Raw genomic sequence first — 72,089 nt, 5'->3', positions numbered from 1 at the left:
CTAACTACTTTATGCACAAAAGATTGGCTCACATTAGTGAGAAGGGTTTAATGATCCTTAAAAAGCAAAAATTACTTGGAAAAGACAAGTTCAAGAAGCTTGAATTTTGTGATGACTGTGTGTATGAGCAAATGGCAAAGGCTAAATTCAAACTAGTTGAACATACTTCAAAGCAATTATCAATAAGCAGGTATAGATACTTCATGACAGCAATTGATGATTTCACTTACAAAGTTTGGGTGTATTTCTTAAAGGCAAAACAAAAAATGCTAGTTGAAAACCAAATAAATTAGAAGGTTAAGTGTTTGAGGATTGATAACGATCTTGAATTCATCAACAAGGAATTCAATGATTATTGCAAAAGACGCGATATTCAAAATCATCAAACTATGAGACATACACCACAACAAAACAATCTTTGTAAGAGAATGAATCATACCATCGTAGAATGAGTAAGAAGTATGTTATCCTACTTTAAATTACTTACATGTTTCTAGGTTGAAATAATTCATACTGTTATTTTCTTGATAAATAAGACTTTGTCATCTGCTATTGAGTTTAAAACTTTTATCCAAAAATAGTCTAGTAAAGCAAGATCATATGAAAACTTAAGAGTGTTTGGTTGTCAAACCTATATTCATGTTAAAGAAAGGAAACTATAACCTAGAACGTTGAGTGGGATATTTATTGGTATCTTGAAAGGGGTAAAAGGATATAAATTTTGGATTCCAAGCCTTAAAAAATGTATCACTAGCAGAAATGTAATCTTCAAAAAAGGGATATTTCCTTATCTAAGTTCAAATGAAGATAATTATCGATCTCAGATGGAGTTGGCAAATTTTAAAATTGAAAGAGACAAATGTAAACATGGATAAATTGAAGATGAAGTGGTTGAATAGAATGCTGACTTTGAGAATATTTTAGAGCACTCACCCTAATCCAATTATTGGTGATAATGGTGCAGAGATAGAGCAACCTAACAACATTAACTTAAATGATAATTTAAGAGACTACAATCTAGCTAGAGATAGAGTTAAAAGGGATATTAGACCTCCTAAACGCTATGGGTATTCAGATGTGGTAGCTTTTACACTAAATGTTGTTAGGAAAATAGATAAAAATGAGCCTAAGTCAGTTCATGGAGCGTTGACAAGAGATGAAGCAATTTTGTGGAGACGAGGAATTTAGCTCACTTGTGAAGAGAGCTATAGGTTGCAAATGGATCTTTAAACAAAAACCAAGAATAGAAAAGGCAAAATTGACAATATATAAGGCTCGATTTGTTGCCAAGGGCTTCACACAAATCAAAGGGATATATTACAATGAAATCTTCTCTCCTATGGTGAAGCATTCAACTATTTGAGTGTTACTTTCATTGTTGGTTCAATTCAATCTTGAGCTTGAATAACTTGAAATCAAAACAACATTCCTCCTTGGGGACTTAGAATAATACATTTTGATGCAATAACCAAAGGCTTATGAAGTTGACAAAAAAAAAGTTGTGTTTACTCAAGAAGTCTCTATATGGTTTAAGGCAATCACCTCACATGTGGTATAAAAATTTTGATATTTTTATATTGAATTATGCTTTTAAGAGATGTGCTTATAATCAATGTATGTACTTTAAAAGACTCAATACTGATATAGTTAACTATTTAAAACTTTATATGGATGATGCATTGGTGGCTTACAAAGACAAGTCTGAGATAGAAAAATTCAAAAATTTAATGAGTTCCAAGTTCGAGATGAAGGATTTAGGGGTTGCAAGAAGAATTCTTGAAATGGATATCTTTAGAAAAAGAAATCTAGGAATTTTGTCACTATCTCAAGCCAACTACATTAACAAGATTTTAAAAAAATTTAATATGATGGAATCTAAGGCAATTCAAACTCACGTTAAACTCTCTTGTGCTCAATGTCTTGTAAGTTCAGAAGAAAAGGCAAGAATCACAACCATTCTTTACTCAAATGTCGTAAGCAGTTTAACGTATCTCATGATTTGTACATGGCCAGATTTGGCATTTTTTGTAAGCATGGTGAGTAAGTTCATGAGCAACCCAGGGAAGACATATTGGGAAGCTCTCAAATGGGTGTTAAGATACATTAAAGGTACTTGAATAGTTGGTCTATTATTCAAACAAAAGATTGGACAGTTTAAATAACTTAAAGGATATGTTGATGTTGATTTTGCAGGTAGTATTGATACTGGAAAATCAATGACAAGTTACACTTTTACTTTATGGGGTAATGCAATTAGTTGGAAAGCTAATTTGCAAGGCATGGTTACACTTTCAACAACAAAGATAAAATATGTAGCAAAAGAAGTTATATGGCTGAAAGTTCTAATTGGTAATATTGGTTTCTAACAAAAGCAAGTAGTTGTATTTAGTAATAGCCAAAACACGATTCACCTTAATACGAACCAAGTATTCCATGTGTGTACAAAACATATTGACATGAAAGTTACACTTTGTTCAAGAATTGGTTGAAAACAAGTTAATTTCAATGAAGAAAATTGCTAGAAAGGAAAACTCAACAGACATGTTACTAAGGTGATGACTTGTGAGAAACAAAGGTTCTGTATGAGCCTTCTTCAAGTTGAATGAGTTCGATGACTAATAAGGTAGGTTGGGATAAAAGTGATTTTTTGTAATCATCTATGGTTCAAGGTGGAGATTTGTTGACTTGTGTCCATAACTGATTGGTCCACATAGATTAGTAAGATGATTCAACAGATGAATCAACCCTTATACACAAAATATGACCAAGCAACAACAAATAAAGATGAGGCATTAATACAACAACTTTGCAAGGACAACAAATTGTAACCAACCTTTACACTATAGGCATGAAGATGTAGAGATGTTTCTTTATGGATAATCTTACCTAGATGATTTTTGGCTTTGCTAAGGAGAGAATTTGGGTGATGTGTGGTCCTTGATTTTGTACAGGTCACCACAAGGTGTATATTGGGTTGGTTGTTTCTAGGTATATAATTTTGTATGGGAAGGAGAGATTAGGAGTAGAAATGAGAAAAAATAATTTCTTCTTCATAGGCTTTTGCCAATTTTTTTAAGAAAATATACTCTTTCTCAGCTTACTAACAGAGGACATAGGTTGTTATATCAATAACTGAACCTTTTTAAATTTGATGTCTTAACTTCTTAATTTTCATAATCAATTCTTTACTATTTATTTTCTTAATTTAATCTTACTACAAGTTCAACAGTTATTTTATGTTATGTTTAATTTAATATTATTCGGTCACATGAAAATATATAATTTAAATACTTAATTGAGTATTCAAAACTGACTGTATATAATTTTGTTGATATTGTAATTATGTTAATTAAAAAATATTTGGTAGAAAAAAGTTAAAAACTATTTATAAAAAAAGAATCAAACCGAGCCCTAATGTCTAACATGGTTTATATGGGATTAAGATCAAGGGTATGTTAGAGTGATTAGATTTTAAGTAATCACACTAAACTTGAGGAACCAGAATGTTCTCAAATTTTTGTCTGTGGTGACGATAGAGAGAATGAGAATCCATGTCTTTTTGGGTTTCACTTTTCATTTTAAAAATAATTTGAGAAAGCCATGATGTGGCACGCTGATTTTAGTGGAAAGAGCATTAAGTGTGTCATGAGGTTCCTCATTACAAAGAGAGATGAGATACCAACAATCATTTGCATCATATACCATGCTTTTTTAAAGCTACAGAAGAGAAGACAACATGGTCCCCAAATCAATTCCAATAAATAGAAATATGATGCAACATGGTCTCATAAATAGAAATAGAAATAGTAAAATCTCCACTTGATTTGTAAATGGAGTTTATATATATATATATAAATATCACCACTACAATCAATTGTAACTATAGATTGTTTCAAACTCCAACAATGGAATTATATGTTCCATAAACAGCAAAAACCAAACCAAAACATAATATGAAAACATCCAAGGCCTTCTGCCAGCAACTCAAAGATGGACCTAACAATTTCAGGTGAAATGAGGCAGGCAAAACAAAAGACATTAGGGCACAAACTGTGCTTCCCACAAGTGACACAAAAGCTCCAAATCCAGGCACATATGAGGCCAAAGTTGCCAACCCTAAGACCAAGATTGCCCTGCTGATATAAATGCAACACTGTGCTAATTTTGTCATTGAATTGTCACAGCCACTACTAGCCAGCTTCTGAAACCATGTGCTTTTCTTCAGCTTCTGTTCTACTATCTCATTTATTGGATGTACCATGACTGGGAATGTAAATATTAGCCCCAAGCACAACCCCATCTGCAGGAAAACATTCAATTAGCAACACAAGTTGAAAAACATCATCTTCCTCAAGAATTTGGACTTAAGTATCGATCTGTATTCAAAAACTGTTTCAGAGAACATGCGGTTTGTTGATCAAGTATGCATTTGTAAACATGACAGGCTTATAAAAGATAAATGGATCAAACTTTATGGAGATAAATTATATGCTTTTGGATAAGATGATTGCATTAAAACAAGAAAACTCCAAGATCCGCATTACGTGTCATTGAGTGCAATGCGACAGAGAAAAAGGTAAACAAACAGGCTCAAAGTATTGCTTGTTTGATAAACATAACTTTGGCCTAATTCCAAAACTAGTCCTGATTAATCATTCAGAAGTCCCATTTACACTGGGGAACAAGCACTAGAAACTTCAAGCTTCAATCTTTAAATTATTGAACAAACCAAAAGCAAGAAAAAAAAAAAAGATTGTTATATAGAAAAGGCATCTTTGTACTTGCCATACATCAAACTAGCAGTACAGAAACGTAGCTTTTAGATGCAGGAACTGAACTGGACCTGATTCTAGATTTAGTCCATTTTTTTAATCTCTGTGCTTCAACACAAGCACTATAAACACTGCCAAGTCAAGGTGTGAGAGTTGAGACTTCTTTTCCAAATCTCGAAAATAATTTACTACTTTAGATTAACGCTAAAAAATAAAATTTCAGAAAAACTTTCCATGTACTTCAGAACAAGCACTATAAACACTGAAAATTGAGGTGTGAGCATCCCTATATCTTTTTCAAATCACCAAAATCGTTTACTACTCCTGATTAACGCTAAAACAAAGTTTCAAACAAACTTTTGTAGATCAAAGATGATAAGATTTTCTTGAAAAAGGTTAACTGACTGTAATAAACCATGGAGATTTCATAATTAAATCCTAAAACTAATCCAGTTCAAGAGTCATTAAATTGAATTACCTGGACTGCAATGGAAGACCAATTGTGGGCCAGATTGAGAGTGACAATATCCTTAGTCTGGTCACCATAAGCGATGTAACCAAAAAAACCAAATAAAGTATACACAAGAGTTATCCCAGTGAAAGTCTGAGCCAACAGTTTGGAAAATCTGCCTCTCTCTTTCATTGATGACTCTAAAGCCAAAGTCATCCCAAACCCTTCAAAACAAAACACAGCCATGCCTCCGGCAAATGGCAGCCCTCCAATATGAGAAGTAATGGCCTGCCTGTCAGCAAAAGAAAAATCTTCCCCAGCAATTATTTGCACATCTTGTTTGACCACTAGAGCCATGGCTAACAAATTGCAGATATCGGCAAAAATACTGAAAGGTGAAAGAGCTGACAGAGAATTGATCCATGAAAGAACAATTTGAAGAGGGATTACTAGGAATATGAAGGAGGATGATGTCAGATTGTGGCTTCTGAATATTGATGAGAGGTTTTGGCCAATGAAGATTAGATAAGCAACAGAGCCTCCACATTGGGCAATGATAATCAAGAACTCGGTTAAATATCTCCCTGTTGTTCCCATGCACTTGAATCCCAAATCCCCATATGTTGCTGCCTCTGTTGATTCTTTCTCTGATGCTAATTTGTCCCTGCATTGGACCTGTGCTCAAGAAATTGTAAAAGTGCTTCAAATAAGTGCCCTTCTATAAACCAAAAATTCATACGAAACAATGGAAAAGAATCTGATTTCTTTATAAATTTAAGAGATGACTGAATGAAAAAACAAACGGAACTGCATCCGGGTTGTGAAGAACACTACATTTAAACACCAAAGAAGAGAACAGAGAGGGTAGCTAATAAGAAAAAATTGTTTAAGTGCTTCTAGTGAGGAACTTTTTACAAACCAAAAATTCATGAAACAAAGGAAACCGAATCTAGTTTCTTAAAGAAATGCTTCAGTTAAAAAAAAAAAAAATGCACCTAGTTTGTGAAAAACGTTAAATTTAAAAACCAAAGAAGAGAAAAAGACAGGGAAACTAACAAGAAGAAATTGTAGAAGTGCTTCCAAAAAGTAACTTCTTATAAACCAACAATTCTTATGAAACAGTGAAAAAGAATCTAATTTCTTTAAGAGTTTCCACTATAAAAGTGGGAAGGGAGACCAGCTAAACCTGCCCGCCCACGGCTAGTATCTCTAGTGGGAAGGGAACCAACAATGCTAATTTGTCACAGCCCAGCTGAACCAGCTGGTAGAATTCACCCTTAAAATGCCGTTTTTAAAGGGAGTGTGCCTAAGGATTAATAAATCACCCACTAATAATGAATAAAAACAGAAAACAAAACTGCATCTGGTGGTTTGTAAAACACTAAACCCTAAACACAAAAGAAGAAAAGTGAGGTAAACTAACGAGAAGAAGCATGCAATAATAAGTGGCGAGCCCCGTAATGATGACCCCGAGAGATCCAGCAGCCCAGCCAGCCACTTTAAAGGCAAAAGGGAGGCCTAAAACGCCAGTGCCGACGATTGAAACGATGATGTTGCCAAGGGTTTGGAAGGTGGAGGCGGTTCCTGAAAAGCCAGAGGATTGCAGGAGAGGGAGTTGAGTGGTTTTGTCAGACTGATGTGCCATGGCGGTTGCAGTTAGAAGGGAGAATCAAGAAGAGGCAAAGAAAATTAATGGGTAGAGGTTGATTCTCGATAGTCAGCTGTGAAAAGTGTCCTACATCAACTCAAATTCTTACTCTTACACAATTATAGGAGAAGACAGGGAATATTTACTGAGTTTGGCAGATTGCACTCCCTCTGAATGAGACTAAACGGTAACCTTTTAGTTTTAGAAACCAACAAAGTTTCCACACGTAGAAAGACATTGAATGTGGTCAAGCAAAGCCATCGATGTCGCTTTTGGTATTACCTTGACATGTAATACGTAATTTATAGCAAAGTTATACTACATATATAATTTTTATATATAAATAATAATATATTATTATATAATTATATAATTATAAATAAAAAATAAAATAATATTTAACTATATAATAATACGTCGTTATTTATATATGAAGTTACGTATATAGTTTTATTATTTATATAATTTTTTAAAAAAATATAATATATTCACAATATTTAAGTATACAGATGATGTGTTATCATATAATTAAATAATTATATTATCATATAATTAAGTGATTATATCATCATGTAATTAAAGAATTTTGAATTAAAGATAAAGTAATATTCAATTATATGATAATATATTATTTATATACATATCTTACATACTCAAAACTATGTACATATAATTTTATTAAATTTTTTATCATCAAGAGGACGTGTATTCAAAACTATAAGCATATAGTTTTATTGAATCTTTTATTATCAAAAAGATAGTGATTAGTAATTTAAAAGTAATTTGATTACTTTTTCTATTTTAGATATTTAAATTTATTACCATGTGAAAAAATTTAAAGTGTAATCTAATTGCCTTAAAAGGGTGTTTGTTTCACCATATAAAAAAATTATTTTAATAATTTATTTTTTATTAACGAATTTATTTGATTTGTTACTAATAAAAGATTTTAGTAATATTTTATTATTAATAATATAAAAGGTAGTTTAATTACAAAATTCACCATAAATATTAAAATATTACCAAATTTTGATTTTGTTACTTATGTATCTTTATTTATTAAATTTTTATGACAAAAATATTTTTATTTTTAATTAATATAATAAGTAATGTAAAAAATATTTTAAAATAATTATATTCAAAGACATAATAATAAAATAATAATTTAGTATTATTATAATATATCCAATCAAACAAAATAATTATTTATATCAACTATTTTTTAATTTTTATCAAACATATAACATAACAATAATGTATACCTAATAATTTTTCAAATAATCAATCTTTATGGGAATCTTCTATTTTTAATAACAAATATTATTTAAACCAAACCCATCCTAAAAATTACTTAGTGGATCTAAATTTTCTTAAGATTTTACTCTATATTATATTATTATTATTATTATTATTAGAACCTAAATACCCCTAATTTATAGTAAAATAACATATAACCCAACTACCACTAATATGATCATTTTAACCTCCTAAAATTCTAATTTCACATATAATTGTACTCTAATTGACATATAACTACCATTATATAAAATAAAAAAAATCTCAAATTAATTAATTTTTTGTAATATTATCTCATTTTATCTGTTTTCCTTTACAAATAGAATTGATCTATCTTAATTTGTAATTATAACTTTGATAATGCGGCTCGCATCTCGTCTTTTTTAATATATTATAAAGTTGTTTTTTATCTCCTCTCAAACTAGTTATAAACCTCAATTGTTTATTCATTATTAAATTTGTGTTAATGCAAATAGTTTGATTTGCAATTTAAAAATTTCAATGAGGATTCGACTTATTATCTATACCATATGATTTTTTTTTGTAAATTATTTTTTACCCATGTATTGTATCAAACTATCTTCAAACAACTTCGACACAAGAGATCTATCATCATTTTTTGATGAGAGTATCCAAAATTATGATAATTCTGACTATATTACATATATCATTGGTCAAAATAATATCAAAACTATTAACGTTTCTAAAATCACGATTATATGTGAATATACAGTTCTCAAAACAAGTTGACATACACTGATTATTTGATCATGGTTTTACTATCCAAGGACATTAATATAATCTTTGAGAAAAAAGAAATGTGATAAAGAAAAGTCATTTTATTAATAAAACTTTATTACAATTACAATTACATAAATATGATGATTAATTTTAGGGCAGATGCTCTAACACAAACAGTACGAATGCAACTTGTACAAGTGTATAGAGGTTGGATATATCCTTTTACGGTGCTACAAGGCTAGATCTCACCTTTTTTTTGCACTGAAAGAGTCTGAATCGATATCAATTAAGGCTAGATCTAGCTTAGAAAGCTATTAAGAGGTCATAGCATGATTAATTTCCCTAGTAATGAGCCAGTCACAGTACACAGCAAGTTGATAACAACTAATACTACATCAGGAGCTCCCAAGACTTCCTCATCATTAGTGTCTCTCTTGTCATTGTGATGGCCCTCTTCTTGATGTGACCATGCCTCACCGCTTTTTCTTTGTCGATTTTTCTTTGTTGTCATATGTGCACTCTCTTATTCTGTTAGAACTGCACGTCTCTGATAATGATAAGGGATGAGTTGGACTTTTCTGAGTGTAGGCCTATACCCACCCACAAATTAAAAAAGCTCTAAAAATATATAATTAGGCTTACCCTTAACTTAAAACCAAAAAAAAAATACTTCCACTTCTTATCTCAATGTAGTTCACTTACATTGATGATATGATCGGGCTCACTTTTTATCTCAATAATTATTCTCAACACAAATTGGTAAAACTCACAAGTAAAATTAAAAAAAAAAAAAAACATAATACCTTTGAATTTGAAATGGCCATCTTCATTTTTTACTCTTTAATTCAGTTTATTAGCCTTATGGTATGCAAGTTTACATTTTAACGATTTTTAATTTAGTATTGATTTAATTATCTTCTAGGATTTTGATCTCAAATCCATTAAATTATGTTGATGAATTTGTTATCAGTGCAAATTATAATATTTTATTGTTTTGTATTTTGTTTATTTACTTTGATAAATCAATTGATTAATTTTAGGTTTTAGTGATGACTTAAAATTAGATTATTCTTGTTTAATCTGAGTGTTATCTAGGTGTAACTATTAGTTGGTAACGTTGACACTTATTTATAAAATTTTTCCATTGAATATTTGTAAGTTTTGTGTCAAATATTCTATTGTTTGTAAATGAAAATTTTGTATTTACTTTAACCCAACAGAGACTTGTATATAAATTGTTATAAATAATATTATGTGTACCTATTTTAATACATAATTTATATATACAGTGATGTGTCATTATGTAATTAGGTGATTTTAAAATATATGTCATCATATGATAAAGAAACATCTAATCATATGATAACATCTCATCTGTGTATACAAATTATGTATCAAAAATGGGTATACATAGTTTTATTGAATTGTTATTACTAAATTTTTCAATGTTGTAAGAATTAATTCAAGTATATCATTTTGATTTATTTTCATATTTAAATCATTGATATTTGAATATTTAAATTTTTAAGTTTACCATTATAACTTGATTTTTTTTTATTATTATAAAATGAAATGTGTGAATCTTTAATATGAATGATTGAGTTTTTATTTAACGATTAAAATTTGAATTATACAACCTAATGATCAATTACTTATTTAGTGATTTATGTATGTTTTTTACTTGTGTTATAGTTGTAACTGAACTCTAAATTTGTGTGAAATATATTTCGTAGGTTATGGGTGTTAACTACTTATTTGATAATTTCTTTTTTTTTTGGGGCTTACTTCATATTGAAAAGATTTCTTTAAGTAAAAACTTAATTGTATTTGTATATATTATTTTATTTGTTCAAAGTTTGGCGGTTTTTTTAAGGGAAATTATAATAAATAACCAAATTACCCCTCCATTAAGCAATTTTCTAAGTAAAAATGTCCAAATTCCCTATTCCTAAGTAAAAATGTCCTAATTTTTTTAAAATACTAAAATTACCCTTCATCACATTTATATAAACTCCCTCACTCTCACTCTCATTACATATATTTCTTATATCATTTAAATACTCACTTTCACTCTCATTTTTATTTAATATCAATTACTATGGATTCGTTCAGAAAGAATAAATTTGCATTTTTGAATTTGAATCGAAAAAAATCAATTCGTGAAAATTACATTGAAAATAACATGTTATGAATAAATATATATATTGAAATACCCTATAATGTTAATAATAAAAAAATTACTTGAAAATCTAAAAAAACATATCTGAATTTCGAAAACTACACGTTCAAATAGCTTATGAACGAGAAAATTGAAAAATCAATCAAAAATTTCGTAATTACATTGTAAAACGTGTCTAAAAAAGCACATTGTAATTACAAATATCAAATTTGAAAATTACATATAAAAAAAAGTATAGCCAGGTTACAAACAAACTCAAAATCATAAAAACAAAAAATTCTAAATTTGATAAAACAAAAAAACTGCATAATACACATTGAAACAGTTTTAATTTGGCCTCCAAATTCGGTGCAACCAGTGAAGCTGGTTCTCGTTATAGATCTTGAAACGAGTTTCGCGTTGATATATTGCAAGCCCCGTAACTCCTCCTGGATCAAAAGTTATGGTCGTTCAAAATTTATCTCATATAAACCCTATAGTTTTAAAAAATTAATTTCCACCAAACCCACGGTTTTCACGGACTTTCCCACGGTTTAGTGTAAAATTTCACACAGACCCCCGTGGATCTCCCCCTGTTTCCCCTCCCCTTAAAATTTTGAAAACGTTAAATTTCCCCCCATCCCACGGGCGCCTGTGGGAGATTACGCAACATTGGCAAATCTAATCTATTTTCTGGCCAAAAATCATCATTTCAGTCTCTAATTTCAATACAAATCAAATCTACACATTCAATAACACAAAACCCCTCAAGAAATTCAAGCAAAACAACCAAGAATCAAAATATTCTATGCATTGTTCAAAATCAAAACCCTAAACATTCAAACCTCAAAATCTCTCTTAAATTTCAATAATCATAACAATAAATTGATTCAAACAAGACGTGAGATGATATACTATCCTTATTTGTCATTTTCAGTTGTCGAAAAATATGAAAATCGATAAAAATCTCTTCTATTGTAGGATGACCATGGGAAGGGTGATTTTCTTTGAATTTGTACAGTTAAACCGTTTATTTTCTTTGAATTTGAATTTGTGCAAATAAAAATCAAATTTGATTGCAAGATAAAAATCTCTTCCATTCTAACTTTTTATATAGGGCGGCTAATTTAAATTTTTCAATGTTGTAAGAATTAATTCAAATATATCATTCTGATTTATTTTCATATTTAAATAATTGATATTTAATATTTAAAATTTTAAATTTACCATTTAAATTTGATTTTTTTTATTATTATAAAACGAAATGTGTGAATCTTAAATATGAATGATTAAGTTTTAATTAAACGATTAAAATTTGAATTATACAACCTAATGATCAATTACTTATTTAGTGATTTATGTATGTATTTTACTTGTGTTATAGTTGTAACTGAACTCTAAATTTGTGTGAAATATGTTTCGTAGATTATGGGTGTTGACTACTTATTTGATAATTTCTTTTTTTTGGCTTACTTCGTAGTGAAAAGATTTATTTAAGTAAAAACTTAATTGTATTTTTTATATTATTTTATTTGTTCAAAGTTTGGTGGTTTTTTTAAGTTTTCATTTGTTGAATGATATTTTAGTGATTTTTTTATAAAAATAAGGATAAATTAATGATTTACTATTGTATTGAATATTTAGTATAAATTCATAATTTTACTAAAACAAAATACATTTTCAAACTAAAAAAGTGAGAAGATGTGCTTGCTTTCAATAAAATTCAATTTTAAGATTATATAGGCCCTAATTTTGATCAAATATGCCTTCAAGTTTATCCAAACCCGTGGAACCGAAACCATATTTGACGGGTGGAGATGAGAAAGATTCCCATATGCATGTTGGGGTTGATTCCCTGAAAACAATCCCACAGTGATACAAGTGCATTTAATGGAAGCCATATTTTGCAATTTCCTGTGGTTTATTTTGTCTATGATTGTGTCAAGACAAATGTCTTAGGAATTATAGAACTATAACGAAATAATCAAATGACTAATTATGAAAACCTTATATATGTATTAAGTGATCATTCTAGAAATATTTATAGTCTCGATATTACCTTAACAAAGGATATAAATAATGCAGATGAAATTATTATGGTGTTAAATAACTCTACTAAAATGTAACAATAATTCTTACTTGTCAAAGTTGTTTGTTGACAATTTAATACAACACATGGTGTATATTATAGACGTGTTAACGAAATTGACCAAGTCAAAAGATTTTCACATGGATAGTTATTCTAGTGTAAATAAAATATATCACTCATAGATATATGCGATCATTTGACTTGAGATCATTATATTATCTTATACAAGAATCGATATTGTTTGATGTTATCTAACATATCGCCGTAAAAAAATAACCATAAAGATAGTGATTAGTTATATTAAAATTTGTACAGAGACTATGATAAATTAATAAAATAGTTGCACTCTCAAACACAAAAGAAGATATTTCAGATGTGCATGCTGATAGACATTGACAACTGCTTGAATTTGTAGCCATAACAAGATTGGATTGAAGCCTAATATGAATTGTTAAGCCATTACTAGATATCAGCTCATACCAAAGAGTCCATAAGATAGATATTATGTTTGTGTCTCGTAAAATGAGATAACAATGTGAATAAAACCACCAAAATAGTGTCAAAATGGAAGACAATGCCAAAAAACCACTAAAAGGCATTGAAAACAAAATAATAACGTTAAAAACAAGAGAAACTAAAAAGTCCCCAAAACGATGTAAAAAACTTGAAACATCGAAAAACAGTGCCAGAAATAAGATAATAACGTTAGAAATAAGAGAACAATCGCAACACATCCCTCTCAAATCTACAAGTAATAGCTTCCAGACTACTTCCCGATTCACCAACTTTCCCTTGAATGTTTTTCGATGGCAAAAAAATGAGAAAGGAGAAGATTGAAAAGAAAAAAAAAATATGGGAAGGAAATAAAATATAATTTTAGGTAAAAATATATATTTTTGTATTATTATATGTATAATTAATATTAATTTTATTTATATCGTACAAAATAACCAATGTATTTTTTTATTATCAGAAGTAAAAACAACAATTGACTTTGAAGAATTGAGTGAGAAACTATAATTTCCGAACTTAAATGAGGAGAAATAGTCATTTCAACAAACTTAAATGCATCCCATTAGTGAATTACGTTGAAGATTGCCATAAATTTTGCAGTTTCCTTAAATAAACCAAAGCACCAGCTACCGATTCGACAATGCCTGGTATTACTGGATTCAAATGACTAGTAGTAAACAAATATCAACCTGGAATGTGATAATGCAAAGCCAATCAAGGAAATGAATAAGAAAGAGAACGAAAAAAAAAAAAACACCATTTAACAGTACTAACAAGCATATAACAAATCAAATTCATGAAACTATGCTATAAAATATTGCTTGCACGCACTGTGGATCTACTGGCAGCATCTTCAGGGTGTATGACTGCAAGCCAAAAATAGAAATTGCATTGCTGTCTTATCCTGGATGAAAATGAAACAAATCCCCAACAACTGACAGTTGGATTTTTGTCATCTTTGCTCAACCGAATGCTGCCCATATTACCAGGCGTTAATTAGAAAATGATAAGCATGTATGGAGAAACAACGGAGCTACCTGTGGGAAGTCATAATCTGCAATGATCTTTACATTTCAGAAGGGAAAAGATTATCTACTACAAGTGCACAATTGCTGCAGGAAGTTACTTTTCACTCTCTTCAGACCAATTTGCATGTTACAAGACTGCTCCCTGGAGCATTTACAAGGCCTCAAGACAATATGGCTGGCAGACACATTCAATAGCGTGCATAAGCTTTCTCCGTGGACCAACTGCATCTGCACCCATATCCTTGAGCTTTTTCATGGTTAGATTCACCAACTGAAACTTATTGACATTCTTCCCCTGGAAAAGCCTGACAAACTGTCCCAGTCCTAGCAACACTAGCCACCTACTCAAACCACCAGCATTTTGTAGCTTCCTCTCAAGATTTAATGCCCTCAGCCTTTGTTTCAGAAGCATGCTCCGATCAAATGAACCATTGATACCATGAAAAATTCTTGCGCACCTAATAGTTTTGGATATGTCCATTACCCCAAGTGTATAATGTGACACTGAAGCACGAGCGTGAACTGGATTTTCTGGTTCCATTCTAGAATCTATCAATGGTGGTTTGATTGTAGCTGGAATGTACAGACTAGGAGTTTTTCTGGCAATTTGGCCACCTCTTTTTGGAGCCAACAATGAAGACTTCTTTCCTTCTTCAACAAAAGGTTTTTCAGGGCACGCATCAGTTGAATATTGTGATTGTTTGTCAACTGTTTTTCTGGGTGAAGCTTGCAGTTGACATGGTTCCAAATTTGGCACAGTGGACTTATTAGCTGCAGGTAGACTTGGAACCAGAATAGTGACTTTTTGCTTTTTAACTATAACCCAACCATCATCTTCATTCAAATACAACTCAGTATTTGAGCTGTTTTCAGGCGCTGTTGTCAGGTGTTTTTGCTTTTGATTTGGCCATTAGTTATAGACCTGTTTGTTACATCAAGCAAAAGGCTTAAAATACACCATATTTTAACAGAAATGTCTAGATAATCACCAACAAAGTCAAACAAAAACAAGAGAGAACTTATCACCTAAATGAATACACAGCTCTTCAGCTAAAAAAGCAATGTCAATAAATCATAACATTCTACTTGTTTTAATGTTACCACATCTTCTTGATGGCAGCTGACTACAATATTTTTCTCTTCATCAGAAAATCAATCAGTTTTTTAATGAGAAGGACTGTACGACAGCATTAAGGCTACATGCTTCCTGAAAATATTAACTACATCTGTCTTCGAGGTCATAAAAGGAAATCTAAGACTAATTTCAAGGTGTAATCGAATGCAATGACAAATACAACCACTACTACAACTGCGAGTTCTGGAAACACTTCAAGAAGCCTTGAATTTAATTAAGAGAAGAGAAGCTTTCCACTATCTTACACATTCCATCTTAGATATCCCCTTATTGCAGTTGCACTGAGCGAAATCGATAAGTTTTGTCAATAGAAACTGTACCCAACAAGATTCAAACCTCACACATATCTTTCCAAATCAATTCAACATTTTATTTTAGTTTCTAATGTTTTGCCTTCCTAAACTCCATACTTGCACAGCTTCAAAGAACTCACGAACAAAAAAAAGAAAACGAAACGAAAAATCTAAACTTTGGTTTTAAGAACACCAACTAAAGAAAGTCATTCCATAAAGCGTTTCCTATTGTAATTCTTGGAAGAACTGGCAACAGTTTCTACAATATACCAAAGGAAGAAACGATTATCAACGTGTAAAAAATACCCAACAAAATTTGAACATTCAGTTTGTAAAAATAAATTATGCCCAGAAAGAAATTCAACGTAAAGAACAAAATTTAAAGCAGAAAACTTCATAGGGTTAAATATCGAAGCAGAGTAATATGAACCATCTGTTAGGTAAGAACAGAATGAATAGAATTAGAACGAAACTCGGTTTTGGTTTTGGTTTGATTGATCCGAGAGGATCCGAATGTTGGAGATCCGGCTCAGACTTATGATGCTCAATTAACAGTCAAAACTTGATTGGTCAACAACTCAAGATGCAACTTTAAAAAAAAAAAAAAGATTTTATAATTGTATTTTCTATAAATAATATTTCCTTTTAACCAATACCCTGCATGAATTAAGTTGGATGGGTAAATCCAATGTACAATAATTAGATTTATAATCATTATATTAAGTAAGTTAAAGTTTTATAGATACGATAGACAATCGAGTTTAGATTTTTTTTCTAAAAATTTTAATATTTCACAAATTTAAAAACTTTAAAGTTTTGATTGGATTTAATATATTAGTATCAGTATGATCGCATCCAACATGGGGGAGAATATTAGAGCTATATTGAAGAATTTTGTTTGATTATTGATAATTTAAAAATCATAAAATTTCACTTAAAATTCATTGAAAATATGTTTACTGTCTACCTCCATTTTGTACACAAATTTTATTTTCTTCTTATTATTTAATTTCCTTTTTAACTTCTTCACCCATTTTTAAATTTAAGATAAAGATTTGAATGACTAATGTGTTAACTGTTATTATGTAATTAAATATTTTTTTATTTTTAATATAAATTATATAATTATATACTAATATATTATATTAATATTTAATTTGATATTTAAAATCAAATACGCGTAATTTCATTATAATTGAGTTGGACTGGGATTTATGAGAAAACTCAGTTCTCGTCCTCCGAATCCTTGTTTGAGAAAGTTGTTCAATGTTCATCCTCATGAAATTATTATTTTCTTTGAGGGACATATTGTTAGAACTTACAGCAAGAGTGGCTTATGGATGCCGAGAATGCTACAAGATTTGAAGAAGAAGATTTTATATTACTGAAATTGTTTTTTTTTTAAATCTTTACAAGCATAGGAATACAATGAATTTATACAAAAAAGAATGCTTTGAATATGGTAATACAATGAATTGTAATAGGCTGGAAATTAGGAAAGATTGATTCCAATCTAATACTACCATATCTGTAAATACTCCCCCTCAAGCTGGTGGTCGGTAGATGTTCGTAACCCTAAGCTTGCTTAACAGATGTGAATGTTGTCTATAGCTCAGAGACTTTGTGAAGATGTATGCCGGTTATTCTGATGTGCGAATGTGGCTAGTTTTGATTAGTCATTCTTGTATCTTATTTCTGATAAAATGACAATCTATTTCTATATGTTTTGTCCTTTCATGAAAGATCGGATTGGCTGCTATATCATTTGATGCCTTGTTGTCGCAATACAATATGACTGGTTTTGTAACTTCCACACCTAAGTCCTTTAGAAGCCCAAGAATCCATATGATTTCACATGTTGTTTTGGCCATGGCTCTATATTCTGCCTCTGCTAAAGATAGAGATACTGTGGATTGTTTTTTTTGTTTTCCATGAGATGAGTGATTTACCTAACTTTATGCAAAATCCTGTGAGGGACTTTCTAGTCATGGGATAAGATCCCCAGTCCGAGTCACAAAAGGTCGTCAAGTCTAGATTCCCCTTTAAGAACAGGCCTAGTCGAAGGCTTCCTTTAAGATATTTTACCACTTTAATCACCGCGTCCATATGTGATTGTTTAGGTGAGTGCATGAACTGACTAAGAATTTGCACCACGTAGTTGATGTCTGGTCTGGTTATTATGAGATAAATCAACCTTACAACCAGTCTTTGGCATTTGGAGTGATCCTGTAATTGTGGGTCTTCTTTAGGTGATTTGGTGCTATCGTTGAACTCTTGACTAGTGAGCTTTGTATTTTGTTCAATTGGAATGCTATTAGGTTTGCATCCTGATAGTCCCGAGTCAGAAATGAGTTCTAGAACATACTTCCTTTGACTGAGCAAGATTCCAGATGAAGTTCTAGCTACTTCAATCCCTAGAAAGTATTTTGGCTCTTCTAAGTCCTTGATTCTGAAGGTTTGGTGTAGGTAAGTCTTGAGGGAATTTATGGCTTTGTTGTCATTTCCTATGATCAAGATGTCATCTACATATACCAGAAGATTGATGAATAACATATCCTGCTGCTTTGTGAATAGTGTATAGTCATGTTTAGACTGTTGGAAACCAATATTAATAAGGGCTTCTGTAAATTTGGCATTCCATTATCGAGAAGCCTGTTTTAAACCATATAAGGACTTACGCAATTTACAAACCTGATGCTCCCCTTGATTGTGAAGACCAGAAGGTAATTCCATATAGATCTCCTCATTAAGGTTGCCTTGAAGAAAGGCGTTTTGAACATCCATCTAATGAAGCTGCCATTCATGATGAGACGCAATGGCAAAGAATGTTCGACCGGTGAAATGTTTAGCGACTAGAGCGAAAGTCTCATGATAATCAAAACCTTTCCTTTGAGTATAACCCTTTGCCACTAATCGGGCCTTGTAACATTTAATGGATCCATCTGAACGATATTTAATCTTGTACACCCATTTACAGTCGATAGGTTTACGATCTGTAGGATAAGGAACCAGATCTTAGATATGATTTAGAACTAAGGCATTAAGTTCGTCTTCCATGGCACTATGCCAATAAAAGTGTAGAGAAGCCTCTAAGAAATTCACCGGTTCACGAGTAATAGATAAGGATAGAGTGAAGGACCTGTGTTCAAAGGGAAGATGATCTACACCCATATAGTGAGAGATGGGATAAAAGATACCTAGTAGTGAGGATAGTGCTGTAGAGCAGATATAATCAAAGGTCTACATGGGTGGTCTAGTGTGTCTAGTTGATCGACGAACTGGGGCTTCTGGTGGAGTGTCAAGAATTGATGAGAAAGAGTCATCCATAGAGTCTTCCATAATAGGATCAGAATACTGCAGTATATCTGTAGAAGTGGTAGGATAAGGGATATCAACTATAGAGGCTGGAGCTGATGGAGGTCTAGGAACTGGTATAGAAAACACTGTTGTAAGAACATTAGAAGAGGACCAATCAATCTGTCAAAAAATCATGTCCAACGTCTATTTGATTTTCCTTAAAGGGAAAAATATCTTCATCGAACACGACATCTCTGCTGATGAAGAATGTCTCATCTTCAAGGCTAAGGAGCTTGTACCCTTTTTGATGCATTGAGTACCCCATAAAGACAACCCGTTTGGCACGAGGAGCAAACTTATCATGTGATGGAATAACAGTGGAGTAACAGAGGCATCCAAAAACTCTGAGATGATTGTTGTCCAGAGCTTTCCCTAATAAAAGTTTATATGGAGTTTTTCCTCCAAGTACTGGTGTTGACATCCTATTTATCAGATAGGTTGTCGTGATCACACATTCACCCCAAAATTTTATGGGTAAGTTGGATTGGTGTTTTAGAGCTTTAGCTACTTCCAATAGGTGACGATGTTTTCGTTTGACAACATCATTCTGTTGAGGTGTATATAGACAAGAGCTTTCACGAGTTATGCCATAGGAACGAAAAAGTGAGGAACACTGATTATTAAAGAATTCTCGAGCATTGTCTATTCGAACACGTAAAACAGATTTTTTAAACTGAGTTCGAACCATGGTGAGGAAAGCAACAATGTTATTATAAGTTTGAGCTTTCGAATTCATTAAGAACAACCAAATTCACCTAGAATAATCATCCATAATGGTTAAGAAATATTTTGACCCATCATGATTAGATGTGGGATAAGGCCCCCAAATATCAAGATGTACGAAGGTGAAAAGTGTTTTTGTGGAGGTCGTGTTTGTTTTGCAATTGGACAAATAGGACAATGAGGACAAGCAAATAAACTGCTATGACCCATTCTCTGATAAATAATAGAACTTTTATTAATATTACTAGAAGATTGTTTGTAATGAGTAATTTGCTCATTTTTATTAAAATTAGAATTCTAGTAATACAATTCATCTCGGGCCTTAGCCGAGCCCATTATTTTGCCAGTCGAAGGGTCTTGGAAAAGGCAAGTGTCAAGAAAGAATTTAAGGACACATTTGTTGTCTTTGCAAAGTTTGGACACAGATATCAAGTTAAATTTAAAATTTGGAACATAAAAGACGTTTTCTAAGATAAGGTAAGGTGTGAGGTAGATAGTTCCAATACGTGTGGTTGAGGTTCTGGTCCCATCAGGCATACATACTGAAACTGTGGACCTAATTGGACTATGTGAATAGAAAAAATTTTGGTGACAAACAATGTGATCATTAGCCCTTGAATCTATAAGCCAAACATCATTACTGGAAAAAAAACTATTTAGACAGTAAGCCATACCTGCATAAGATGAAGTTGAGCTTGGGGAGGGAAGTCGATTCATCATCTAGATAAGTTGATTATATTGCTCGGGGCTGATAACTGGAGCTGAAATTGTTGATCCTGTGCCTCCAGAAGTGCTTGAAAAATAACCTGTTTTGTTAGATCCGGGGCACCCATGTAGTTTCCAGCATGACTCTTTTGTGTGATTTTTCCTCTTACAATATTCACAAAATAATTTTCTCTTCTTTGATGGATTATTTTGAAAATTAGCAAAAATATAGGCGCTACCTTGGTGATTGCCATAATTGTTTGGGGCCTTGTTGTCCTCATAAAGTTTGGACAAATCAGGGCCATTGCTTTTGGAGATCAAATTCTGGCCATTTATTTCTTTTAAATTTTGGCCATTTACATCTTCACATTGCTTCTTCTCATATTTGTTCACTGTAGAGAGAAATACTGCCCCATTCTTCTCACCTTCATGAACAATGGATCTTTGGCTTTCTTCTTGCACCACTAATTGAAAAGTTCAGCGTAATGAGAGTGTCAGTGATATGGCTAGCATTTGAGTCCTAAAGGTAAGAAAATTTTCATTCAATCCAAGGAGGAATTGAATGAGTCTTTCTTGATCCTTGAGTTTTTTGTATTGTTTTAATGTTTCCGGTGGTCCCTCAAGCGGTTCTTCCATGACATCTAGTTCGTTCCACACGACAAAGAGTTGATTGAAAAAAATTGACACGGTTTGGTTCAACTATTTGATCTCTATTAATTTCTATTTCAAGGTAAAAATCATGGCCAGATCTAACTGCCCATGCATCTCCTTAATGTGCTCCCACATTTTTTTTGCATTCTCACTTGGAGGTAATCCAATAGCAACCTCTTGGGTCAAAGTGTTGCTGATCCAGGATCGCACAAGCATATCACTCCGCATCCAGATTTTTTGCAATCGAGGTTCCGATGGAATAGTTACAGTTCCATCAATGAACCCTTCTTTGTCTTTGGTGATTAAGGCTCGATGAAAGTCTCGAGCCCATGTTGCGTAATTGGTAGCCCCTGTGAGTAATTATTTGACAAGTACCAAATCCGGCCCATCAGATGTCGTTGTGTACAGATCATCTCCGAGATTAGGTTTGCTAAAGGGTATGAGAATGAATTGGTATTGTGTCTGCATGTTTTGGGTTGACTCAATTGGATTTTCGGTCGATTGTGTAGTAGCCATTGTGATAAAGCATGAAGGTTTCTATTTCTATAAAGGTAAGGGTTTAAGGTTTCAAAAAAATGTGTGTTGACAGAGAAATTTTGTGCAGAAAAACAAGATTGATCCGAGAGTTTGCTGGGACTTTGAGAGGATCAATTTTCAGCAGATTTTCGGCTCAAGCGAGGGGCTCTGATACCATGTTAGAAATTATAGCAAAAGTGGCTTATGGATGCCAAGAATGCTACAAGATTTCAAGAAGAAGATTTTGTATTACTGTAATTGTTTTTTTTTTAATCTTTACAAACATAGAAATACAATGAATTTATACAAAAAAGAATGCTTTGAACATGGTAATACAATGAATTGTAATAGGTTGGAAATCAGGAAAGATTGATGGAAATCTAATACTACCATATCTATTAATAGTTATAAATCAGGGAAGATTAATGGAAATAAGGAAAGATTGATTCCACTCTAATACTACCATATATGTTAATACGTATTATTTATGTCAAATATTTATTTTTATATCTTTTCAATAAAATAAATGATATATTCTCATGAATAGATTTTATGTTTACAAACAATAAATATAAATTCATGTATAAATAATAACATGTTATTATGTAATTAAATATTGTTTTATCTTTAATTCAAAATTATTTAATCATAATATAACATGTTATCATTTGTGTTTAAAGTTTATGCATACAATTTTATTGTATTCTCATATATAATTATTCTTAGGGCAAAAGACATAATCTTACCTAAGGTTTAGTGTAAACCCAAACTCATACCTGTTAACTTTCAAAAACTTAAATACTCATTTATTTGTTAAATTTTGCTATTACTGTCATGGGTGAAATTGTTATTTAGCAAAAATATTTTAAAAAACTAAAAATTTTTCACATTTATCTCTTAAGATTAAAAATCTAATAAATACTCTCCACCCAAAGTTTGAAAAATGAACAATTCTCCTAGGGTTTTTTCAACCACAACTGCCAACAATTGGAGACGATAACGACCACATTCTCTCTCAATCTCATTCCATTATTGGCCATCATCGACCGACAAAGGCATGTCTTCATCGCTAGAGCAATAGACTCTTGAGACAATTTGTCTCCAAAGCAACAGATTCTTGAGATAATCGCTGAAGATCGTGTTCTCTCAAACAAAGATGATTCGTCGTTTTCATTGATGAAGACGAATCATCATCTTCGTCTCAAGATGAAAACACGTCTTCATTGATCACTTTTGTCGATCGGTCGTGGTCGAGAATGAAACAAGATTGAGTGAGAAGTTAGGAGGGAGAGAGAACTCGGTGGTCGCCATCTCCGCCGTTAGCAACAACGGCTAGAAAAATCATAGGGATAAATGTTTGTTTTTCAAACTTTGGGTAAAAGGGAATTTGTTAGATTTTTAAATCCAGAAGGAAAGTTTGATAAATTTTTAGTTTTTTAAATATTTTTATCAAATAATAATTTTACCTTTAATAATAATAATAAGATTTAACAAACGGATGAGTATTTGAGTTTTTAAAAATTAAAATATGCGAGTTTGGATTTATACTAAACCTTAGGTGAGAGTGAGTCTTTTGCCCTTATTCTTATTAATTTAACCATTTAAGTACCACACCAAACTCAATTATTATTTATTACTTTTTAAGTTTATATATATAGGATATTTAATAGCTAATTTGTTGAACTTATAAAACCTAATACATTATATAAAATTATTTAAAAAGTGAAAAAAGAAAAATGGTCCGGCAGGGTCAAGAGTTAGGGTTGTAGAGTATTGCTTACAACACAATCAATAAAATGACAACGGGACACATAGAGACTAAATAATCCTCATCTTCATTATTGCAAGGGAAACATTTTATTGTTTTGGTTTCATCTCTAATATAAGAATGATAGAAAACTTTTGTTCTCTTTTCATAGGAAAAATTTCTTTGTTATTTTTCTTTCCATTTCTGCAGAAAAAATTACTCACACTTTACCCTTCCTATTTTATTAGAAGAATAATAAAAAATTTATTAAGTGTAGGGCATATATGTAATAATTCAAAATTTTTAAAGGTAATTCAATATATAAGAGTTTAGAAAGTATATAAAAGAGAAAAAAGACATGAGAAAGGACGGGTCAGAGATTTATATATCTCCTTCTCCGCTCCATCTTATAGTCATTTTCACCTTGCTTTTGTCTCTGTCCCCATCTTTATCAAGGAAACCTCTCCTTATTCTGGGAGGGGTGGAATAATGACCCAATTTCATTGATTGAATTGTCATCTCAAACTACTAATATCAACCAATCAAATTTTTAATTTTTTTAATATTTTAATAATTCAATATGAAGTAACTATTAAATTTAATATAATTCATTTCCAACCGAAGCATGCGCTACTATTTGGTTGTTTGTAATAAAAAACTATCTTGGTAATTTTTTTTGTTACTAATATTGTTTTATTTAGTTTGTAAATAATAAAATATTACAGTTATAATAATATTTTATTATGTGATTAATAATATAACATATAATTTGATTACTATTAAAAGATTAGTAAAATAATCTTATTTTTGTTACAATTATATTCTTATTTATTAATTTTTAAAATAAAAATATTTTTATTTTCAATTAATATGACAAATAAGATGAATATTTTAGAATAATTATACTAAAAAATATTTATATATAATAATATATCGGTATTATTTAATTATATATAAATAACATAATAATTATTAATTTTTATTAAATATAATAATAATTTATATTTATTAATCTAATATATTTTTGTAATAATATTTTATTTTTTAATAAAAAATTACACAAAGTGAAAACACCTTATGGGTATATACATATTATTCATTTAAAAAAAATTAGAAAAGTAAATATTTATACCATAATCGTGGTAATTAAACGATCGCACCTCCATTTTTTTGGAGATTAAAAAATGTAAACCCCATTTAAATCACAAATAAATAGGAAAAAATAAAAAGGGAAAATCTAAACTTGGAAGACAAGAATAAATTTCCGATACGTGATGATAACGCAAAGTAACCAAAAGTAACACGTGTCGTCCATGCATCCATCCGTAACTCCTACCTATCATCCCCGAGAATTGCGCGGGTTTCGTCTCTTTCAAATCTAATCCAAACCCGTCTCTCCTTCTCTGATTTGGGTTCCTTCTCCTTCACCGCCCGGCCCGGGTGCAAACTGCAAACTTTGGAAAATTTAGTACTGCCTGCTCAAAAACCTTTTGTCCTTCTTAGAAATCAAATTCAGTTTGATGAATGTACTAAAAAGAAGACCACCATGAAGTTTGGAGAAGCTTTTACAGAGTACTTGCACGGAGGTCAAGAGGGGTTTTTGGAGAAGTATTCTCACGTTGAGTATAAGAAACTTAAGAAAGTTTTGAAGACTTGCAGAGCTTGTAAAGAGCTTAATGATTCTTCCAAATTTGAGCAAAATGGAGATCACCATGACAGCCGCTCCGAGTCTGAGTCGTATCAATGCCAATCTTGTGCTTGTATGCTTTTTTTTTTTTTCTTTTAATTATGTTTGGTTCTTGGTTTTTATTTTGATGTGAAATCGTAGTCTAAATTGAAGTTGATTATGTCAAGTCTATTTTAAAGTTACCTGTGTTTTGTTTTGAGATGTGAAAATTTTGGGTTTGGGCTTGTTGAAGATGTAATTCTACTTTGTAGGTTGTGAGTTTAAAGGGGAAAATTTTCAGGAGTTTAATGTTTGTTTAAACTTTCAAGGTGTTCTTTCCCAATCATGTTTCTTCTAATCATTCCTTTGGTTCTTGGTTATTATAATTAGTAGTTAATCAGCTCATTTTGGTATAAATTGTGACTGAATTGAAGTGGATTTTGTCAAGTCTGGTGGAAAACCACAAGAGTTTAGTTATGATACATGCGAAAATTCAGGTTTTGGGCTGGTTAAAGACCTAATTCTTTTATGTGTGATTTGTGTTTAATGGAAAAAAGTTTACAAAGGTGTTTTTTTTTCATTGATTATTGTAAATTTGTTCATATTAGGAGTTGATTATGATTTTGATATGAAACTGTATTCTAACTTGAAGTGGAAGTTGAATGGATTCAGTCTAGTGTAGTGGAAACTTACTTCTGTGCAGTTCTGATACATGTGAAATTTTAGGATTTGGGCTTATTGAAGATGTAATTCTATCATGTGTTGTCTGAGTTTAAAGGGGAAAAAGTTTAGGAGCCGAATGTTTGTTTAAACTTTTAAGGTGTTTTTCCCCATTTATGTTGGTTTTCTTATTTTTGCAGTGTTAATTGTGAAAGTGTGTGGATTTTGTAGTGTGTGATCAGATGTTCTTCTCTGAGTTGATGAAGGAAGCTTCAGATATAGCTGGATGCTTTAGTTCTAGAGCTAGACATCTCCTGCATCTTCATGTTGCTCGGGGAATGCAGAGATATGTATTGCAAATACGTCAATGTTTCAAAAATGATCAGCAGGCCATGATGGAAGAAGGAAGGATGTTGATTGAATATGTTACAATGAATGCAACTGCTATTCAAAAAATCCTCAAGAAATATGATAAAGTATGCTGGCTTTATTCCGTTTTTGTTATCTGTTGTATGCTAAGTAGTTTGACATTAACGATCTTACATAATGCAGAGAATTTCTGAACTTTCTTAATGTAGGTGCATGGCTCTGTGAATGGGAAGAATTTTAAATTGAAGATGAGGGCTGAGCATATAGAGCTTTTGCAATCCCCTTGGCTGATAGAACTGGGAGCTTTATATTTGAATTTTAATGGAATAGATAATGGAGAATCCATTGAAATTTCCGGTCATTTTTCCTGCAAATTCAATCCTTCAGAGCCTCTGATGGAGTTCACACTTATGAATTCTATAAAGCTAAAATATGATCTAACTTGTGCCATTTGCTTGGTACGATCTTGTTTCTGCAAATTCCAAGTTCAAGAGAAGATTGCAATTTTCATATGCTCTTTTGTTTCTGATCTGACAGGATATGGTTTTTAATCCATACGCTTTAAATTGCGGCCACCTCTTTTGCAAGTTTTGCGCTTGCTCAGCTGCTTCTGTTTTAATGATTGAAGGCCTTAAAGCAGCTAGTCCAGATTCAAAGTGTCCAATCTGCAGACAGGTTTGTGTTTAGTTTTAGAATCATTGAGAAAGCTACTGTATTTTTTCTTTCCATTAGTTCAAGTTTTAAGATGGAAGTAATTAGACACTGTTAATTGCTCTGCTTGACAGGTTACCATTATGTAATGTATAACATGATGCTCAACTTCCTCACGGTTATTAAATACTTTGCTTTGTGTATATACAAGTTCATTTTGTTCCAAGACTCTCTCCAGCAATTTGGATGCAAAGAAATTGAAAACACTTTCAGTAATCCAATTGAGAAAGAAATTGAAAACACTTCAGTAATCCAATTGAGGATTAGAAATCATACTTTTATGGATATATATGATTCTTCTGTTCCTCATGTTGCACTATTAATAACTGTTGTTTTTGAGTGGAAGTTATTAAACTTTGATGATCATGACTTTGTTAGTCAATTGGCTCACTTCATATCCTAAGTACCATTGAATAAATTGATTGTTTGACAATTTCCTCTCTCGCTAAAACAGATAGTTGAGTCTCTTGGATCAAATTGACCTGTTTCACATATAAGTTTACTCAAGGTTGTGTAAGAGCAGCTGTTTTACATTTGTTGGTACCCTGTTACATACTTTGGTGCAGAATAAATTTCCAAACTTGCTGGTTTGCTTTCCTGTCAGTAAAGTTTCCAGTAGTATTCTTCTTTAGTTGTACCATTTTGCTTCAAACTAAAACCACGGAAACAACTTTGTTTATAGAATATATTTCTGTCTTTTCACTTGAAGCCTTTTAAACTTATATGATGTCTTTAACTGGCTCACAGTGTTACTTTTCTCACTTTCAATGTGTGATATAACATTTTCGAGCATTATGATGTTTGAAGGAAAGCACTTGAATAACTACCCTTTAATTGATCACAAGTTTCACTTCTGTCATGTTGCAGGCTGGAGTATATGCAAATGCAGTCCACATGCTTGAACTAGACCTGTTAATAAAAAGAAGGTGAAACAACTAAAACCTTTCTTTGATTCTTTTTGAAAAAAAACACCATTTCTGAGAAGCAAAATTTTCCAGGTTCAAAGACTACTGGAAGGAGAGGATGCATGCAGCACGTGCGGAGATGGTGAAACAAGCTAAGGAGTTCTGGGAGTCACAAACCAAATACATGATTGGGTACTACTGATTGTCATGTCTTGGCTTTCCTTATGATGGAGAAAACAAATGATTCCACTAGTATGCTAATTGAAGTCATAGGACCTCGAGGGAGTCGTCATTAACAATTGTCATAGTATATAATCTTTGAGATGGTGCTTTTTTTTCTAATAAAAAGTATGAACAATATTTTGCAGATTTGCAATTTGAGATGGAGGAAAATTCATTTTGAGTCATGATATGGAAGTTTTATGGATCCTTGTGGCTTAATGTTTATCAAAGGTTCATATTGCAGCAGAAAAGTTAAGATAGTCTAAAACAGAGTAATAGTTGTAATATGAAATGTAGGACTTTCTTGCTAAATCAGGCATGTGTCTCTGCTCAAATCCATGTCCCATGGAAGTAAGCAGACCATAAGTCAGATCATTCAGTTAACCTTAATGGTTCATGATAGAAAACCTTTGAAAATAGGTTAGTGAACCAAGAGGGAATACACAAACAATTTAAACACCAATTAATACAACCACCAAACAATAAATAAGAGCAAAAGTAAATGAGGAGAGTTAAAAAATGCTCAATTTAAAGTGGTTCCAAGTTTTTTCTTGTAAGCCTTTTACGTAGGATTGAATTCAAAGCAAGCTTGTTCAGGCTTAAATGAGTCTGAACATGAGCCCAAGACAACAAACATGAATCCAAGCATGGGTTGGGAAGTAAATTAAAAACAAACCCGAACTTGAGTTCGAACCTGAACTATAGTCTTGCTCGGCTCGCAAGCCAAACATGGCTCGCTTGAACCCTTAGCAAACGACATCGTTTTCCGCTCTATCTAAAGATAAGACTAAATTTAAAACAAGCTTGTACAAGCTCAAAATAAGCTTAACTCAAACGATGTTTATCAGATCAAAAGTAAATGAGGAGAGTTAAGAAATGCTAAATTTAGAGTGGTTTGGAGTTTGTTCTTGTAAGTTTTCTACTTCCACTTCTCAAAGCAAATTGTTTTGGAGTTTAATTATCATTTGTAAATATTTTACAATTAATTTATTCGAGATTTCACCCAACAACAACAATTATCACAAAATTTTGCTCTAACTATTTGATTACAAGAATTTAGTGTGTGTATATGTCTCTCTAAAGCCGAAATCATGATTTAACTACACTTGGTCTCTCAAGGAAATACAATGAAAGCTTTGTAAGAGTGATAAGCAATAAAAGTGAGAAGAGAGAGTATATGGTTTGCTCAATAGTTTTTTCTAACTCCTCTTCACTTGAATCTTACTCTATTCATAAGAAAAATGTGACTTGAAATGTAATAGAGTAGTTGCAATCCAAAATCTATCCATTGGACCTTGAGAGAGATATTTTTCTCTAAAATTTGTGCATGAACGGTCAGGACAACTTTCTAGAATGGTCAGTACTAGTGATTACTGCTAATGGTCAATCTCGGTCAGAGCTTTCAACGATGGACAATAAATGTTTTTGCCACTTGGTATCAATTGGTACAACTAAATGTATCGGTCGTTTGTAGCTTCAAACTTAGATGCTTTAGAATTACAGAGTTGTGAATGAAGAGAAGAACAACTTGATGAGTGACCTTCATATCAAGTAACTTTTTCATTATGAACAGTTTGTATGCTTGTAGGAATAGTTGGTATAGTTCTGTTGACTTTTGTTTGCTCTGTTCTTGGATTTGACTTTATTGACTTGAGGCGAGCAACGATGTATCAAATGATCACCTTGTTCCTTGCTTGAAATTGGTATTGAATGATCAGTACACTTTCAATACCGGTCGTTACTTACCAACAAGAAATCTTCCAAAATTCTAGAGGTGTAAATAGCTTTGAGAACAAGTGATGCATGACTTGGCTACCGAGTAAGTTTTTCCCTTATATCGATCTTTCATCCTTGACTACCAATTATTCTTTCTTTAGTTTCTACATTTTTCACATTTTATCTATCTTATAACGTTCTATCACATTTTATGGACTTGCTAGTTATTCAAATTTATGTTTTTAGTATTATTAAAACACCTAAAGGTTCAACAGATGATATTAATTATAAAAATATTTTAATCCTTTATGATGATGACTAAGAGTTGATAATATGTTATAATTATGAAATTGCATATCATATCACAGGTAAATGTTATAAGGGAAATTATTTTTAACCCCTTTTTTTGCATTACACAATTAAAGTCAATAGATAGCATACCAAAATTACCCATATATAAGGGGTTGTTTCACCACATTTTCATTACTTCAACCACCTATCTCTTCTACCTCTCACATTCTTCTTTAGCTTTTGGACAATTTCAACTCCAAATCTTTGTATTCTTTCACTTTCTCAATCATAATCATCTCCAAAATAGCTTCACAAGTTAGTATTTAGTTCATCTTGTCTTCGTTTTTTAGTTTGTTTAGGTTGTTTGAAAAATAGTTCTCTGAGTAAGCGTCATCTATTCCTAATTATAGTCATAATATCCATCTTTGTCTAAAGCGATATGCATACTCGGAATTTGTATGTATCATGAAATCTATGCACCCCCTTTAGGTAATTGATTGCAAATGTCTGAAAAATATATTAATTAGTTTATTACATTAATGAAATATTAATGAAAGACAATAATTTTTAATCGAAGATTAATCAAACAAACTGAATTATCATCATTAATATCATTGATATCAACTAATGTAGTAACATTGGAATAAAAAAAATGGACTTATTATTATTAAAATGAATTTTTTCATGAGTAAAATTTAAAAATAAAATGGATAGGTGACATGCAAAATTGGAATCAAACCTAAGAACTAGATTATTATTATTAAAATAATTTTTTTCCTGAGTAGCATTTAAAAAAAAACAAGAATGAAACCTGGCACCAAAGAGGTTGGTGGCGCCCATGGTTGGCATTCTCACCAACCCTTGGCATCACCGCCAAGGGGTTGGCGTTCTCGTCATCCGTTAGCGCCGCCAACCTGTTCTTATTGCAACAATTGCTAATTAACTTGAATTATATTTACTTAATTAGCTAATCTTGATTCAGATTGAATTGAGATTTACATTTACTTAATGGTAATTTACATTGAATTACTTAATTAAATTCAAATTTAATTAAATTTAATTGGTATTGATAATTTACATTCAATTACTTAATTGAATTCAGATTGAATTAAATTTGGTACGATACAATTACGCTTCCGTTTTATGCTATATATGTTAACTCATTTGTTGTCCTCTTGTTATGTCGTTGCTACCAATCCAACAAGTTTCGTCATTGATAGATTGCTCACTGAATTTTCTTCGTACATGGGAAAACAATCCGAAAATCTATGTCATATTTGTTAACTCTTATATGTTGTATATTTATGTTATATATAATATGATATTTAGGAAAGCAAGCAAGGACTATTGCGAAAAGTAATGGCAAAAGTTTGTACATTCACGTGAAAGAAGCAAACAAACATTATTTGAAAGTATTCCCTATAATATTCTATGCTTCTTTGCAATATTTCTTGTACAAATATTCTTTGCAAAATTTGCTTTGTTTCTTGGCATATATATATATATATATATATATATATATATATAATGATATATAAAGATATATAAAAGGGAAAAATATTCTTCACATGTTCAATGCCAAGACCTTCAGTGTATGCTCTTTATGGGTGGCTTATTGAATTATCTTTTTGTGTGTTGTTTTAATATGAGACAATTTAAGTATTTTAATATACAAAATGATAAAAATAGCATAAAAAGTGTATTATGTCTGGGCCCAAAATGTGCTAAAAAGCTCAATACCCCTTTAGCTTTTGTGGTTTTTGTCTTATATGAGTTGTACTTATATTAAAATATGTGTGTTGTCTTATATAAAGGTTAAAAGTTAAAATTACAAAATTATAATTTAAAACGAATAAAAGTTAAAGTCCTAATTCATTATTTTCAGTCTTTACTTGTGTCGCAGAAGGCAAAGGAAACTTCAATCTTTATCCCATTCTATCGCAAAGCACGCCTCATCTTTATCACAATCGGAAATCACAAAGCTCATCTCAATAATTTCTTTGTTTTTACTCCATCCTTCTCTCTCACAACCCTTTTTTTTTTTTTTTCAAGTTCATCAAAATCCCAAAACAAAAAGTTATGTGGTTCATAAACAATTAAACTACAGAATTATGTCTCTTTACTGTTTGTTTCATATTTACATATTGGGGTGTTTGTTTGTTTGTTTTGTTTTGATTTATTAATTGTTCTTTGGCTATTTGTTTGAAATAAAAGAAAAATGATCAATTGTTTTGTGTTTTGTTTAATTGATGTCAATGTTGGGTTTGTAAATTGACGTTAATTGTGAGGTGGTGTTGAAACTGTAAACTATGGTGAATAGATTTGTGCTTTGAATTTGAAATCAAATTGATTTGCTCAATAATTGGCTTAAAGTTTAAATAGGCCAAATACCATATTCCCACTCAAGGTTTGGTGAAAATCAAACTCACATTTATCTGATAATTTATTGTTAAAATTAAAGATATAACTATTATTTAACTAAAAATATTTAAAAAACTAAATATTTATCATATTTTTCTCTCAGATTTACAAATTTAACAATTTCCTTTTATACAAAATTTTTAAAATTTAAAAAGTAACACTTTTCCCTTGAGACTTTTTTTCCTTTTCTCCGAAGATCATTGGCCAACCTTCCAAAATGGTTTTCTTTTCATTCTCCTACTCTAACGAAGTCTTTGTCTCAAATAAAGATAAAATTATTTTTATCTTAGATGAAAACAGTCAAAGATGAAGGAAGAGAGAATGTTAATAATCAAAAAGGAAATGATCACCAGAGAGGAGTAAAAAATCTAAAGGAAAATTATTATTTCCCAAACTTTAAAACTTTGGGTAGAAAAAATTATTAGATTTATAAACCTATGAAAAAAAATGATAAATTTTTAGTATTTTTTTAATTTTTATAGCTAAATAACATTTTTATCCTTAATTTTAACAATAAATTTTGAAGAAATAATAGATATTTAAATTTTTAAAAATTGATAATAAGATTTTAAAATTTTACCAAACCTTGGGTGGGAAAATTTAGGCCGTTTAAATATTATGCGTTGACGTACTTCAAAAATTGCGTAAACGAGTACTGAAATGATAACCATCTAGATGAACAAATTGGATAGGTGAATCATCAAAAACAAATTTAACTAACAAACAATAAAAAAAAAATTGCAACGAATTTAAATTCATGGAAAACAGTGAGAGAAAACAGTTAAGACTTTAGGATCACTAATCCATTTCAATGCAGTATTCCATTTTGTATGCCTGAGAGAGTGATTTTATGGGCAAAAGGTTATTTTCCACCCAGTTTTAACTTAATTTGAAAAGCAAATCTACAATAGGTTAGAAATTTAAACCCCTATCTATCCTTAAACTTTTATTAAAATTGTTATTAAATATAAGAATAAAATTATTATTTAAAAATAATATTAAAAAATATATAATTTTATCTTATTTTTTTCCTCAAATTTTAAAAATTAACATTTCATCCCTATACTTCAACTTTGAAAAGTGGTTTCTCTCTCTCCCCACCCCCTCAAGGCAAATCCTTAGGTTTTTTTCTTCACCGTTCCTTCAAACCACCAACAATGGTTAGAAGTGTCGAATTTTGTTAGACAACATTTGTTATCTTTCACTAGATGACGGAACGTCGTCCAAATCTGGATGATACTCGTTGTCCTTAGACGATGATGACTCTTTCATCTGTTGTAGGGCATTTGTTTATTGATAGAAGTGGTCGAATTTTAGGTTTGGTATCCTAGGAAAAAATGAATTTTTCAAAAATTAGTTATAAAAAAAAATTATTAGTTTTTCAAATTAAGAGAAAAAATGAGATATAATTTTAATATTTAAAAATTTATAGATGTATCATAACAAATTAAAACTTAAATATGTGTTTGAAATTTTCATTTATCATAAGTATATATTTGTTAGTTTACCTAAACATGGGTGGGAAATAGTCCTTTGACCTAATTTAATTTATCAATGTTTTGAAATTCGTGTTAGATTGGTTAATTTGGTTAGTTCGACAAGAAAATTTTGAGCCAATCTAACTCAAGAAATTTTGGTTTTTTAGTATTCGAACTCAAGACCCAGCACATGGGGGTGTAAGGCAAATTTGATCTCCACACCTTTTAAATATGAAGAAAGCATGTATTACCATTTGACTTATTTAATTTTGATTAACTATAATTCAAATTTAATATTTAATAATTAAATCATCAGAATTGTTTTCAATATTATATATAATATTTATTTAAATAGTATATCAATCCGATCATCAATTGATTCATATTGATTTCTTCACTGTATCAATCTTCGAACTAGGTTGGAGAACATTTTTATTTATGTGATAGTAAAATTTTCATAATTAATTAATATTCTTTATCAAGTAAAATCAATCCTAGCAGTACTCGGAAGTCTTTTATATCTTTGTGTAGTTTTAGAGAGCCATCCTATTAAATAACAATGCATTATTATTTAAGAAATCCATAACTTTCAACATAAAACAATTGTGTTATGAGTATTGCATGCATTAATTCATACAATAAAATTGTGCATACATATTTTTAATATACATATATAATATGTCACCATGTAATTGAATAATTTTGAATTAAAAATAAATAATACTTAATCGTATGATGATACATAATCTGTATATATAAATTGTATGAAAAAAATATGTATACATAATATTATTTTAATTCATATATTTTTATATTCAATTAACCAATGACAAGGACGACTTCTCGTCTGGACTGTCATTGTCTTCTAGACAATGCCAATTCGTTTGGATAACAAAGGTCCGGACGAAGAGTTTTGACTCTTGATTTGAATTTCGTCGAATCTAGACGTTATTGGTCAAAGGGAAAGTGTCGGAGGGAGATATGACATCGAAAGAAGAAAGATCGACCATTGTTCTTAAAAAATTTACTAGGGAAATTTGAAACCCTAAGTAGGGGAAAAAATGTCACTTTTCAAAACTTAATTCTGGAGGAAAATTATTAGTTTTTCAAATCAAAGGGGTAAAATAATATAAACTTTTATTTTTTAAATAATTTTGTTAAATAACGATTTTATCCTTAACCTAACTGAAAATTTTAACAGATTTTAGCTCATAAGTGGGTATTTAGGTTTTTTAAAGTTGGAGGATGGATGTTTAGAATTTCACTATATCTTGGGTGAGAATAAGTCTTTTGGCCAATATTAATCATATGAGAATACATCCTCTGGATATATAAATTATCTATCAAAAGTGTATATATAAAATATTGCTCTAATTCATATATCTTTATTTTCAATTAATCCATGACATATATTACTGGAGGATTTATGTAACTATAACAATACCCAATTATATGATGATATATCATTATTTATATTATAATGTTATTACTCTTTGTGTATGTGCCCCCTCAGTGCCAATCCCACCAAACACAACTCTAATAAAAGTTAACGGAGATTCTAAATTTCTAATAGTGTTAATATCATAAAACATGTTTATCATGAATTCAAAAGCTCATTAACCATAAACAAATGAAAATATTACAAATCCACGAAATAGCTTGAGATAATCTTAGCCTAAGAAATTAACTCATCGTCTACACAATCACGAATACCCATTAAAATCATGAATAACTACAAACTTAATTAAATTAAAATTGAAAAATCTATCAAACAAAGTATTCACATTGCTGCTATTGTGAGTATTCGGTCGTCGATGGATTGTAAATCAAGGTCGGAGCTGTTGCTGGAGCGTGAACAAATCGGGCTAAAATAGTGGCGTGTGCACAGGTGAGTATCGGGTGCGACAGGTTGGCACAGCGGCTGGAGTTGTGCAGCCCGCCAGAATTTTTCTATTAGCTAAAAGACTTATTTCTACCCAAAGTATAGTGAAATCCTAAATTCTTATATCTTTAATTTTCAAAAACTCTAATATTTATCTATAAGTAAATTTCTGTTAAAAATCTCAGTTAGAGTTAGAGGTAAAATCATTATATACTAAAAAATTTCAAAAATCAAAGTTTTATCATATTTTCATTTTTTAGGTTTAGAAATTTAAGAAAATTTTTCTTTAACTCAAAGTTTGAAAACTGACAAATACCCCCGGGTTTGTTCCTCTCCTCTTCGGTGTAGATTTGCCTTCTTCGGCCATCGGCCATCCTTCGTCCCATCTTATCTCTCCCTCTGGTCACTCTCCCTTTCTCTTCAATTATCTTTGGTTGAGACAAAAAAAAAAATTAGATGATTTCATCTTTGTCTTGATTGAAAACAGTCGGAGAGGAAATGAAGAGTGATCGGAGAGAGAGATAAGACAGGAGAGAGAACGATCTATGGTTGGAAAAGGTAAATTGACACTGGAGAGGAGAAGAATAAACTCTAGAGGAGTCTTTGTCAGTTTTTAAACTTTGGGTTGGGGAGAAATTATAAGATTTTTAAACTTGAGGAGGAAAATATGATAAAATTTTAAATTTTTTACAAAATAATAGTTTTATCCTTAATCCTAATTAAAATTTTTATCATAAATTTACTTATAAATTAGTATTTAAGTTTTTATAAATTGAAAATGAAAGTTCGAGATTTCAATATACCTTAGGTGGGTGGGAAGAAGTCTTTCAGCCTTTTCTCCTCGTCTTTTTCCCCTTCTTTCTTTTATTTGAAGTAACTTTACCATTTTTTTAATGTAAAGTCAAAATTTTTACCCCTGCCCCCACTTTACTTCTCCAAATGTAAGAACTTTATTTGTCATCTAAATCTCAATCCTCAACCTTAGGTCTCTTTAGTTGAAAACTTGGCTGGACATTGGAAGAAAGATAACTTCAAAAACATTGTGAGTAAATTATGTTTTGGTGCAACTATCTATTACATTTGGAAGGTTAGAAATGACATTTACTTTGGACGAGTTGGACTATCCAAGGAGAGAATAACCATGCTTATAAAAGAATGTGTTAGAGAACGGGGTGGCTTACTTGGATAACGTTAACAAGTCTAATGAAAATGAGTCCATCGCCAACAATTGGGGCATCCCTCATTTAATCTTTATGCATACATTTTGTGTTGAGTTTGGTCCCTTTGGGTGTTGTGTTCCCATTATTTGGTTGATAACTTTCTTATGGGTAGTTGCTCCTATAAAGGATGTGGTGTTGTTTTGATCTTCTTTTGTGCCCTTGATTGGGTGTTTCTATTGGGTTATTTGAGTCTTTTAGCATAACCTAGGGACTTGTCTTAGGTATGTTTGTCCTAAGCTTAATTTAGGGGTTTTGTCCTAGATAAGCTTTTGTACATTCTCCTTCTCCTTGGCATAAAATTATTAATTATAAAAAAAACTTTATTTGTCTTCATCTACGAAATTACGAGATTGCCATTACTCTTTCTATTTAACCTTCTTTCACTTTCTTTTTAAAATCCATTTAAATTAATTTGTCTTCATTTTTTGCCCTACGGAAATTCATAAAAAATAATGTAATATCATCTATATAATTAGACAAATTAACAAAAAGTCAGCTCTAAAAATAAATTAACATAGCTAAAAAAAAAAAAATAAACCAATCATCTCATGATTGATTTGTCATCAATTTTGATTTAAGTCTCTTGGTTGGACTTAAATATATATATATTTTAAAACCAGTAATAATATTGCTCTATTCTAAAAATATGCTTCACATTCTTTGATTATTCTAAAAATTTTATCTTCAAATATAATATTATCTATTTTTTATTTATTATATAAAGTGCAATAATAATTATATTAGATTGGCTGTTAATATTATTTATATATAGTTAAAAAAAATTAAAAAAAACAGACAAAAGGTGTTATTGAACTATTTGTAGATAAACTCAGTTAACGAAGATCCCATCTGAACCGTACATTGGTAGTCAATCAAATTGACCAAATTTCCCAATCCCAAAATGATACTATTTTAGAAGCCATAAATCACCATGTTTTTCCTAATATATACATATTTGTTATTTGCCTGCTCCTTTAATTATTATTTTCTTCACTCCCAAACTCAAGAAAACAGTCAAATCCAAGGGCTATGGGGTTCTCTATCTGGCTCTCTCGCTTACGCAGCTTGTCCTCTTCCTACTTCAGTTTCTCCGATTTCCGGGCTTCCAGAAACGTCCGAAATCTTCTCACATCCAACGCCGGTAACACAAGTAGCAGCGGCGGCAGCTCGAGAACTAAGCAGCCGTTTCTCTTGTTATCGAGCTCTGTGATTCCTTTGGCCGTTTCTGTTTCGGCTATTCAATTGCAATCTTCGTTTCCTTCTCTCTGCGATTCCTCCACTTACGATTCTCGGTATCTCTCTCTTCATTTTTTTTAAAACTTTTCCTTGTCGAGTAAAGCTCGCTGGACCATAATAAATGATCTGATTCTAGGAGAATATAAAATTTAGCTTATCGTTCCTGTAACATTACTGGAGCGATACCGATTACTGCAGAAGGTAACGGAAGTTACTGAACAAATAACTGATTTCGGTGGAATATAAAATGTTGAGTATCGGTCCAGTATACTGGACCGGTAACCGGTTTCCATAAAGTATAAAATGTTTTTAGTGTTTTAAATTCCGCACTACTGGGAATTTAAGAATCGTTTAACTAGAATAACATTGGTACTGTAACGGTACTGGACCTGTAACTGATTTCTGAATGAAAGAAAATGCTTTTGTGCTCATTGTTTGTGCAGCTACTCATTCTAAAATGGTTTAGGGTAACTAGAATGGCCCAGTAACTTCGGGTCCAGCACCGTATGACCACGTTTTTTATATTATTGTAATCGGTTTAGGTCATTCAGGTGATGTTTTATATTATAAAAGTGAAAATGGTCGTTATTGTGTTGATTATGACTCTGGTTCGTTATTCCGATTATGTGTTTAGAGGCATAAGCATTGGTGGGAAAGGAAGTACAGAATATGAAGTAAAGGGATCTCACAAGGAAGTTTCACAGGAGATTATTGATGAACTAAAGGACATTTGTCAAGTATGGTCTTTTGTATTTGTCTTTTTTTTTTAAAAAGGATTTTTAATATGTCTCATAACTTTCCAGTGAAATATATGGAAATGATGCCCTTTTAGCTTGAATGTAGTGATGAAAGTATTAATTAGCTTATTTTTTATTAATTGGTACAGGATAATGTAACAATGGATTATGATGAGAGGTACTTCCATGGAAAACCACAAAATAGTTTTCACAAAGCAGTTAATATTCCTGATATCATTGTTTACCCGAGGTGAGATGCTTCTTCAGTCATTGTCTTGTGTTCTTATTTGAGTGCTTCTTGTGTTTATCCCAGTTAATTTACTTTTACTTGATTTGTTCATCAAAGAGGTGCAAGTAAGTGATAAGTTGAACATCTTGCAAATTTATTTCCATATTCCACGGGGATTTAAGAATCAAAAGGTTCTTTTAGATGCCTACTATTTGGAAGTTAGTTGCTCTGGTTCTCATATTGTCTACAATAAATCTTTTGTATTTTTACTAAATGTTGCCTGATAGTTATTTCTGTTTTGCTTTGATTATAAATTTAATTTGCTTATAAACTTGTGAGGTAACATGTTAGATTTTGATATATTTTGGAACCATATTCGGGTGACATGTTTCTTTATCTTAAATTTCAATTAATTAATGAGTGTTTATGAGAAAATCAAGTTCAAGTAAGAGGAAGCATCCATTATTGGTCTGTTCTTGTGTGCACAAGTAGATCATTCAAAAATGAACCTCAAGTATTCGGTTGAGTGGTTAAGACCTTTTGTTCCAACAAGGTTGGGGTTTCAACCTCCCTTACAACCATCTAATTGGTATATTGTATAAAAGTTTCTTTTTTACAAGATTTGAACCCAACACATGGGTCTCTTGGAATTTGTAGGTACTAAAAAAAGAGAGTATCATGTAGCACTCATTTTCTTGATTAACTATACTTATTACAAAATTTTACTCCTTTATCTTGAATGGTTGTTGTGTTTTGAAAGTATCAGGGTTGTCATGAAAGCTTGTTGCAGTTTTAAACATCCTTTGTGCAACCTCTGAATATAGATTAGTAATAGTACTTCTCATAGATCCTTGGATGTGATTATTAATTTCAAGTGTATGGAAGAGAGCTAGAATAAGTTTAAAGATAGATCTCTCAAAGTTGCATGTTGTCTAAGTTGGAATATCTCCTCTTGTTTCATTATTTTCCACGAAATGTTTTGATTTTTAATTTCTTTATGCAGGTCTGAAGAGGAAGTTTCCAAGATTGTAAAATGTTGTGACAAACATAAAGTATGAGCTCTTTATTTTCAACATATTAGTGAAAGATGCCATGAAAATATTAGCTTCTTCTTCTAATGGATAGTTCTCATTATAAACATTTTATATTTCATGCTTGTAGATCATATGGTATAATATAATGACTGAAATTTCTCTAACTAAATCTAAAGATTTGACCCTTAACTTTCTAACAATGTCCAAACATCTTGATTCTCATTTATTGACATGTTGGGGAGTTAACAAGATTGATAATGTCCAATTGTGAACAAAAAGAAGAAAAATAGTAAAGAACAATTGCAATATTATCTTCTTGTACCTACTTGTTAGGCTTTAGAGTGGTTGGATTCTCTCCCAAAAATTTCTCTTCTTTCCTTTTTCCTCTCTCCTTTATTTAACCTTCCAAATCCTTTTCAACCTGATGACTCTTCATTTCTTCCTCCAACCAATAGTTTTGGGCTTGCGTGAAAGCACCATGCCTTCCACTCTCCTCACTAGCCACATGGCTCTCCTAATGCATACTTGCAACTCTTGAGTACCTCATGCCACGTAAGTGAGCATCAACTGATCCAATGCCATTGACCATATTTCTACGTTGACACACCTTAGTCATCAAGGTTCTAACATTACCCTGTCCACCTTGTCTTCAAGGTGAAAGTGAGGGAAAAGTTCCTTGAAAATTGAGTAGGATTCCTAAGAATTTTCACAATTAGGCAAGTGATACCACTTCACCAAAATCTCAAGCACTCCTTGTGGAGAGTAATGAAAGTCTTTCACGTTAGAAGGCTACAACTCAAGCTTATCATCCTCAAACAAGTGGGTGGGTGGTGATAGACTCAAGATAGTTGAATCAAAATGCTTCTTTAATTGGGATATATGAAAATAAGGTGGATCTTCGTGGAGGTAGGCAAGGCCAAAAGGTATGCATGCTTCTTTAATTGGGATACATGAAAACATGGTGGATCTTTTTGGAGGTAGGCAAGGCCAAAAGGTATGCAACTACTCCCATTTATTTTGGTACCTTGTACGACCCATAAAAGTATGTACTAAGCTTTTAGTTAGGGCAAAAAGTTGAAGAATGAAAGCAACAAGGCAACAACTTGAGAAACACAAAGATATCTACCTCAAAACTCACCTTTCTTCAACCATTATATGTAAACTTCCTCATCTTATTTTGGGCCTTGGACAAGTTATCTTTGAGTTCATCCAAAATGAGATTTCTTTCTTTGATTATCATGTTGACTTCCTCTACCTTGGACTCTTCCTCAGGCAACCAAAGTAGTGTAGGTGGATTTCTCCGTTTTATAGCTTGAAATGAGGTCATATTGGTAGTGTTTGTGAAAGTAATATTGTACCAGTATTCTACCCATGCTAGCCATTTTGGCCACTGTGGAGGTTTCTTGAAGCAAAAACACTGATGTAAGTTTCCAAACTTCAATTCATGACTTTCGTTTGCCCATCTATTTAAGGATGATTAGTAGAGCTAAATTTTAATGTAGGGCCTACAAGTTTGAAAATCGTAGTCCAGAAATTACTTAAGAACAAACGGTTTGTATGCAAAATTATCGCGTGTGGTACAAATGAGCAAAACTTATACAAACCTCAATAGTAATCAAAGAGACAAAATATCAATATTTACAGGAACCAACTCTAGAAAGTCTAGCAACCAGGTTCAATCACGAAAACCATGACCCAATGATTATATGAACCACAAACTAGATGTATATTAAAGATGGTAGGATGCTACTCCCAAAAAAGAGTTGAGAATATAGGGGATAAGTCTAGGATTGATCGACGTAAGTATGCACTTGATGAGACCCGAAAAGTCTTGTGAAGAACAAGGGAAAAACTTTTTATTTCAAGCTTAAAAATTAAAAAAAATATATGCTTTCTTTAGGATTCCCACGTTTTTATCCCTCAAGAGAATAATAAAAACCCTAATTTAACTAATAATAGGTCTAATAAGCCTAAAAAGTATGGGCTAAAATCAAACAATGTCTAGCCCAATTACTAAACATGAGTTTTCATAATAACATATAATTAAACTAAGACCCAATTAATATAATTAAGGCTAAATAACATAAAACAAGCAGCCCAAAGTAATTAAGGCCAAATATTCCAAGTCTAGCCTAAATAGTATGTAGACTCCAAGTAATTCAGTCCAAAACTCCTTCAACTTTGATGTTCTTGCACTTGAATGATATTTTCAAGTTTTGATGATGCTTTCAATGCCTCCAAGTTGCCCAATCCTTGTTGTGCATGACTTTTAGCCCAAATCTCTTGAATGAGCCCATTTATAGGTTTTTTCATTTTCTTCACTTTGGCCCTAGTCATTGGTCTCCCCATAGGCAAAGGATCATTGCCATTGCTTTGACAAGTTCCTTGCTTGTTTCCTTGGTGTCTATCATTCCCACTAGTTCATCTTCCTCCACCATTTCATCCTCAACTTTATCCTCGCACGCAAGCATCAGTCAATTGTCAAAATTTGCGACGGTGGTTTGGACCAACTTTTTGTTGCACTTAAAATAGAGCCTTTCTCTATTTTTGATCAAAACTCAACATCTGTCAACCTCTTGAAAGTTCCTTTACTTCACGAATTGGAAACAGATCAACTGGAGCTTGTAGGACCTTTGTGTATCTTAATTGTGGCCTTTTTGGGTTTATTTAGTTTGGTGAAATTAGTGGATAAGGAACAACTGTGGCCTAAGTTATTGACCTTTGAGCCTATCTCCAATGTGAGCCTAAGCTACTTGTAACTATTGATCGTGGAAAACAATTGGGCTTTGAGCCTCCTTTGTTTTTAATAGCCCAATTTTATTTACAATCTTTTGACCCCTTTCAACACCTTGTCCAAAGTCTTTAGTCCAAACAACCTCATCTTGGCTCAAATGTCTTCATGCAACCCATTTACGAAAGCCCTTGAAAAGCTTATTCGATATATCAAGAAGTAATGCCAACAACAACTCAAATATGCATCTGTAATCTGCTATTGAATTCGTTTACATAGAGATTATAGCTCTTTGTGGGGTGTGTCATCCTGTGAAGGACAAAACTGTTGCAATAATCACACTTTAAAATCATTCTAGCCAATGAACGACAATCTTTCTTACTTCTTCAACTTTTAGTTTAGAGCTATCCTTTCCATACAAACAGTTGTTGACTCAAACCATTGAGTATCAATAATCTGATTGATCATAAAATACCTTTTAGCCTTGAATAACTATCCTACTTGATCCTCCCAAGTGAATACTTACAATTCCAAACATTGGTTTGGAGTTTCTCTCATCTTAGATTACTTGTATTCCATTACCGTTGCCTTACTAGTTGTTTGAATATTCGTTGCCGCAAATGGACTTCACCTTGTTGGAGGAAGTGATGTATTATCTCTCACCGGAGTTGTGCCTAATGATGATAAAGGTATTCCATCAAAGCCTTCCCTCTTTTGTCACTATTGAAGAACAATTGCTTCAAATCCTTTAGGTATTCCTTCACTGTTTTGACATTAGTATCTAAATTGCCTAACCTTGAGTCCATTTCGTCCAATCTCTCCTTCACCACATTATCTCTTTCTCCACTCCTTCAACTCTCCCCTCCATTCTTGTCCAGACCATACCCTTGAACTTCATGGTTCTGACGCCAACTTGTTATTAGAATTGGTTAAGTCTAACCATAATGGAAAAAAAATCAACAGTAAAGAACAATTGTTGTACTATCTTCTTGTACCTACTTGTCAGGCTTTCGAGAGGCTAAAGTCTTCCAAAAATTTCCCTCCCCTTCTTTCTTCTCACCCTCCAATGTTTTTTCAACCTGATGACTCTTTATTTCTTCCTCTAGCAAACTGTTTTAGGCTTGCATGAAAGCACCCTACTCTCTACACTGTTTACTAGCCACGTCGCTCTCCTTATGCATACTTGCAACTCTCGAGTCCCCCATTGCATGTAAGTGAGCATAAACTAATCCTATTATTACAAAATCTGTTAATATGTATATTACCATATAGGGTTTGATTGCACAAATTGTAGGGCTTAATTATAGGAGTTTAATTAGGTAGACTTCGATTATAGGATTGTGATTATAGGAATCAAATATATGCTCGACTTATTGACTGAGATAGAAAAATTAGGAGCTAAACCATGTAGTGCTCCAATGATTTTTAATTTACAGCTTACAAAAGATGGTGAATTGTTTGAAGAACCTGAGAAATATAGAACACTGATGGGAAAATTGAATTATCTTATAGTGACTCATCCTGATATTGTATATTCTGTTAGTGCTGTAAGTTAATTTATGTCTTCTCCGACAGTTGATCATTGGGTAGCTTTAGAACAAATTCTGTGCTATTTAAAGGGAGCCCCTGGACATGGCATATTGTATGAAATTCATAGACATACTCATAATAAATGCTTTTTAGATGCAAACTGAACAGGTTTCAAGATAGATAGAAGATTCACTACGGGCTATTGTGTTTTTGTTGGAAGGAATTTGGTGTCTTGGAAAAGTAAGGAGCAAAGTGTTGTGTCCGGATCTAGTGTAGAATCAGAATATAGAGCTATGACACAGTCTGTGTGTGAAGTAATGTGGGTTTATTAACTTTTGACTGAAATGAGTTTTCAGATTTCATTATCAACACAATTGTGGTGTGATAACCAAGTTGCTCTTCACATTGTCTCTAATCCTACATTTCATGAACGAACTAAGCATACTAAAATTGATTGTCATTTCGTTCGAAAGAAAATTCAGCAAAATTTTATTTCTACAAGATATGTGAAGATTGGAGAACAACTAAGAGATATTTTTACTAAGGCAATAAATGAGATTCGAGTTGATTATATTTGTAACAAGCTGGACATGATTAACATTTATGCCTTAGTTTGAGGGGGAGTGTTACAGTATCTGTGAATATGGCTTGATTATACAAATTGTATAGGGCTTGATTATACATATAGAGCTTGATTATACAAATTGTAGAGCTTAATTATAAGAGTTTAATTATGGTAGATATTGATTATAGGATCGTAATTATAGGAATCTGTTAGGACTATATATAATGGCATGACACAAAACCAAGGCACACCACAAAAGCAAGACAGACAGGAAGACACAAAAGCAAGGTAGAGGCTAGACCATTGTAAAAATGCAAACACGTGGCAAATAAAATCAATGGTAGTTAAAGGAGAAAGGGGTGTAAAAATAGAAGAAAAGAAGGTGAGAAAGGAGAGAAATTTTTTAGGGAAAGAGTGGGCAACTCCAGCTAAATAAGAGAGCACCTAGCGTCTCGAAAACTAGGCCAGTTGTGAGAGATTTCCAACTTCTATTACTACAGTGTTTTCTGGGTTTCATTGAACCTTTTATGGGTTTTTCTATGTTATTTTCTTGGGTTTCATATGCTAGAAGTGTGATGGAATGAAGAGTTTACTGTAAAAACTCTTTTATTGATATTCTGAGTTATAATCAATACAATATCTTTATACAAATAATGGATTTGTTGAGTACTTAAAAACTTCATTTTACAGTGCATATTTACATTCCCAAATACAATATAATTTTCTAGCAAGTTTCACAGTGAGCAAACGTCTCTGGTGGCAATAAGAGGGTTGATTGTAGAGCATTTTTAGCTGTTCAGCAGTGCAAGTTTAGCTTATCTCTAGGAACCTATCAAATGGTATCAGAGCACTTTCCTAGATAGATTTGGAATTGGGAGAAAAGGAATTGGAATGCAGAAACATGACAAATAAAAGGAGAGACATGAACAAAATTGGAGAGAGATTTTTGAACAAAATTGGATTGCTCAAAAGTTTGGTCTTTCTTCTGCAAATAAACCGCAGGAGCACTTGAGAGAGCTCGGGCCATCAACAACAATCCAAAGAGGAAACCAGTTGGGAAACTGTTAGGGACCCGAAGAGTGCGTGGACTGCACAAATATTCTTTTTCCTACGTTGAAGTCGCGCGGTTAAAATTACCAGAAGAGTTGGAGTTCACCTGTGGGATTTCATTTGCTTCTTGTCTTAATGTAACAATAAAAAATGCGGAGAACAGAAAAGAAATTAATATTTTAGCTGTAATAATTTTGATAAGAAATGAAGACAGATCAACATTGCATTTTCATTACTTCCACAGTCACAAAATCAAACGACACTCATAAGTTTAAGGATAACAATTTCTCACAAATGCAACATAACCAGAACCCCAAAATAATTACAAATGACTCAAGAGAAATACAAGAAATTTAGCGCTATTCCAACTTTCGAGAGGCTAGATCTCTCCCTTATTCCCTTCTTCCTTCTTCCAAAATTTCCCCTTTTTCCATCTCCAGGTCCCTATTTCTTGATTCTTTGTTGCTGCTCCCCCAATCCTGTGTGCTAGCTCAGCTCCCAATATCTTCATAGTTTCTTTCTTTCCCAGCTTGTCCCTAAACTTTTGCTGCATGTCTGTTGCCTTTGCCGCTTCTGGAGTGCTGCCATCTGGAGCTCCCATAAATTGCTCACCAAAATTATCAGCATTGCTACCGTTTGTTTTAGGATTACAACCCTTTGCTTTCATAATTTGCTTTCCAATGTCATTTTTACTGGTGCCGTTTGCCACTTCCTCAACTCGTATCTTCAGCTTTGCCTTCCTTCCTCCTTTTTTCTTCTTCACGTGTACTCGAGCTCTATAGAAACAGAGAGCAAGAAAGATGGGTCAATTGAGATGGGAGAATCTGATAGAGGGGTATTAATATCCAGGGAGGTGAGACGATCTTTGGCGAAATCAAGGTTGATCTGGTGGAGATAGTACATTCCGTAGGGGTTTGGCTGCTTCTGACAAAGTCCGGTTACTTGAATCAACTCCCCTGCTCAACCTTCATGCTTTCCAATTAAAAGAGATGAAATCCAGTGTTGGAGGCATGAAGAAAAGAAAGGAAGAGGAGGCTGCAAGGGGAAAGGAAGAAGAAAAAATGGGAATTAGAAACCCCACCCGAATTCCACCCAATTTGGAAACCCAACCCAACCCAAAAGTCCTATCACATAATTCAAACCCAAACTAATTTCAGTATAAACCCAACTTTAGTTTCCACAAATCAAACCCAACTCAACTTTTATTCTTTCTTTCCCAGCATATCCCTAAACTTTTGCCGCATGTCTGTTGCCTTTGCCGCTTCTGGAGTGTTGCCATCTGGAGCTCCCATAAACTGCTCACCAAAATTATCAGCACTGTTACCATCTGTTTTAGGATTACAACCCTTTGCTTCCATAATTTGCTCTCCAGTGTCGGTATTACTAGTGTCGTCTGCCACTTCCTCAGCTCGTGTCTTCAGCTTTGCCTTCCTTCCTCCTTTCTTCTTCTTCACGTATACTCGAGCTCTAATTGAAATAGAGAGCAAGAAAGATGGGTCAATTGAGATGAGAGAATTTGATAGAGGGGCATTAATATCTAGGGAGGTGAGACAATCTTTGGCGAAATCAAGGTTGATCTGGTGGAGATTGTACATTCCGTAGGGGTTTGGCTGCTTCTGACAAAGTCCGGTTACTTGAATCAACTCCCCTGCTCAACCTTCATGCTTTTCGATCAAAAGAGATGAAATCCAGTGTTGGAGGCATGAAGAAAAGAAAGGAAGAGGAGGCTGCAGGGGGAAAGGAAGAAGAAAAAGTGGGAATTAGAAACCCAACCCGAATTCCACCTAATTTGGAAACCCAACCCAACCCAAAAGTCCTATCACATAATTCAAACCCAAACCAATTTCAGTATAAACCCAACTTTAGTTTCCACAAATCAAACCCAACTCAACTTTCATTTTTTATTAATCACCCCATTAACCAAACCAAAATATATGACCCTTGTTGTACATTCACCCACCCTATTTTTAGTTGCTTTTCCACAAGCCAAACACATATTTTATATTTAAAAAAATCCACATCCTAGCCCAAAATCTTACTCCACAAAAGCTCAAATTTAAAAACCCAAAATTCAATTGAAATAAGCTTAGAAAATTGTTGCCCAAGCCATAAAATTTTCCCCACCCACACCTTCTGTTCACCCCAACAACAACCAAATTTGCATAGGCCAAACGACTATTTCCCATCTAAACTATGTTGATTCTCAAAGTTTCCTCTATTAACCATGAAAATACCGTTTACCTATTTATAAACAGTTAAAATTAACGGTGGTAAGGGTAAAATCGTCATTTTTTCTATAATATTAAAAATAAACTAAAATATAATCTATTTTTGCCCCTTTAAACTTTAAAAACTAAAAGTTTTCCTTAGTTTAAGTTTTAAAAAATGACAGTTTCACCTTAGGGTTTCATTTTGAAATCTCCGGCGACATCTCCAACTCCATTGCCGACGGCCTCTCTCTCCCGAAGCATCTTCTCCTTTCGACGATCTCTTTTCTCCCATTTGGACGCTCGATCAGTGTCGGAGAAGCCTTGGGAGACGAAGTTCTTCATCTTTCTAGATGAAGACGAAGCTCAAACCCATTAACTTATCGACTGTCTTGGGAGACGAAGTTCTTCGTCTCACACATGATCTCAAACCCATTAACTTATCCACCAATATCCAACCACCCCAAAGCCATAATCTCCATTCACATAACTTGTGGACTTTTTTTTTTTCATTAGTCCAACAGTTATATTTTAGCACTAGTAATTCCTTCACTTAACAACAGTGACCACAACATAGTAACTTGTCAGCTAGACCTCCAAACGCCAACCATCGTAGCTCCAGAAATCAATCATCTTCTCAGCCTAGTAGTCTTAAACAACTTTCTTTTTTAGAAATTCCATCTTGCCAGTATTCCGAATGGGGTGATTAATAAACCAATCCAGCTAAATAGGAGAGCACCTGGTGTCTCGAAAGCTAGGCCATTTGTGAGAGATTTCCAATTTCTATTACTACAGTGTTCTCTAAGTTTCATTGAACCTTTTATGGGTTTTTCTATGTTATTTTCTTGGGTTTCATATGCTAGAAGTGTGATGGAATGGAAAGTTTATTGTAAAAACTCTTTTATTGATATTCTGAGTTAGAATCAACACAATATCTTTATACAAATAATAGATTTGTTGAGTACTTAAAAACTTTATTTTACAGTGCATATTTATATTCCCAAATACAATATAATTTTCTAGCAAGTTTCACAGTGAGCAAACGTCTCTAGTGGCAATAGGAGGGTTGATTGCAGAACATTTTTAGGTGTTCAGTAGTGCAAGTCTAGCTTATCTCCAGGAACCTATCAGAATCAAATATTTCTCTTTCTTAATCTAAGATTCCTAATTTGTATATATATACTTGTATTTTTGTAACAATTGATATATGAATGAAATATCCTTCTCTTCAATTTGGTTTGTTTCACCTATGTTCCCAGCGTTATATCTATGTAGACACACCTTAGTCACCAAGGGTCTAACACAATGTATTTTATTTTTATCTTCTTTTTCTTGATTATGGTTTGAAGAAATATCTTTCCTTTATGGAGCAAGTGCTGACTTGGGTTGTTTTTATGTTTTACTCAGGTTCCTATTGTACCTTATGGTGGAGCAACTTCAATTGAGGGTCACACCTTATCTCCTCATGGAGGTGTTTGCATTGACATGTCAATGATGAAAGTATGTATAATATCTTTTATATCTGCATGGGCTGAATTTTGAGGCTTCTACTTAAAACATTCAGACAGCCTTCTTCTCAAGAATTATGCATAATGCATATCTTTAATACCACAAATGACCCATAGCATAAGTAGAAGCTGTCAATGTCTTCTCTGAATATGTCTCTTTTCCTGCAAGTCATTCAAATGATCTCAGAACTTAAATTCCCAAGCCTCTTGGTGAATGAAATTATTCTGGTGCAGAGCTTTTCAGTTGCATATATTGTGAATGTGTCAAATGCATAATGTATTCTGGGAATTCTTTCTGCTTTTATATTTTATTGCCTTATGCTGGATTATTGTCATATTTTAGAGTGTTAAAGCATTACATCTTGAGGACATGGATGTTGTTGTTGAGCCTGGGATTGGATGGATGGAGCTTAATGAATACTTGGAGCCATACGGTCTATTCTTTCCTCTTGATCCTGGTTAGATTACTATAGTTCTTTTCTTAATGTTATTAATGGACAATGATTCTCTGCCCTAATTTATATTTTGGGACACAGCGAAAAATGTTTTAAACTCTACATGAAGTTGAATTTCTTAAAACGTGTATGCAGTGAACAGTGTAGTGTGAGTTGGCAAGTTTTTGCTTTAGTGCCTCCTGCTCCTTGAGAGCTGCCTCTTTCTCTTTTTCTCTGTTATTACTTTGTCAATTGAGGTGGACATCCTTATAAATCATCTTGATATGCAGGGCCGGGTGCTACCATCGGGGGGATGTGTGCTACACGTTGCTCTGGTTCTTTAGCAGTAAGGTAGTTGCTCTGTTCCATGAGCTCTGACATTTTAATGATTGCTAGGTATTTAAATGTGAGACTTCGATTCCTTAGTTAAAAGGAAAAAGAACTAGTAGTGCAAAATTGTATGTTAATTGACCAGTAATACTTCCCTCAAATTTATTGCAAGAAATAGTGAGTAAAACCAAAGACCTTTTTGCATCTTTGTGCAACTTTTTGCCATTTTATACTAGGAATATCTTTATTCTGTAGTGTTTGAATATATTTTATGGATTTGTCTTTATATGAAGTTCAACTCTAGATGGAAAATGCTTCAGCTAATTTTTCAATTTAACATGTTTGTAATCTTTCATGGATTTGTGATTGCTTGAGTTATGCTCTTTCCACAAATTTTATGTGTCTAGATCTTTTGAATGAAATATAGTTCTGGAGTTCATTTTAATGTTCAATTTGCTTCTTGATTTAATGATTTTGCTTTTAGCATGTAGGTATGGAACAATGCGTGATAATGTCATCAATCTCAAGGTTTGTTGGTTTCTCTTCTCATGTATTATGTAGTCATAAAGTGATATATTTCTTATACTGTGTACACCTCAGGTGGTTCTTGCCAATGGAGATATTGTCAAGACAGCTTCTCGTGCACGAAAGAGTGCTGCAGGGTTTGTTCACTTGTCCACATCAATCTAGTTATTGGTGGTTTTCTCTTTATTTTCTCTTTTTCAAATTAGTAAGGAATAGATAAAATGGAACAAACAGATTCCAACCATTACTTATTGAATTACAGAAATGACAACTAGATTGATATAATTGCTTGAGTTTTCTTGAATGTCTGTTTAACATATCAATTGATCATTCATTGTTTTGCTATTATTAACTGCCTTTACTCCTAATGTATAATCCAATACAATTCTTAATGATTATTGTGTTGCAACTTCAGTGAATTAACTTGCATTTATTTTATGAGTCGTATATTTGTTTTTTAAACTAGGATATGTAAAGCTAGTATAGGTGAGAGGGGCACATTCTCTATGACAGGCTTTTTCTTTAATGCATGAAACTATAAGGCTTTATGAAAAATATGCACATAAAGTCATTGTGACTTTGATACTTACCTGCAAACTCCACCCAAGCAGGAACTGCTCCCTCCAAGCCAAAACCAGAAACAACCTACAAAAACTCACCCAAACCAACAGTATTCCAATCCAGCTCACACAACGATTCATAGTCCAGAAAAGCAAAGTCTTAAGAACTCAACATAACAAATATTTATATATTTAGAGAAATCTAATTCCAACTCTTTAGTGTTCAATAAAAGGAAAAAAGACAGCAGTAAATAATGATTAGAAGAATGAAATTATTCTGGCAACAGAGGTGCCATATCCTCCCAGGCCGGAGCCCCCTTTTCCCAATTTCCTCTGAATTCCTTGATTCCCTTTTTCCCTTTACTTCCCCTTTTATATTCTCCTCGTCTCTCTATTCTATCAATCCTTTTGTTTCCTCCACGTGTGCCAACATTTTGCTCTCTTTTATAACTAACTCCACCTCACAACATAGCAATTGTCCACTACTCCTACCCTTACTCCACTTTTGATACACCTTAGTTTTAGGTGGCCTAACAGGCCTCCTTGAGTTTGGAAGGCTTCTGATTCTTTTGTTATGATTTGTAAGAAACTCTCTTTAATTCTCAAGTGATATGCAAGTGAAATGAAGAAATGTATTTCTACTTGAGGCAGAGCTGTTACAACTTGAATTAGCAATGCTTGTATTTTGCTGAATGTGTTAGGTTTAATTTTGCTGTGTTGCTATAACCACGTTGGTTATTCTCTATTTTCATATCTGTCCTGTCTTACTATGCCTTTGAAATTTTAATTTTCTAATATGTTTGTTTTAAGAAGGATTTCCCTTTTTGGGTCCAGGATTCTCATCCTTTAGTCTGGCCACAATTTGCATATCCATGCATGAAATATCTATCAATCAGCAATAAGTTTAAGTCAGAAATCTTGTATTTTTGGTTTCATGATGTGTAGAAGATCAGTTTTTCATTTTTGCTTTTTTTTTTTTTTTTTTTATGGGGTAGCTTTGAGCCTTACTTTGAGCCTTATAAAACATGTATGTTAGGTATGATTTGACCCGCCTTATAATTGGAAGTGAGGGAACCTTGGGTGTGATAACAGAAGTTACATTGCGGCTTCAGAAAATTCCTCAGCATTCAGTGGTAATTTTATCTCTCTGTTGGAAAGCAATTATGTTTTAGTTTAATTCAAATTTCTAACTGATATGTATTTATCTTGACAAAATGAGATTTTACTGAAATTGAAATCATAATTATATCGTTTACAGAATAAGTAACACATGCATGATTAGTTAATCGGTTTATGAATTTACTGTTGAAACATATTGTTAGAATTGAGACACTTATCCTCAATCCATAAGCTAGTTTTATTATAAAAAGTGTGTCTAAGTTTCAAAAGGGGGAAGGAACAAATTATTAAGATCTTGTTATTTAGACAACCAATCTTGGTTGGTTGTGAGAGGTCTTCGGAGCCTTGAACGACTGGAACATGAGAGATCCCGAACTCCTTAAATTGTTCGGTTTATCTTTGTAACCCTTTTATTAATGAAAAAATTTTTAGTTTATTATGTTTTTGTATTTTATTTTCTGTTTTAGATGAATTAGGGGCTGGGTTCCTAACACATATCTTCGACTCAGCAATATTAAACTATTCTGATAAGAAAGGATAGGGCTTTGTTAGGAACCTAGCCTTTATTCAACTAAAATAGAAAATAAAACACAAAAATATGATAAAGTAAAAACTATTTCCTTAATAGAGGGTTACAAAGGTAATCCGGATAATTCGACAAATCTGAGACCTCCTATTTTTAGGTTGTTCGAGGTGCTGGAGATCTTCCACGATCAGCCAAAGGTGACTACCCTCAAAACTGAAAACTCTAATATTTTTTCTCTCCCCATTTGAAACTTGAGTACCTTTTTTATAATAAAAACTACCCTATCGATTTAGGTCAAGTATCCCAATGTGCTTAATATGCATCCTTTTCTTGTCTAATAAACAAAAATAACTGGATTACATAAGGGAAAAGCATATGGATTGTTAAGTTATAAGTTTTACCCTAGATAATTGGAACAACCTCAATATTTTAAAAAAGAGGTTGCATCTCTCATGATAACTGGGATCAGATCATTTCAACGATGAAGTTCTTTGCTTTGCTGCAATTTGTGCCATTAAATGCCTTATAGAAGTAATGAGTTTGACATTTACAGTAAAAATCTCTCTCTTATTGAGTCTATCTAAATCATAACTTAATATTTGCATCTAGCTTTTTATGATGGAAGACAAAAGCCCTTCAAATTCTGTTTATGGTGGGTTGTTTTTATTTCATTGTTTTTTTCTGTCTCTATTCATTATAAATTATCATTTATAAAATTGGAAGTTAACGAGTTCCAACTATTAATAAATTGGGACAGCTGCCTTTACTTAAGATTAGAGAATTTTACCAATTATTGTTTATGAAAGCATCTGGACACCTAGATAGATAGTTGAGGGTTTTGATTGTTGCAACCCTGGCTTGTAATTGTTTATCTTGGTGTAACAAGGAAATTACTGAGATAAAATAGAGTGGGAAAAATGATAACTACAGGTGTCTGGTAAAGGGATAATTGTTTCATTTTGTATTACTGTTAAATGCTTGATGTTTATCATAATTTGATGGATTTAAACGAGTTTTGCTGACTTTAAATTTTAGAAGGCCTCTTTAATGGAGTACTCAAATCTCTTGCTATCCAATTAATGGAGTAGCTAGAATGTACAATGAATTCTGTTGACTTAAATTGATGATCTTGTAGGTTGCAATGTGCAACTTTCCGACTATTAAGGATGCAGCAAATGTTGCTATTGCTACCATGTTGTCTGGTATACAGGTGGGGCCTTACTTGCAGCAACCTTGTTCACTTATTCAATCCCTCTTCAGTTTTTTAAAAGTTTTACAAATTCTAGGTGTCAAGGGTAGAGCTGCTGGATGAGGTTCAGGTTAGAGCTGTCAACATTGCTAATGGGAAGAATTTGCCTGAACTTCCAACTCTGATGTTTGAATTTATAGGCACTGGTACAATGAGATACCTCTTTCAGCATATTAATTTCTTTAATTAATTTAATTGTGCCAGTTTGAGAAACAATTTGTCATGCAGCCCATTTACTATTTACTTATCATTGATATTTTGTAAATCTAGGGTATTTTTACATGTACGGTGATCAACCTTGTATGACAGATTGGAAGGAATTGATATTTAATGTTCTAAGGCTGGGCAAAAATTTCTTGTTAATCTGAAATTGAGCAGTTTTCCAATTTATAAACCTTATTACAATAATATTTATGATATGCTCAGCAGGAAAAATGAGAATGGTAGTCCATGGTTGTATTTGATTTGATAAAAATAAAAAGTCTAGTTGATTTAAGAGTAGGATATCATATTTATATAGTCAGAGCTTCTTGTCATTTTCTGGGATAAGCTTCTGATTTGTTGAATGACCTAGGCTAAAGTTGTGGTGGATTAATGCAAAATTATTGGAAAATGAAGTGATTAAAAAAGTTCAATCCATACCACAGTTTTTTTCATGTGTAAATGCATCTTGTTCTTCACTTTAATATGTTTAAACTTTAGTGATCTGAGTATGCGCATGAATAGGAGTGGGATCAATTCTACTTGGGTTGGTAATTATATTTGTAAAGCCAAAAGAAAGGTGGTTAGGCTATTGTGTTTGATTTTTAAAAATTTTCAAGAACATATTATTTCGATAAGTGTGGGATTGAGGCATGCGCTTAAAGTTATGTGGAGCTTTATGGAATCTTGGTCATGTAGCAACTATTTATAATACTTGTATAATTAAATTGAAAAAGGAAGCGCAGAAGGAAAAATAGTGATGTAATCTCAGGCAAACAGCTGAGCAGCAATTGGGGGTGTAGTTTTGGGATAAGAGGTGCTAGTTACAAACAAAGAAGGCTGCCCTCTAATTTGGAATCTAATTTGTATGGATGATTGACAATACGCAAATTGGTGAGAGGTGTCCAGTAATACACAATAAAGGTTTCTTTTCATTTTGGAAACTAATTTAACAGATGATTGATGATAAAGAAATTTGTATGGCCTATGAAAGGATTCTCAGTACATGTTTTTTCAGGATTTAAGCATGTTGGGTACCACCACTTTTAGGGATTTTTGCTAAGACTTCCATTAAGGGAAAATATTCATTCTACTGATTTATAGTGGTAAAAAGTAATGGATTTTGGGTCACAATTATGACTAATATTACCTCTAAGATATTTGCTTTGGAGGGTTGATGTAAATTTTTCCCTTTTATTGTCATGACATTACATTTTTTTTTCTCCTCTCTCCCCCATTTTTGTTGTGTACTGAATGAAACATCAATGTACTATAAAGAGTTGTTTTATTAGCTGTGTCCATTCTTACCTTATCCTAACTTTTAATATGTTCTTTTTGCAATTTGTTAGAGGCATATTCATGCGAGCAAACGTTAATTGTTCAGAAGATTGTTTCTGAGAACAATGGCTCAGATTTTGTTTTTGCGGTAGAGCCTGAAGCTAAGAAGGAACTTTGGAAGGTTTGCATTTTAGTTTTTTCTCATTTTCATTGTGGGTTTATCGCTCTAACATTCACATTATGCTGTATGTGTTTTATGTTTTCTTTCATTTTTAGGGGCTGTCACCTTTCTGTATTAATCTTTGAAATTGATGTTTCCAAACCTATTCAGTTTGGTAAACTTTTACAGTGGTTTTACCTGTTCATAAGTTCTCATAAATAAAGTAAAACTAGACATGTTAAGATGAGGAGTGCTATGAACTCTCTTTCTTACTCACTCTCATTTTGACATGTGCAGAAAAAACAAAAAATATAATAAACAAGTGATTACTCTCTTTTCCATTTTGTTTGTCTTCCTGTACACATTTCAAATGGAGAGTGGGAGAGTGAGAGTGAAAAGGAGATGTTTTTGGCATTTCTCATTTTAAGATGTGATATGTTCAACAATCTGGGTCCTGTTTTGCGCTCTTAATTCACTGATGAAACTTTTATTCTTCTTTTGGAAGTTTATTTTGGTATGCACAAGTTTTTTTTTTTTTTTTTTAAATTGTAATTCTCTCTACATTCTGTAAATTTCTTTTGGTTTGAAACAGATAAGGAAGGAAGCACTCTGGGCTTGCTTTGCAATGGAACCTAATTTTGAGGCAATGATATCAGTGAGTCACGTGTTAGTGAGCTTGTTCATAAATTGGAATGCACTTGGTTTTAATAGATCAGAACGATTTCTATAAAATGGTGTAAGACTGGTGGAAAATAAATAAGACAGGTAAGGAATTAGTATGAGGTAGGGAAAAAGAAAGGAAAATAAAATAAGGAAATAGAATGAAGTAGGGAAATAGAAAGCGTTTGAGAAATTGAAGAGAGAAATAGATAATTGGGGAGAAAGCTAATCCTCATTGTTGATGCACTATTTTGGTTGAATGCTTGTGGCATTTGAAATTGACTTTAACACCTAGATCTTACCTTGGTGATGACTATGAGTGCTTGTTTGATCAATCAAACATGCTGTGTTATTGGTTCAACCGCTGTCCAATTTTAGGTTTCTAGGAAAAATTCTCCAATGTTGCCCAACCTAAGTTTGATGTGCTATATTGGTTGATCATAGGACTTAGACTTTAATCAATGGACTTGAGCTTGGACGTTGATCAAACAAGGATGCATTGCCCCCAAATGAGCAGTCATAGCCATTGTTGACATAAGTTTACTGTTTAAAACTTGGATTCAGATTTGGACTCCCCAACTCAAAAATGAGTGTCAACACTCATAATTAATGATCTATTGAGCCCTACACAAAATTGAAAACTGAAGCCTATTTGTATAGTGGCCAGGCATAAATATATATTATGAAGAGTATTCTCTATTGTGAATAGAATATACTTGCAATCATTGATTTAGTCTATAAAAGTATGTCTACTTAAATAACTTGTGGACTTATCATGTTGTAATCAACTTGACTTTAAAACTCAAGTGGTAATTTACATTGATAAATCCTTTTCATTGTATAATTCCCTTGTCTTTGACTTAAAAGTATTTTTTTTTTAACTTGTATATCTTACTGTTGTAAAGATTGTAAGAGTAGAAACGAAAGGCCAAAAAATGCCTGAGAAAGGCAACAAATTTCAATTACAAACCTTCAATAATATTTATGATATATAGTTACTAACTGGTTATAAGTTTATCATAAGAATTAATTTATGTATTATGGTTCTTGTTAAAACAAGAGGCTAAATAAAATATTCACTCTTTTCTCTTCTAACTTAGGTAAAAAGGAATACAATATATGTATGGATACAGTCCTAAATTAGGCACCAAATTTTTGGGACAAAGTAATCAAGAACCTACTAGAAAACAAGGATAGTTGACCCTAATCATATCCCATTAATTCTTTGATCACAACCCAATGATCACAAGATTTTATTCTAGTTTTCTAACATTCCTCTTCAAGTTGGTGAATAGAGATTATATTTTATTGTATATAGTTTTTAGGATTTTCAAAGGGCAAGCAAGAAGAATTAGAGAATTTTGGGCAACCTTGGGGGTGTAAGCAACCTTAGGGTTGATTAGAAAGTCTTCGACACCTCAAATAGTTGGAAATGAAAGGCTCAAGTTCCTCGAAATATTCAGTTTATTCATGTATATGATTATTTATAAATAAAATGATTTGTCTTCTTTATTTGTTGGTTTGTTTACTGTTTTTGGTGAAAATGTGGTTGGGTACCTAACAAAATAGTATCAAAGCGATGAGATCTAGTAAGAGAGTTGACTTGAAAAGGGAGGGCATTGACAAGAAGCTTAGATGGAGCAAATCAGCAAAAGGGAACTCAAATCAGCTTGGGTGGAAGCTGATGGAGACATAAAGGCACTAGAATGGGTGTGGGAAGTCAAATGGGTGCTAGAAAATGGTGGAGAAATTGAAGTCCCTGGAAAAAAGAATTTAAAATGGCACTATGAAGATAGAAAGGTGTGGAGACATCACAATTGGAACACAAATTGGTAAGGAAGAATGGTGGATTGACATGATGGAAGTCCAAAAGTCATTAATGGAAGGTGAAAGGTCGTTGGAAAGCTGCGACATTGCAGATGTGAGATTAATGACGAAAAAAGAGAGTGAGTTAGGGTTTGGGTTTGGTGAAAGAGGAAGAAGTCAAAAAAAGGAAGAAAAAAAGAAAAGGAAAAAGAAGGAAAAATTATGTTTTGCTACAGAAAGGAAAAGGTTAACAAAAAAAGACAAAACATAATACGTTCGAGTGTTGGTAGACAAAAAGGATAAGATTTTGGACATCTAGCAAAAAAAAGTGTTGGTAGACGGGTGGGAAAGGAAAAAAATAGTGTTCAACAATTGTTTAAAGGGGGGAACAAAATAAAAAATAATATGTATTTTGGAGAATTCGGACAATCGATATATATATATATATATATATATATATATATATATATATATATATATATATATATATATATATATATATATCACAAATTTAAGAAGATATGATTTCTCAAAAGATATGACAGAGTTGGGTGCGTGTCATGGAATGTGGGGGAGCTGTGAGGAAGATAATGGACAATTGGTGGAGACATGGCAAGCCAAGGTTAAGTGGGAGATTTATAAGAGAGTGATAGACCTCCCATAATTAGACAATATCACGGGAAGGGCAAAATGAGAAAACACCAATTCCAGCTGTAATCCAATCAGCAGAAGCAATGGATCAGTTTGCAGAATCAGTAAATCAAACCAATTTAATTATCTTTAATAAAACAGATCATAAGGCAAGAACCAAGGAAGAACAGAAGGCGGAAATAGTGCAGAAACTAAAGATGGAGTAGTTTAAAAGAAGAAGAAGAACGAAGGTTGAGGCATGGAGAAAAATAGAATGAAGTCTTGCGTGGGAATTAGGTGGCCTTTGGCCTAGGATGGGGAACTTGGTTCTGTATCAAGTTTATGTTTTCTAAGCATTCGATAATAAAATCTCTTGCTGTAAACTCCTGTTTTATTCAGCATCTCAACAATGAACCCTCTGCTGTATCCAGTAGCTGAAGCAGACTCAGAAGCCATTCAACCTCAGCAAATAGCCTCTGATCCTGTGGGTACGCAACAACTTGGCATCAGAGCACGTTACGATCTGGAAACATGGTTAGCACTCGGTCGGACCCGAAAGGGGATCAATCAGAGAAAGAAGTGATTGGTAAAGTGAACGAATTGGAAAATGAAATGCGATCAGTTAGGGAAGAATTGAAAGAAATGAGAGGACTTCGAGAGGAAATGAGCGAACTCAAGGATTTATTAGTTGTGGTATACTTGAACAATCAGACAAACCAAAAAAGGAAGGCTCCAATAGATTTAGCAGAAGCCCAAGGAGAAACAGAGGGGCACAAAACTACGGAAGGAATAAAATTAAAGATACCTGATAGAAGGGAGGTAGGAACTTCTTGCCAAGATACAGAAGACTTTGGAACCAGGAATGCTGATGTCCATCCTCGGTGCATCAAATTACCTGTTTTCCAAAGAGAAGACCTTGTTGGTTGGATTTTCAGAGTTGAACGATATTTCATAGTGAATTGAGTTAGAGAAGGGGATAAGGTTCAGGCAGCTGCTGTCTGTTTGGAAGGTTCAGCATTAGCATGGCTACAATGGAGGGAATATCGGGGGTCATTTAGGAATTGGGACGAACTTAAAAGAGAGTTGATGGAGCGATTCCGGTCAGGTCAAGAAGGAACTGTGTACGAAGAGCTATGGTCACTACGACAGGAGGGATCAGTGGCTGAGTTCAGATACTGGTTTGAATGGTTGTCGGTGCCGCTCTTGGATCTCTCAGAACCAGCGTTGCGTAGAGCTTTTATTCATGGGTTAAGAGAAGAGATACGGGCTGAGATTCGGGTTCTGGAACCTAGTAGTTTGGCCCAAGCAATGAATCTAGCCCAGAGATTAGAAGAAAGAAACATGGTCATAGAGCATATGAGAATTGATATAAGTCATTCCACAAGAAACAACCCAAACTTGATGCCTTCTGTTGGTCGGCGATGGATTAACCCAACTCCATTTCCAGCCCTTGGTCTAGCACCTTCCAACAAACCTATACCTCTCCTCACCAATGGACCTGGAACACAATCTGAACCACCTAAAAATAACAAAAATGAACACTTGGATCAGGAACAAACCGCACCACCTTCATTCCCAACCTTCCACGCACAACGTTGACAACAATTCATTCAGAGCCTTCGCGTCAATCTAGCAATCATTACGACAACAATCGACGACTACCATTTTGCCGACTCTCCGATGCCGAACAGCAAGAAAAGTACTTGAAAGGGCTTTGTTACCAGTGCGATGGACCTTACAGTCCCAACCATCAGTGCTAACAACGATCACTACAACTTCTGTTGGTGCAAGGCGACGGTGATGATGGAGACATTCCAGTCGAAGGAGAGATGATGGTTCCAGAACCTATGGTGGAGGAAATTGCGTTGGACATCAACCAAATCGAAGTAGCAAACCACTCTATCGCTGGTATCAGTCCTTACCGACCCTTAAAAAAGTCATTGGAGCACACATAACCAACCAACCATTACCTCCCTGTTTATCCACTGAGGGAGAGCTACAAGTTCAACCCCAAGAAGTGTTAGCAGTTCGTGGGACTCCTTCTGACCCCTTAGAAGTACTCATTCAATGGGAAGGATTGCCAACAACTGAAAGTTCTTGGAAAGCTTACGATTCAATCCTCACTGCCTTTCCCTCTTTTCACCTTGCAGACAAGGTGAAACTCTTGGGGGGAGTAGTGATAGACCTCCCATAATTAGACAATATCACAGGAAGGGCAAAATGAGAAAACACCAATTCCAACTGTAATCCAATCAGCAGAAGCAATGGATCAGTTTGCAGAATCAGCAAATCAAACCAATTTAATTATCTTTAATAAAGCAGATCATAAGGCAAGAACCAAGGAAGAACAGAAGGCGGAAATAGTGCAGAAACTAAAGATGAGTAGTTTAAAAGAAGAAGAAGAACGAAGGTTGAGGCATGGAGAAAAATAGAATGAAGTCTTGGGTGGGAATTAGGTGGCCTTTGGCCTAGGATGGGGAACTTGGTTCTGTATCAAGTTTATGTTTTCTAAGCATTCGATAATAAAATCTTTTGCTGTAAACTCCTGTTTTATTCAGCATCTCAACAATAAACCCTCTGCTGTATCCAGTAACTGAAGCAGACTCAAAAGCCATTCAACCTTAGCAAATAGCCTCTGATCCTGTGGGTACGCAACAGAGAGCAAAAGGGGTTAAATGAAGTGGGGTTGGATAAATCTGGGTCGTTGAAATGGAATCAGAAGGGGAAGAAATTGCGGTAGTAATTGAAATTAGTGAAGAAGAAATTTGGAGCTAGAGTTTGAGTGGGGTCTGTTAGTGATTAATTGGAAAATTTGGTGTTATTTCTAAGGGCTACGCTTGTGGCTGTATCAAACGAAATTCTCCCATTGTAGTGCAATTTTTTCTCAATATTCTAATTTATGTTATAAAAAAAAAAAAACCAATGAAAAAAATCCAAGAAAAGGGTGGTAAAAAGAAAAAGGAAAAATATATAAAAAAAAAATTATATATGCCCTTTTTTCATTTCTAATTTTCCTATCTTGTGGACAATGTGGATTTCAAACCAGTGGGTAATGTTATTATATGAGTACACTTATTTTATTTTAAAAGGTTAGATTTTATTATATAAAAGGTGTTGTTAGGATTTTCAAAGGGGTAAGGAAGAAGAATTAGGGAATTTTGGGCAACCATTTGGTTGTGGGTAGCCTTAGGGTTGATCGGGAGGTCTTTAGTGCTTCAAATGTTTGGAAATGGAAGGTCTTGACTTCTCGAATTAATTGATTTATCCATGTAAACACCTGTTTATCAATAAAATGATTTATGTTTTCTTTTTTTGTTGGTTTGTTTGTTGTTTTGGGTGAAAATGTGATTGGATGCCTAACAAAATTACTTTTTAAGGTCTTCAATCTCTTGAACCTCAGTGCCAGTTCTAACCATTTTATCTACATAAACAATTAAAATGGTACAAGATCTTACCCATTTCTTGATAGCAGGTGGAACATAAAGATTGTTAATCATTGCCATATTTCTCTTGTGAACTCCAATGAAGGATTTGACTTCAACTTTGACAATCAACTTTGAGGAAAAGCTTGTGGCCTTCTCCAGTAAATCAAAATCTGGTTTGGTTCAGTATTGGGTTCTTTCCCTCGATATATCACATGAATATAGGCTTGGATGGTCCATTGAAGAATTAAGAGAAGAGTAAGAACTTAGCGAAGTGGGCAGATGGGTAAGATACTCAAGATTAACAAAAGAGTTAGAACTAAGAGAAGGAGGGTGGTCAAATGGGTAGGACAAGTAAGAAAGGAAATAGACGACAAGATAGATGGATCCCAATGATTTTCTTCATGAGAATTCTCCCTTTGAAGAAAAGCATCGGGATAGAATGGTTGGTTCTCAAAAAAGGATACATTAGATGAAACATAAAATTTTTTTTGAAGATGACCATTGGGAGGATGTTAATTATGGACAAATACAGTGGATCTAAATACTTGAGATCGAAAAGAATTATAGATTTAGACTTGAGGAGGAAAGTGAGTTGGGAGCTAAGAAGAGTTTAGAATGGGTGGACTTTGTAAGGTAATTGATTAATAAAGTAAGCGATGTTGTAAGGGTGGCTTCACCCCAAAAAATATTTGGAACATGTTTAGTAAACATGATGAATGCGACAACTTTAAGAAGGTGGCGATTCCTGTTTAACAATCCTATTTTATTGAGGAGTACAAACACATGAGCTTTAATGAAAAATACTGTATTCAATTAGGTAGTTATAAATTTCATGTGCACACTAGTCTTTACTATTATCAGTACAAAGAATGTGAATGGAAGATTAAAAAATATTTGTGACTTGTTTATGGAATTGTTTGATGATGTAGCTAGCTTCAAATTTTCTCGCATAAGATAAACCCAACACACAAGTATGATCGTCTATAAAAGTGATGAACCATCAACAATTAGTAAGTTGGATGTGCAGGCTGATCCTCAAATATTGTTATGAATGAGATGGAAGGGCTTTGAAGATTTATAACAATGGCCAAGGTGATTTTTTTGTGGTTGTATGACATAAATACAATGCTCACATTGAAATGAAGAACTTTATGGATAAAGAGATGGGGATATAAGTTTTTTAAGATAAGGAAAATTTGGATGTCCTAGGTGTTTTAGCCAAATTTTAACATCCAAACTTGAAAGAGTAGATAATGAATTAAGTGATCTTTGTCTTAAAGGAGAACCAACACTTGAGAGGTAGTAGAGATCATTTTGCTTCTCAACATTGTCAATCATCCTTCTTGAAGACAAATCCTGAAATTCACAATTTGAAGAAAAAAAGTTATTGGCTAATGGAAAGAAGATTGCACTTAAGATTGGGAATTGGAAGAACAAATTTTATTTAAAGGCCAAGTAGTTCAGTATCCCGTTGTCCAATGACTGTAGAGAGAGTACCAACAACAATTGTGATTTTTATGTCATTTCACATGCTTCATTATTGGATGATTTTGTGTTATCTCTTAGCAACTGTAGCAGTAGAGATGGGAGGGTAGGCTCAAGCTGATGAGTTCCCTCAATAATCTAAATCAGAATACAGATAACAAATGATTGGGCTAAAACAATGTTAACAAATTGGCAGCAAATGTGTACTGAAAGAAGACTTGGAATATGCTTTTATTATTATGGAATGATAACAGAGGCTAAATTCCAGAGTTCATGCTAACTCTCCAGAAACAAAAGAAGAAAAAAATCACAGCCAAAACAACTCTCTATTGGCAATTCGAGAGGCAAACACCCTCCCACACTCGTGCACTAAACTTCGATTATCTTCTCTTTGCCTTTCTTCCCTCATAATCACACCCTTTTATGCTATTCTGTCACCAGTCAGGAGCATCCATCAGTCATGCAAATGGGAGTGCAAGGGGGCCTGCTGGAGGTTTCTTGATCTTCCTCAATGGCTTCAGCCTCTTTTTGTTCCTTCACAAGCATTCCAGCTGCCTCTTGACTCTTATGTATTTTCTCTATAAATTCAGCTCCCACCCCTTCACTCTTCTTCAATTTAACTTCTGCTTCCTCACATCTTTTCCTCATTCTGTGCCTGCAGCAATTGACCCTTGTGATGAGTGTTTTATCACAAGCTTTTACCTAGTTTTGACTGATCAAGAGGTTCTTCAAGTGTTCCATCTATTCAATAGTGAAGGGGAGTTGGCTTGATATTTTAGTTTTAGCTACAAACTTGATGGTATAGGCTGCCCAATTGGACTTTTTTGACCTCGTAACTTCCACTTTTCAGGTTTGCTATGAATCTCCCTAAATGTCTCCTGTGTGTGATATGGTTTATTACTATGGTCACACTTCAAGTTGAGCTCGAACTTGACTTTATTTGAGTGAAGCGAAGCTCAAGCTTGAGCTTGAGCTTGAGCTCGAGCTTGTTGAGCTTGTCTCAAACTTGTTCGAGCTCAGCTCGCTTGAAGGGAGCCAAACTTGAGTTTGAGCTCAAGTTGAGCTTTGAGCTTGGCTCGGTATTGTAGCATAGTAAAAATGACTAAGATGACACCATTTTGGTGCGTGTTGATTACAAAAAAATTGTTTTAGTTAATTTGTATTGAAATTTTTCATACTCGTAAGCTTGACAAGCTGAATATCCTTAAAGTTCAAAATTGAAAATATTTAACTCTTAGGGTTGGGCTTGACTTTGCTTGAGCTATGCTCGTTTTCGAGTGTGAACAATTTCGGCTCAAATCCAACCTTAGTCACACAAATGGTTTATCCGTAGATTGTTGATCTGAAGAGTTAAAGGATTCAATTTTGCTTGCAACCAAAACAAACTTTTTTGTGTTATGTCTATAGATTGGCTATAAGGCAAAGTAAGCATTACCCATTTGTATACTCGTAAGCTTGACAAGCTGAATATCCTTAAAGTTCAAAATTGAAAATATTTAACTCTTAGGGTTGGGCTTGACTTTGCTTGAGCTATGCTCGTTTTCGAGTGTGAACAATTTTGGCTCAAATCCAACCCTAGTCACACAAATGGTTTATCCGTAGATTGTTGATCTGAAGAGTTAAAGGATTCAATTTTGCTTGTAACCAAAACAAACTTTTTTGTGTTATGTCTATAGATTGGCTATAAGGCAAAGTAAGCATTACCCATTTGTGGCTTTCTTCATTTCTAAACTCAACGAATGCTTATCAAATAGAAGAGGTTTGGCCCCAAGGAGACCTGCCCAAACTTCATTAAGGTCCTGTTTAAGACCTTGAAGAAAATCATACATGTGGCCTTTCTCAAGCATTTGGTTGTACTTCACACCATCTTCAAGACAATTTCAACTTGTTTCGTAGAACAAATCCATCTTGTTGTAGTTCTAACAAGACATTTAGTGACTCATGTCGAATTGTGCAAATGTTGGATCGGATCTCAAAGCATTGGGTAGTATTTTCAAGGTCCGAATACATCAACTAAATTGCCTTGCAAATCTGATTCACTATCTTGTAGAAAAGGTATGTTAAACCAATCTTGGGCTCCATAGAGTTGATTGTTAGGGCATAACAATGGAGTTCTCGACTTCCCAAGAGTTGAAGCAAGAGGCTAAAGAAATATTCATTATTTTCTCTTCGAACTTCCAAAATAGAGGAATACAATAAAGATTGATATTTTCCTAAATTTGACACTAGATTATTAGGATAACTCAGGAGCCTACGGAAAAACAAAAAAGGATAGTTGACCCCAATTATATCCCATTAATTCCTAAATTATATCTCAATGATTATGGGATTGTATTTTAATTTTTGTGACACTTATAAACACACACCCTGATGGAAAATGCTGAGGAATTTTTTTATAGCAAGATTTCATTTAAAAGAAAAGAAAAAAGGGAATATTTATGTTCTTTTGAGAATCAGTCTTCCAAAACCAATCTATACATGCCTCACGGGCGCATTTTAAGTTAACCGGTTTTGAAATTCTATTTTTCTTCCTTATGTTGCCTAAGTCTCCTTTACCTGATATGTTTTTTCTTCAGGATGTATGTGTACCTCTATCTAGGCTTGCAGAATTAATATCCAAATCAAAACAAGAGCTTGATGCATCACCGCTTGTTTGGTATGTTTGAAATGACCACTTTTTATTATTTTTTATTTTATGATAATTTGGAGGATGAAGCTTTTATGTTTCTTTGCCTGGGGGGTCAAACTGATACTTTGATTGCATATACTTTGTGGTTGTATTAACAGCACAGTTATTGCTCATGCTGGTGATGGTAACTTTCACACTGTGATTCTGTTTGATCCAAAGGAAGAGGAACAGAGGCAAGAAGCAGAAAGGCTAAACAAATTCATGGTCCATGCTGCACTGTCAATGGAAGGTACATTTTTTTGTTCTGGACAGTATAACAATTTCTGTTTATTCTTAGATACCAAGTGAGGCTACTGATAGTGGTGCTTAATATGTGCATGTATGGGCTAAACCAGGACTTCAATTTAATGGGGCTGGAACATAAAATGTTCCTTAACTATAAAAATGAAATTAATATTGTAATCTAAACAATTATGATATGAAAGCTTAAAAATATGATTACGGCTAGATGTATTAATAATTAAATACGAAGTAAAAAGCACGGAAACAGCCATAGAGATAGCCTTTGAGTACAAGAAGAATGAACAAAATTTTGATTTAATGTTTCACAATTGAAGAAATTGAGAGGAAGAGGCAAGAATGTTCGAAGTTTCTATGTTTTGTTAATTTAGAAAAGAGAAGAAAATGTTGTTTTAAGGTAAGGTATCAATTTTACTCAGAAATTGTGATGATTTTAATTATTGAATAAAATATATCCTTTAATTTGTTCTTGTAAAACATAAAATATAAACATCTAAAAATATTCTAATTTTTTTCAAGTTATTAACCACACCATCTAATTGTTACCATAAATGTGGGGTGGAGAATTCATAGATTTTCTATTTAATTTTTAACTTAAAAATAGGTTATTATTTAGTTTGCAGTGTCTAGGGTTAAGCACTATTCATTTATTTTTTTCATTTACTGTTTTCTTTATTTTATATCCTTGTTAAAGGCGTAGTATTTGTTCGGCATACATTCTTCTTTGCATTTCCGGACAGTATTGCTGTTTCCACCTATTAAGGAGAGCAAACAGCAAAACAAAATTCACATTATTTTCTTCAGTTTCAGTCTTGCTTAAAATGGGAAAGCACTTATGAATTTTAAAAATTTTCAATAAATAATTTTAATTTTACAAATATTAAGACTATAAATGAGATAGTTAGGTGACTTCATCTTTCGAAAAATTGATTTTTTTTTTCTCTACCCAAAGCATTCCTAAATCTGTAAAATACAAAGTTCAATTTCTTATTCTTCAAATTTTCTGCCAAAATAATTGTATATAACAATGCCAAATCACTTTTTGTTATCTGAAATGCAGTTAGTTTATCTGTTGCTTCCTCTGTAGAAAAGATATATGGACTTAAAATGCAAGTTACTTTATGCTTAATTTATGTAAGTATTAAACTTTTTGTGCTTCTGATGGATCTGATTTTGTCAATGAATAGGAACCTGTACCGGTGAACATGGTGTTGGCACAGGGAAAATGAAGGTATTTAACCAGAACTGTTACTGTTTTGAATGTGATAAAAATGAGACTTGAGTTCATCATCAAACAAAGTTAATATCATTGCCGTCCCTCCTGGAATCTAATACCGTGGAATTGACTTATATTATTTTTTCTTGGCACATCCATTGGCGATCAATGGCTTGTGCCTGTGAGCTCCAAAAGGACATTTCATTTGGGAAAATATAGCAGGGGATGCATAAACGAATTGATTATAACATGGTGGGTGCTATGAAGAAATATTCACCATGACACCATTTATACCTGTTTTTTTTTCTCATTTCAACTTGTTTACTAAGCATTGATTAGTTCTCCATTAATGGAATGTTTGTTTAATTTTACTCTTCCTTTATGTAGCCTGTGGGGTGGGGAGGTTCCCCAGGAAGGTAATGTAGTTATTGTTATTAACGAGGTTTGCTTTTCATATTTCCAGTATCTTGAAAAGGAGCTTGGAATAGAAGCTTTGAAGACAATGAAAAGAATAAAAGGAGCTCTAGACCCAAACAATATCATGAATCCAGGAAAGCTCATTCCTCCACATATTTGCTTCTAATTTCCCCTCCAATCCCAAGGCTGATCTGCACAGATAGTTGTTTGTGAAAGTGGCATCAACATAATGCAGGTTCCTGTGCCTCTACAGCATCAGAGTTGGTAACTTTTTTCATATCTCCTTCCCATGAAGATAAAAAAACTTCCTATTCACTGTGAGCTATAATGATCACGAGTGGGGTGGGGTGCATAGTTTTTTTTTTTTTAAAAAAAAAAAGACTAATATACCTACTGGGCTGTCTGATGGGACAATTGAGCAAGAATGTTTAAACATTGTACGTTCTTCATTTTTCTTTGTTGTAGTCTATTCAAGCTAAGACTTTAATGTCCACAGTCCTCGTTCTGCATTCTATTGAATATTTAAATGTTTGATTTGGAAATCATGTGATAATAAAAATGATGATAAACATATAAACATACCCTTCAAGTTGCATTATTTGATCTCTCCTATTCTCTGTTCTCTTGTTTTTAATGCAATAATGTAGCCGAAATGATGGGAAATGAGAAGGGAATGAGATAGTAGCTCAACCGTGACCATCAACAGTGGCTAACAGTGCCTCCTGAACAGAGGTTTTGCTTGATTTTATTTATACCTTTTATGTTTCAAAAGTTTATTTGGTTACCCATTATCTAATGAACTAGTTTTTAATGAAATTATAAAATTGTTCTAAAATTTAATACAAATGTTAATTACCAAAATTTTAATTTTATCGAAATTAAGAAAATTTCCTTTTTTTTTTTTCCTTATCCTTCCCAATTTAATCACCAATTCAATTTGCCACTTTGGAGATTATGAAAATTATTGTATTATTTGGACTGTCTGTCTAAAAGGAATAATATTTTCATAGTGAATTCTCCTATTGGATTAGAAACTCTACATGAAAAAAAGTCATGTTTATTTTTCTTTCACCACTTTGGAGAGATGACGATTGAACAACAGAGAAAGTTCGACTAAGATGTGTCGTAATTGTTTTAAGGAGGAAGCCAATGTGTTTCTTTTGCCGTGCAGGCATTTCATTGTTGTGAATATTGGTAATTGAAATGACGTTCCACCACTAAGAGGAAGCCTATGTGTTTCTTTTGCCTTGCAGGCATTTCATTGTTTGTGAATATTGGTGATTGGAATGACGTTGCCACCACTAGTTTAGTTGCCCTTAGTGGTAGTCGTATGAATATAGGATACAACGGTGGCGGTTGATCAAGAGGGAAAGAGAAAGAAAAAAAAAAAGATATTTATGTAATTTCAATAAAAAAATAAAAATGCTTAAGATAGATTAATAATTTCATTTAAAAGAGACAAATTAGTAATTTGCAATGAAATTAAAGAGTTTTTTTTTTAAATAAAAACTTTTCAAACTTAAAGGACAATAAGTCATCAAAGTTTGGGTGGGACATTGTCATTTGGTCAATTTTGGTTAAATTAGCACTAGCAGACAAGCTCATTGGTGAAAGTTTTGGCTGAAATTCCTATTTAGAATTCGTACGATTTTGCATGTTCTTCCAATGAAAAGAAAGAAAGTAACCGCACGTTTGAGCATTTACAAAAGTGAGGAGCTAGCGGAGGAATAAAGTAAGCAAAACGACAGTATAAGAGTAAGACAAATTACAGGTCTAATTCCTTTTAGTGGGTTTTCAATTTTTTACTTGCATAATCTTCAACTTCAAGATTCTTTTTATTACTACTAGGAAATATTATTGATCGCTTCAATCTTATTTGAAAGTGATAGATTCCATTTGCTAACCATTATATGAACTTGTATGAGAGGTCTAGGCATTGACAATTTTTTAGCTTCATTCTTGTTGTCTGGCTCTTGTGCTTTCTCTAGGATGCCTCAATTTCACACTTTGAAATGGACGTGTTTGTAATGGGCATCTATTATGTCATTATCCTATATATCAATTCATAGATTTCAAATGATACAATGTCTCTTGTTGTCTTTCTTTTTATACCAATGATGCTTTGAATTTGGAGTATTTTTGTTTTAGTTTATTTTATTTTTAGCCCCTAACATAGATTCCTTTACTTTTAAGTGGGATTTGCATCCATTAGTAAATGAGAGTTTTATATTAATAAAAATGCTAAAATGACTATTTCCCACCTGAACTTTGATGAAATGATAATTTTTCATTCTTTAAGTTTAAAAAGTTTAATTTTATATTCGTCATCCACTTCTATTAATAAAAATCAATATGTAAAAGGGCAAGAAAAACATTTTACACATATCTAAAAAACAACAATAAAAATTTTTATTTTGTTTTGGTATTTTTCTACATTTGTCTCTTCTTTATATTTATTTTTTCTTTTTACTTCACCCCTAATTCATCAAACTTAAATCCACTTATACAATATTGTAAAAAAACAAAACACACACACACACACACACACACACACACACACACAATGAGCTAGTAAGTTAGTTCACATAGTACCTCAAACAATTGAAGAAAACAGAAAACAAATTGGAAGAAGTTGATCGGTTTGTCTATCTCTTTAGAGTTAGCTTTTATAGTGAATTTTTTTAAAGTAGTGGTGATAATGGTGGTGTTTTTCTCATAAAGTAATGATTTGAGGATGATTTTGTAACAAACTAAACAAGTAAAGTTTTCTGGAATGAAATGAATTAGTTTGTTTAGAGAAGAGTAAAGATAAAGAAGATGATGTTGTTAGAGTTAGTGCTCTAGAACCAATCATAATGGCTGATGTATTCATGCTATGTACATTATATGTATCATGTATCATGTTTATAATTAATAATAATAACATTTATTCATTATAAGCGTTACTT

General features: G+C 32.8%; 5 protein-coding genes across 5 annotated transcripts; 2 read left to right on the top strand and 3 right to left on the bottom strand.

Moving 5' to 3' along the window:
- Positions 1-3,872: 3,872 nt before the first annotated feature.
- Positions 3,873-7,012, bottom strand: LOC123227066 (amino acid transporter ANT1-like). Its single transcript, XM_044651694.1, has 3 exons — positions 6,647-7,012; positions 5,251-5,898; positions 3,873-4,300 (listed from the first exon to the last, which is right to left on the bottom strand). The coding sequence occupies exons 1-3, from the start codon at positions 6,866-6,868 to the stop codon at positions 3,893-3,895; spliced, it is 1,278 nt and encodes a 425-aa protein (XP_044507629.1). The 5' UTR covers positions 6,869-7,012; the 3' UTR covers positions 3,873-3,892.
- A 7,290-nt stretch (positions 7,013-14,302) lies between these two features.
- LOC123227433 lies at positions 14,303-15,603 on the bottom strand. The gene has a single exon (XM_044652229.1). The coding sequence runs from the start codon at positions 15,235-15,237 to the stop codon at positions 14,848-14,850; it is 390 nt and encodes a 129-aa protein (XP_044508164.1). The 5' UTR covers positions 15,238-15,603; the 3' UTR covers positions 14,303-14,847.
- A 2,396-nt stretch (positions 15,604-17,999) lies between these two features.
- On the bottom strand, positions 18,000-18,908 carry LOC123227880 (uncharacterized mitochondrial protein AtMg00810-like). The gene is made up of 2 exons (XM_044653002.1): positions 18,816-18,908; positions 18,000-18,716 (listed from the first exon to the last, which is right to left on the bottom strand). Exons 1-2 carry the CDS (start codon positions 18,906-18,908, stop codon positions 18,000-18,002), a joined length of 810 nt encoding a protein of 269 aa, XP_044508937.1.
- Positions 18,909-25,181: 6,273 nt separating this feature from the next.
- LOC123227068 (probable E3 ubiquitin-protein ligase BAH1-like) lies at positions 25,182-28,541 on the top strand. The gene is made up of 6 exons (XM_044651696.1): positions 25,182-25,583; positions 26,381-26,625; positions 26,728-26,976; positions 27,056-27,193; positions 28,097-28,155; positions 28,228-28,541. The coding sequence occupies exons 1-6, from the start codon at positions 25,370-25,372 to the stop codon at positions 28,334-28,336; spliced, it is 1,014 nt and encodes a 337-aa protein (XP_044507631.1). The 5' UTR covers positions 25,182-25,369; the 3' UTR covers positions 28,337-28,541.
- Positions 28,542-38,333: 9,792 nt separating this feature from the next.
- Positions 38,334-69,505, top strand: LOC123227572 (D-lactate dehydrogenase [cytochrome], mitochondrial). Its single transcript, XM_044652618.1, has 18 exons — positions 38,334-38,656; positions 39,235-39,337; positions 39,487-39,587; positions 40,570-40,618; positions 50,091-50,183; positions 50,535-50,649; positions 50,916-50,976; positions 51,447-51,483; positions 51,556-51,617; positions 53,077-53,173; positions 54,821-54,895; positions 54,972-55,080; positions 56,485-56,594; positions 57,166-57,228; positions 67,156-67,235; positions 67,367-67,497; positions 68,696-68,739; positions 69,188-69,505. Exons 1-18 carry the CDS (start codon positions 38,394-38,396, stop codon positions 69,305-69,307), a joined length of 1,713 nt encoding a protein of 570 aa, XP_044508553.1. The 5' UTR covers positions 38,334-38,393; the 3' UTR covers positions 69,308-69,505.
- The last annotated feature ends 2,584 nt before the right edge of the window (positions 69,506-72,089 follow it).

This window comes from Mangifera indica, chromosome 10, assembly GCF_011075055.1.
Source record: "Mangifera indica cultivar Alphonso chromosome 10, CATAS_Mindica_2.1, whole genome shotgun sequence".
Taxonomy (NCBI): domain Eukaryota; kingdom Viridiplantae; phylum Streptophyta; class Magnoliopsida; order Sapindales; family Anacardiaceae; genus Mangifera; species Mangifera indica.
This window is presented reverse-complemented; position numbering and strand designations above follow the sequence as displayed.

Coding starts and splice junctions, on each gene's coding strand:
- LOC123227066 (XM_044651694.1), bottom strand. CDS start 6,868: ATGGCACATCAGTCTGACAAAACCACTCAACTCCCTCTCCTGCAATCC. Junction 5,899..6,646: donor ATTATTGCATGCTTCTTCTC/GTTAGTTTACCT, acceptor TCTTGAGCACAG/GTCCAATGCAGGGACAAATT. Junction 4,301..5,250: donor GGTCTTCCATTGCAGTCCAG/GTAATTCAATTT, acceptor GTTTTCCTGCAG/ATGGGGTTGTGCTTGGGGCT.
- LOC123227433 (XM_044652229.1), bottom strand. CDS start 15,237: ATGGAACCAGAAAATCCAGTTCACGCTCGTGCTTCAGTGTCACATTAT.
- LOC123227880 (XM_044653002.1), bottom strand. CDS start 18,908: ATGGATGTTCAAAACGCCTTTCTTCAAGGCAACCTTAATGAGGAGATC. Junction 18,717..18,815: donor ACAATCAAGGGGAGCATCAG/GTTTGTAAATTG, acceptor GGTTTCCAACAG/TCTAAACATGACTATACACT.
- LOC123227068 (XM_044651696.1), top strand. CDS start 25,370: ATGAAGTTTGGAGAAGCTTTTACAGAGTACTTGCACGGAGGTCAAGAG. Junction 25,584..26,380: donor TCAATGCCAATCTTGTGCTT/GTATGCTTTTTT, acceptor TGGATTTTGTAG/TGTGTGATCAGATGTTCTTC. Junction 26,977..27,055: donor TAACTTGTGCCATTTGCTTG/GTACGATCTTGT, acceptor CTGATCTGACAG/GATATGGTTTTTAATCCATA.
- LOC123227572 (XM_044652618.1), top strand. CDS start 38,394: ATGGGGTTCTCTATCTGGCTCTCTCGCTTACGCAGCTTGTCCTCTTCC. Junction 39,338..39,486: donor AACTAAAGGACATTTGTCAA/GTATGGTCTTTT, acceptor TAATTGGTACAG/GATAATGTAACAATGGATTA. Junction 53,174..54,820: donor AAATTCCTCAGCATTCAGTG/GTAATTTTATCT, acceptor ATGATCTTGTAG/GTTGCAATGTGCAACTTTCC.